Genomic DNA, 72,089 nt, shown 5'->3' on the forward strand with positions numbered 1-72,089 from the left:
TCATTTATTTCAGTAATTCAACTTAAAGGTGAAACTAATTTATTATATAGACTCATTACATGTAAAGTGAGATATTTCAAGCCTTTATTTGTTATAATTTTGATGATTATGGCTTGTGAAATCCTCAAATTCAAAATCTCAGAAAATTAGAATATTACAAGAAATCAGTAAAAAAAGGATTTTAAAGGTACTCAGCTGGTTTGTGCCGCTTTTGCATGAATCACTGCCTCAATGCGGCGTGGCATGGATGCTCTCAGCCTGTGGCACTGCTGAGGTGTTATGAAGACCAGGATGCTTCAATAGTGGCCTTCAGCTCTTCAGCTCTCTTGGCAATGCCCCATAGATTCTCTATGAGGATCAGGTCAGGCGAGTTTGCTGGCCAATCAAGCACAGTAATCCCATGCTCATTGAACCAGGTTTTGGTACTTTTGTTAAAATCTCAATAAATGTGGTTTAGGGTTTCATGACCCTTTAATGGCTCAGGAACCCTTTGCAGGTGTTTTGGATTAATTAGCTGATGATAGTGTGACACTTTGAGCCGACAATACTGAACCTTTTCACAATATTCTCATTTTCTGAGTAACTGTACTAATATATTAGTTTCACCTTTTAAGTTGAATTACTGCGGGGTGACAAAAAGCCTTTGACAATTTCTTCAATGTGAGAATATTTGTGTTGATGGCCTTGTAAACAAAAATCAGCTAGAATATTTATTTGGGATGAATTCATTTGAAATGAGGAAAAAAATCTACAGATAAACAATCCAGTTGTCTGTCACAACGTTCTGATCACATCACAATTGTTGTCAATCATCCTTCCATCTTATAATATAATAATACCACTAATGCCTAGCAAATGAAGCATGTTTCCAAACCTCTAACTTCAGCTTTTTAAGGTGCATTTTGATTCGGGCAACCCTCATCTCAGGGCTAAGGTCCTGCCCATGTGCCCTCAGTGCTGCTGCCTCTTGAGAGTATTTCATTTTTTCTTCTTCCGCCAATGTGGCCCACCTGCCCTTAATATCATTCATTGAGCCTAAAGAAAAAGTAGATGCACAGAAAACTTAACACTTTAGAGTCAGCATCTCTTTTTTAAAGTAAATTTATACAACGACAATCTGTCCAACACACTGGTTTACTTGGGTTGTGAAACCCATTTCTCTGTAACAACTCAGTCTTACACTGATGAATGCAATTTGTGTGAGTGAAGTACTTGCCAGATCCTATCTTGAAAATTTGTTTCAAAACCCCTGATGTAAACAGGGCCACTATGTACAACAACAAACCATTTAGTATAACAATTAAAAGCAGCCGTTAAATTTTGTCTCTCACCTTTGTTTCGAAGTATGTCCCTTGTTCACGTGTGAACGGGTTAGGGCTGTACGATTAATCGAAAAATAACCGAAACCGACATTAACTATTCAAAAACAACAATACGGAAAACTTCTCCGCTCAGTGCTCAGCTTTTTTCAGTGACACAGACCCGAGCCGTGTCGCTTCTCTGAAAACGCGCGCGCCCTGAAGGCAGACCTCTTTCACCTGCATCCTCACAAAGCTTTGTCATTTGTATGTGGTTTAAGCCCTGCCAGTTTGAACATTAAAGCGAGTTTCGACCATCAGATGTGTATTATGTTGAACTAATGCCTGATATATTTTGACAAACAAACACTCAGACAGAAGCTGTGACTAAAGTAAAGTCACTAAAGTAGCTTAGAAACTCAACCGTTATAGGCATACATTTTAATACCTTTGAAGTAAGTACAAACCACAGCTTCATAATGAATAGAGACAGTAAGAGTAATTCACACACACAATCACTCTCTCATTAATGCATTCAAATAAATGTAATGTAGGCCTACAGTGTTAATTTATCTGTTTCTGATGTACAACAAACAGAAATCTGCCCCATAGACAATAACTGCTGAAAGTGAACCGTTTCCTTCAAGCATGTTAAAATCACAAAGAAATGCACTTTTTCGTTAGAAAAACAAATTCCACCTTTAATAGTAGAAAATATTTACAGTACAAACCTTATCAGTGAACTTATGAGGGCAAAAAAAATAAAATAAAAATAATCGTTCATTAATCGTAATCGAGGTCAAATGTTCAATTAATCGAGGTTTTTATTTTTGGTAAAATCGTTGCAGCCTTAAACGGGTACAGTATTATGGCGCTTTTCCATTACCAGTACCAGCTCAACTCGTCTCGGCTCGCTTTTCGCTCCGTTTTCCATTGCAGATAGTACCTCCACAATAGTACCTGGTCGTCATAGCGACGCCACAGGAAACTGCCGTGACGTAATCTTCTACGCGACACACACTCGCTACCCACACACACACACACACGGAGGAAATCGAGTGTATGCTTTTTTTGATCCTCGGGATGTGGCTGTTTCTCACAGCACGAAGACAAACGTTATTTCAGGAGAGGCTGAGGGCAGCAAAACGAAACACTGCTGACAAAAACAGGAGAGTTTGGGAATTACTACAGAGTTCAGACTACGAGACGAATCTGGTTGTTCAAAGCCGACGCAAGAGGGTAAGTTATGCTAACGTTTGCATATGTGTAAATACTATACTATTTACAAAGTATTTGATCAACTTTATAGCTACCAGTATTACGTACTAAAATGTGTATGCTTTATGTGTTTCAGATCTGTTTCGCTTTGCAAAGTCGCCGCGGCAGACCGTCTGTTTGGGCTTTCAACCGAGCTACCGAGTGGTGGGATGTTATTGTTCCCGGTTTCATAAACGCACAGTGGGTTCAGAACTTCAGAATGTCTGAAGAAACATTTATATACTTGTGCAACAAACTGCGTCCAGTGATGGAGAGACAGGACACAAGCTTCCGCAAGTGTGTTCCTCTAAAGAAGAGAGTGGCCAGAGAGTACAGAACTGTCGGTCATATTTTTGGAGTAAGCATAACAACGGTTTGCCAGTGTGTTCAAGAGTTTACTGCTGCTGCAGAAACGTTGTTGGTTCCCGGAACAAATTCGTTTCCCAGACCAGGAGAAGTTTGAAGAAATGGCTGCCTACATTGAGAACTGATGGGGGCTCCCGCAGTGTGTCGGTGCTATTGATGGATCACACATACCCATTTTGGCACCACAGGAGTACCACTGTGACAATTTCAACCTAGGCTGGCACTCCATCATCCTTCAAGGTGTTGTAGATGGAAAAGGACTGTTCTGGAATGTGTTTGCAGGACTGCCTGGCAGCTTGCATGATGCTCGTGTTTTAAGACTGTCCACATTGTGGGAGTTGGCCAGCCGTGGCAACCACTTTCTGCCTATCCCCTACAGAACTGGCACATAAAACCATTCACTGACACTGGACGGCGGACAGCAGAACAGCAGATCTTCAACAAGAAAATATGTTGAGCACTGGTAGTGGTTGAAAACGCTTTTGGTAGACTGAAGGGAAGGTGGCGTTGTCTCATGAAAAGAAATGACTGTGATGTTACAATCGTGAAATCTATGATTCTTACTTGCTGTGCTTTGGATAACCTTTGTGAGAGTCATGGAGAGGACTATGGAGAGGACTATGATAATGACTGGGATGCACCTGCAGCAGCAGAGCCTGTGGTGGCAGTGGCTCAGGGTGTATAGGAGGAGGGCAGGGATGTACAAGAGGGTCTGATGTGTTACTTTAATTGTTAAAAAATAAATACACTATCGTTAATAATGTTGTCTCTGCTGTTTTTTTAAGGTTATCACAGTATAAAATCTGACAAAAACATGGTCAAACCCTTGTAAAAAAAAACAAACCATCAAAAGACACTATTTGTAATAATTTTTAAAAAGGTTTTATTTAAACACACTAAAAAAACTATCATATAAATATAAATTCACACAACCAACTATATACATATGTTACATGTAGTGCAAAGTAGGGCTGCTCGATTATGGAAAAAATCATAATCACGATTATTTTGGTCAATATTGAAATCACGATTATGTAACACGATTATTTCACATGACTTTGGGAATGTGTTGTATTTATTAAAAATACACCTTTCAACAATTCAATTGAAATTGTAACATTTGTTGTACTTTTTGAATTATTAAAATAAATAATATAACATATATTCAAATCAAAGTATAAAAGTATTCACGTAAAAATGATAATCACAAATAAATAAGATCAACAATATGGTTCGGCTAGATATGCTTTTCAGGTACGTCTAACATTAGTTTTCAGGTACAGAAATGTCTCAAATGTAAAATAACATTGCATATTTGAGTTTATAAATTAAAGATGAATCCTATTAAACTTACAAAAGCTATTCAATCCGGATCGGATATGCGTCGTCTTTATCGACTGTATAAAGTTCACTTAAGGCATATACAGACTATGTCTGCTAGGATACTCATCAAGTTGGACATGTTGACATACGTTTTGTGTGAGTTTGTCCGTTCAAGAGCAAGACTTGAAAGAGAACTCAATATTTGCGCGCTGAGAGACGTGTGCGCGCTCTCGGATGAGCGCACAGAGATACATTTCCTCACAGCGCGCGCGGCTTCTCATTCGCGTCTTCTGTCACTAAACCCGGGTGACGACGGTGAAAACGACTGGTCATATTCAAACATACGGCAGCACTCGCATGCATTGAACAAAGTTTACAAAGAGAGAATTATTTGAAAAATATGAGGGGAAAAAAGGACGTTTACACGGCACCCCTGCTCTCGTCAGTTTTTGTTTCTTTATTAGATTGTCATAGGTCACTCTGTTTAATTTTCAAGTGGTTAAACAAATTCGTGGTGTTCCCTTGCGTTGCAGCCACTGCCATGTAGCAAATCTTGCACGTAGCATGTTTCTGCTCGTCGTCTGATTCCTCAAAGCCAAACTGTTCCCAGACAACGGAGTTGGTTTTGCCTTTTTTGCTCACCAAACGCTGCTGTAACTGCCCTCCTTCTGCCATCTTTACTCGCGCCGAGTTTTTAAATTCCAGCGGATGATATGCACACGACACTGCATGAAAAGTGGGATTTTCGTCAGTATGTGACACTGTAGATTGCCGTGAAACTTTAGGTTTACGACTGTGCACAGCAATTTGCAGGCAACACCGAAAACTGCCGTAAATTGTCGGAAATTGTCGTGGGCCTTGCTTGGCAGTTGTCCCCCCATGATCCCCCCTCCCCTTAATTCTAGGGGAGGCTTTATCATGTAAATGAACATGCTGTGAGCTACACAAATGCAAATCAGAGTAGCAGCAGGGGGAGTTTTATCTAGGTTCTGAATTTTTTTGACTAAAACAAGTTTAAAGTTTAAGTTAAAATGTTAACTTAAATTTAAGTTAAATGTACTCGTTTTAGTACACATTACTACATTTTTAGGGCAACCAGTTTGCTCCAATTTTTTAAGTAGATTCAACTTGTCCGGGCTCACAGTGTAGATGAATTACTCTGTATGTCATTAGCAATAACCAATGTTATGTAAAAAAAATAAAAAAATACAGGACAGCAGTTCATGTCTTCAACCTTTAGAGAGGTTATGTGATGCAACAAGACAATGAACCAAAGCACACAAATAAATCAAGTAAAGCATACAGTTTACATACCAACATTAATTTTTCCACCCTGCACTGTGAATGATTTTTTAAATGGCTATTAATCATAAATGTGAAAAGTACAAGTTTGTTTGTTTATAGTTAAGTCAGATTGTGTTTTTCTGTAATTGTCATTTAAATTGAGCTCACACCACATTTTATGAATTATCAATGCAGATTTTCAAGAGGTGGTTTCCTGGACAGGGTTTAAATTATGCCAAAAGTAGGCCTTAATCTATTTAATCGTGAGTTAAAAAATTGTTGCCTGGAACAAAGATTAAGCACAGATTACTAACACCTGGACTATGAGTCCTGAACTAAAATAAACTGGATTCATTTACAGTTTTATCTAATTGCTTACACACAATTTCTGAAAATATGGCTCCATTTCTTGTAACTCTACACACAAAACATCAGACATCTCTTGCAAAAGCAACACTTTGTGCAAAACTATTTTAACTATTTCCAAAAATGTTGTTTTTGCATATATCTAATCTAACTACACAATGCACAACTGAGGAATTTACAGTTGAACTGAAATCAACTGAACTGAATCAACACTGAAGTCACTTGAGCTGAATATTGACACTATATTGGCTTGTTAGAGCCGGTTTACAGCAGAATTTGTTTTGAACTTGTTACTGAAGCTGCTATGAAACAATATATTTTGTTGTATGCATATTCTTTCTTTCTCAAACCTTAGTTTTGATTTCTAAGTGATCAATTTATGTATGTGTTTTCACACATGATCATTGGCTGTATGGGTCCTCAGTAAATGAATGTGGCATTTAAATGGCAAAAGTTATTCTTGTCTCTATGACTTATGGCTTCCTAAAGACACGTTTATGGGTAAATAAAATATTAATAATATAAATAAAATGAATATCAAAACATATTTTAAATATAATGAAGTCATTTTATTATAGCACTCATCAGATGTTCCTGGAAACAAAACAGAGACAGAACAGTATAAACAAACTATACAACAAACTAAACACCAAATTACAAAAACATTATTATGTGAAAGTGAATAAAGTTGTGTGTTTTCAGTTATAAGTATGTGCTGTGTAAATTAGCCTATACTTTTAGAAATGATATATAGCCTAACTTTAAAAAACAAACAATAACCCATATAGATAAATTATAATAATTGTATAATATTAAGCATTTACTTAATATACATTGTAACATTAGGCTACTTTACTCTAGCACAGTAGTCAGTTAAGCAATTAATTAATATCTTATATTAATATGTATGTAGCCTAGGCTACATCTAAAGGTAAGTCTGCTTAAAAAAAAAAATATTACACTTCGACATGTACAGAATGTGCGCGTTAAGAAACACGTTCAAATGTTTTTCTTAACATGTTAAAACTGTGCGTGAAGCGGAAAACAGGGCGTGTTGAAGGTTGAAACGATCATAAGTCACGCGTTTCGTATAAAGAGATTTGGCCCCAGGCGCGTTCCATATCAGAGCCCTAGTCCAATGAGGTGCGAGGTCGAGGTCATGGCCATGACGCGTAGAAGACGAGCTTTAAACTATTTTTTTAATGTTTTTTGCTGCTTTCCTTTTTCGTGATCAACAATGACAGGACACCGTCTTCAACTCAATCTCTGCATGGACGCGACGAACTTTTTGGACTCATTTTCAGGAGGCTGTCTTCGTCTTCATAACTCTGAGGCAAACTGCAGTCGCAATGAACCAGAGCATGGGTAATGTAACGTTACGATTTAAAGAATATGCTTTTATTCAGCTGTATAAGGAAATGGATGTGTTAATAGATCCGAGCTTAAAACTGCACATTTTGTTTACACAGACTATCCTCGCCTCATAACGAAGCCGTGAGCTCTTATCTGCTTGGAGCGATTTCCGCGAGTCCAGATTTAACCGCTGATCACGACGAAATTGTGTGTAAGTAACTTCTAATGTGTTTCTCATTCCTTGTTTAATTTTACCGTGACTGTTTTTATTAATACCAGTCTCATGTAATTGTTTTCCAGCTGCCTGTAAGACGTATTATGAATCGACACGCCGGAGCTTCAGATACAAACAACCTGAAACTGCGAAGTTTAGCTCGGAGTCGATCAAGAAGAAAAAGGGTAAGATTTATTATATTAGATCCGTTTTTTGTCAATGTGAGTATTTTTCAGGTTGCTCGTTGTCTTTATGGATTGTATTACAGTTGCTGGAAGCGAGAGTGTGCTGGATGAGGTGAACGTTTGGAAGTCCGCGACCATTGAACTCATGTCTGATGAGGAAGACGGCGTTGTTGACGGGGTGTCTGGATGGATTGTGCGGCCACCGCGCTCTCGCAGCCTGGAGCTCGACGAACTTTACATTACATTACGAGACATTACTGCTGCACTGTACATAGTTGTATGTTTAACAATAAAGCTCTTTCTTTGAGTAAACCGCTGTGTTTTATAAATGAAGCCCTTTCTTTGAATGAACAGCTGTATGCTTATAAATGAAGCCCCTTGTTTGAATAAACGGCACGGTCCGTATAATTTTCCCATATATTCCTTGATGGTATGAATACTTCATAGCACAATAACATTAATATGAAACAAATTATTACAACATAAATTATATATTTATTATTATTATTGGGGTTTACATTTATAATGAGCCAGGGGGACCAATAATGATTGGTTTGCAGTGATCTGCCAACCAATCACGAGGGATTTTTCTTTTTTAAATGTAGTGGCTTCAGCCAATAGTGAGTGAGTAAATTCAAGTCTGGCCGTTGACTCTCTGGTTTCGCTGCTATTCATATGCAAATTAGAGGCGTCGCACCTCCGCGGTCTCTCTCAGCGGGGGGCTCTCCACCTACGTCATGGTTCGTTTACGACAATTTGTGGAACAGACGAACGCAACGTTCGCTGCCTCTAAATTGTCGAAAACTGCCGAAAATTAGGGAGATTTACAGGAGTATACAGGCGTTTACGGGGTCGAAAATCCCACTTTTCATGCAGTGCGAGACTCCCGATCTGAGAAAGTTTGTGGCTTCGGGAGGGGCGGATGAGCGCATGCGCGTTTCATTCAGAACGCAAGGCAAAATAATCGTTTTTTCTCGATTGTACTATTTTGGTGATCGTTGGGAGGCAAAATCGAAATCGAAATTCGATTAATTGCACAGCCCTAGTGCAAAGGTGAAGTTCACATGAGCAAACTATGGGGTTTCAGTCCAAGGGTCCAAGGGACGCCGGTTCAGTGCCTGTACAAGCTGGCTCAGGGTTCCCAGAAAGGCCTGGTTGAAGGATGACATTGCAGCAATCTCCTCCCTCCTCAAAGCCGCTTCTAGTTCTCTTGCACATGCTGCATCATCGAGTGCCATCTGTAAATGGCGCTCGCGCTGTGCCCGGTTCAACTCCTGCTGCTCAACATCAGATGTCTGCATCTCCCACAGGACAGTCAGATGCTCCTGTTCCCTCTGTCGTTTCCTCCGTCCTGGACAAAAAATAATTACAATGAATGAGTTACAATAAAGAAAAATGGACAACTCAAGTTGCATCCAAAGGTTGTGTGTGTTTTAAATTGTTCACATGTATTATCACAACATCTGCTACATAAAAACAGACAAGCCCACAACTTACTATTACATATATAGTATATAACAGTATAACGACTTAACATCTGAGCCCACTATATTAGTAAATGTCAACTTTAAATTACCATGTGTGGGTGTACATTGTGTCTGGAAAGTTTTAAAAATACTGAACAGGTTTATTAATGAATCCTTAATTCCCATAACTAGGAATGCTTCCTGTTGTTATGCAAGTAAGTTTACGTTATATTAATAATAATATATGATATATTAATGAGTTATTGATACGTTTAATTATTAATATTCATGATATATTAATACGTGTGTATAGATTCACAGACAACAGGCTAGAAGGGTTTACTTTTTTTCTCATATTATACTAACCGGTTGCCAGTGCCGCCACGGTGTCGTTGTCGATGCTGCTGATCGCATGGGTGTCGATGGTGCCACTGGTTCAGGTGTCATTGTTGATCCCGGTGCCAACGTGGCATCAGTGGGAGTCACTGAACCATTTTCGCTCGTCGAAAAGGAATCTTAAATAGAAAGATCATACAAAAGTCAACAATATGCGTCAACACAGTACGAAATAACAATAGCAGATAGCAACTAGTTAGAGCAAACAGCAATTGTTATCTGTGACTAGACATGTGCCAGTAAACGGTAATACGATATACCGCATTAATGAACATGCTCAATATTGTTATCGTGGGCACTTCAAAATACCGTGAATAATTATTTATTACGAATTATTCCGATTTTTTTAATGAATTTTAAGAATACTTTACCCATCAACCGTTTAAAATGAACAACACGTCAAAGAGGAACGCGCAATGATGTAAATAGACCAAGAGGAACACGCAATGATGTAAATAGACCGTGCATGAGCTGAGCACATGGCGGAAGGCGCTGAAGTGCACATTCACTCTTTGACAGCAGAGGCCGCTAACGGAACAGCAGAAACGCAGCCGTTTCCCCGCTCATCACATAATCTAATACTTAATACTTAAAGGGTTAGTTCACCCAAAAATGAAAATTCTGTCATTAATTACTCACCCTCATGTCGTTCGACACCCGTAAGACCTCCGTTCATATTCGGAACACGAATGAAGATATTTTAGTTGAAAGCTGATGGCTGAGAAAGGCTTCAGATAGGCCTCCATTGGCATTCAGTACATTTACACTCCCAAGACCCATAAAAGGCACTTAAAACGTCGTTACAAAGTCCATCTCACCACAGTCTCTACAATAATTTTACGATGCGACGACAATAGTTTTTGTGCGAAAAAAAAATAAAATAACACCTTTATCCAACTTGTTCTTGTCTTCCATGTGTGCCTCCACGACGCATGCGCGAGAATATGACGTAGATCCGGCGTTCGGGAATCCATGAAATGCACACTTTAACCCCATTTTGAGAACTACGCCGAGACCTAAAGCACGATCAATGTAGAATTCAACAGCTTAGACACGCGTGTCTTCCTCTGCTTGTAAACAAATCGCTTCTGGGTCATGTGTCCGAACGCCGGATCTGAGTCATATTCTCGCGCATGCGTCATGGAGACACACACGGAAGACAAGAACAAGTTGGATAAAGGTGTTATTTTGATTTTTTTTTTCGCACAAAAACTATTGTCGTCGCTTCGTAAAATTATTGTAGAGCCACTGTGGTGAGATGGACTTTGTAACGACGTTTTAAGTGCCTTTTATGGGTCTTGGGAGTGTAAATGTACTGAATACCAATGGAGGCCTATCTGAAGCCTTTCTCAGCCATCAGCTTTCAACAAAAATATCTTCACTTGTGTTCCGAATATGAACGGAGGTCTTATGGGTGTCGAACGACATGAGGGTGAGTAATTAATGACAGAATTTTCATTTTTGGGTGAACTAACCCTTTAAAGACTTAAGGCAATTCATTTTCAAACTTGAGCATTTTATATTTAAATCGTCTCGGTTACGTATGGTAACCCTCGTTCCCTGAAGGAAGGAATGGAGACGTATGTCGGACGTACCGACGAATTGGGATCACTTCTGGGAGCCCCTATCAGCTTCGAGCTATCTAGAACCGGCCAATGAACAATTGGCGTGCGAGATTTGCATCTCGCGCTCCACGGGTATAAGCAGGAAGCGAGAGCGAATGCACGCTGTTTTTCACTGAGGAGCCAAACGTAGTGGCTCAACCTGCAGTGATGGTACAGCAACTGTGGCGATGGGACGTACGTCTCCGTTCCCTCCTTCAGGGAACGAGGGTTACCATACGTAACCGAGACGTTCCCATTCAGTCGGTCACGTTCGACGTACGTCGGACGTACCGACGAATTGGGATCCCTTATGGAAAACGCCATAGTTACTACCACTTCCAGCGCCCAGCGATGAGCCCCACAGACCCCGATCTGATGCGGGCGGGAAAGTTCACGCAGGGAGAGTCCAAGCTGCGGTTCCGCAAGACCCATTCAGCTGACTGTATTGGATAACGCTGGGAAAGCGTGCCTGTGAAGGCAGCTGCGGAAGCCACATCATGCCCAGAGGGAGTTAACATGTGGAGAATACACAGAATATACGGAAGTCCCAGGGGTGGCCCCGGCCAATTAGTGGAGGGGGACAACACGTACCTGGGACGGCAGAGGACACTCTGCCGAGGGAAAGACACGGGCTCGCCGTAGGGAGCCGTACCGTGGAAGAATAGACATATGGGACCGCCGTGGGGGCCACTACATATGGAACCCAGCCTAACACAAGTTCCACCAATGCATACGAGTGTTAGACCTGGCGTCGAACGCTCCGTCACGTCCGACTGCCGCGGGTTGCGGAGGACTCAACAGGGTTCGCCGATCCGGGGAACTCGACTGGAGCAGAATAAGCGCACGCATCCGTCTACCATAGGGGAGGGAATGGCGCAGCAAGCCGACACTAGAACGGGCACTTCGGTGTTACTGACTTTGGGAAGTGATTACACAGGAAGAAACCGGCTCTACACGGAGGCTATAGAATCTAGCGAACGTGTTAGGTGTCGCCCAGCCCACAGCTCTACAAATATCTGTCAGCGAGGCGCCACGAGCCTGCGCCCAGGAAGAGGCAACACCCCTAGTGGAGTGGCTCTTAACCCGAGCGGGCAGGGCACGTCTTGGGACTGATGCGAACACCACGCTCTCTCATGGGAGCAATGGCCGCCTCCGCAACCTTCGTAAAGACGCGGGGCGACAGGGACAGGCCGAAGGGTAAGACGCGGTACTGATATGCCCGTCCCTCAAACGCGAAGCGCAGAAAGGGCCGGTGTCGAGGGAGAATCGAGACATGAAAGTACGCGTCCTTCAGGTCGATCGCTGCAAACCAATCTTGGGGACGGATGCACCTGAAGATGCGCTTCTGCGTTAACATCGTGAACGGCAGCCTGTGAAGGGACCGGTTCAGGAATCGCAGGTCCAAGATCGGTTGTAACCCGCCGCCTTTCTTGGGTACAATGAAGTACGGGCTGTAGAACCCGGACCTCATATCGGCTTGAGGGACCGGCTCTATCGCGTCCTTCGCGTCCTTAGCCTCCACTACAGTCGTGAAGTGAACGCCCCTGAACTTGGGGGGACGCCGGGCGAACTGAATCGCATAGCCGAGTCTGATGGTACGGAGGAGCCACCGAGACGGGCTGGGAAGCGCTAGCCAGGCTCCCCCCGAGCAAGGGGGATCATCGGCACCACAGACGTACCCGCAGCGGGGCAGCGAGGCGGAACGCAGGGATCCGGCTCGGACGGCATGGGAGCGGCCTGAAGCGGGATCTGAGTGTGCTGTGCAACACTTACCTGCATCCGCGGAGGGGACGTGCGAGTGTGGGGTGGCCGCTTGTGTGCGTCCCGACAGCCGGCGTCCCCTGCTGGCGAAGGGAGAGGTACTTGAGGGTGGCGAGGCATGGGAGCGTCGACCACCGCCAAGCGCGCTCTCTTGGCACCCAGAGATATTGGAAACTGCTCTTTTATTGAAGCTTTGGGTGCCGCTGGCACTGGGGCCAGCGGCGGAACAGACAAACAAAAGATTTTCCCCCGGCCCTCCTCCGGGGGAAGGAGTGGTGCTGCAGCCATCTCCCTCAGAGCAGTTTCCTCCATCTCTGGGCGGCCCGTCTCAGGGTCGCTTGCCACCTGGCTTGGCAGCGGCCTGAGGCTCCTGTCTGATCGATTGCTCCTGTCTGCCTGCTGTGTCTGTTGCTCTGTAGCTCAAGTCTGTAGCTCTGTAGAGCCTTGCTTACGTTTGAATCTTTATTTTGATATTTCCTCTTTCTTCTACTGCTAAATATAACTTACTCATCACCATACATTGTTTAAAAATTGCCTATCACGTTAAATTTGACATCGCTAGCTTTTAATCTAAATCACCATCACACGTTAGCATTTTGCTAGCCTGTTAGCTTGTTATCTCTGCACCCGGGCCTCCCTTTTTCTGAGTTCATAACTTGGATTAGTAAATTGTGTCCAGCAAACGATTGTGGTAAGTGGTAAATTGGATTAATCAACAAACACGGTAAGTCATGTCTTCTCCTGTCATTATCACCTGCACTGCATGCCACATGTTCAGTATAGGCTTCTCCGCTGGCGAAAAGGGCTTCACATGTGATAAATGTAAGGAGATAGTTAGGCTGACGGAGAAGATTTCAGAATTAGAAACACGCATCCATACTTTATCTGAGAGTAGTGAGGATGTAACAGCTTTAGACACTGATTTGGATGCGAATAGCTTAGTGAACTCTGTACATTCTTCGGTTCCGGCTGCAGGGCCCTCGCAGCAGGGAAACTGGGTAACAGTGAGGCAGCACAGTCGCAGACCAAAGAACCGCTTTTCCGTTCCGGTTAGAACATCAAACAGGTTCTCCCCTCTCAGTGAAGCACCCACTGAGTATCCTGTTGAAAGTGCCCTAGTCATTGGCGATTCTATTACACGGAACGTGAAGATAGAGACACCAGCTACCATAGTCACTTGTTTACCGGGAGCCAGAGCACCTGATATCAAAGCAAATTTAAAAGTGCTGGCTAAAGCTAATCGTAAATTCTCTAAGATTATTATTCACGTCGGCACTAATGATGTTCGACTTCGCCAGTCGGAGATCACCAAAATTAACATTAAAGAGGTGTGTGAACTCGCTAGTACGATGTCTGAGGCTGTTTTTTGTTCTGGACCGCTCCCGGTAAAAAGGAGTGATGAGATAGTTAGCAGACTATCATCACTCAATGGCTGGTTGTCTAAGTGGTGTCTGCAAAATAACATAGGGTTCATAGACAATTGGAAAAGTTTTTGGGGCAGACCTGACCTGTTGAAGAAGGATGGCATCCATCCCTCTTGGGGTGGTGCCGCTCTTCTCTCTAGTAATCTGGCACATAGTCTTAGAGCTAAACCTTGACTCACTAGGGCCCAGGTCAGGAAGCAGACAAACTGGCTAAACCGACCGTCTGCTAGCTGTCTCACGTTACCGGAGTCAGATAAATCCCAGCACATAGAGACTCTTTCACCTAGATATTATCATATAGAGACTGTGTCTGTTCCCCGAATTAGTAAATACAAAAAAACATCAAAACCATTCAACAGTAAAAATTTAATTGACGTCCAACAAATAAACAAAATATATAATACAGATGAACAATTGATAAAGCTTGGGTTGCTGAATATTAGATCCCTTTCCCCAAAAGCGCTTATTGTTAATGATATTATTACAGATAATAATCTAGATGTGCTCTGTTTGACAGAAACCTGGCTAAAACCTGACGACTACATTACCTTAAATGAGTCCACCCCCCAAGATTATTGTTATAAACATGAGCCGCGTCTGAAAGGTAAAGGGGGAGGGGTTGCTGTAATTTATAATAATATCTTCAGTATTACTCAGAAGTCTAGTTTCAAATATAATTCCTTCGAAGTTTTGGTGCTTTATGTAACGCTATGTAGTGTACATGATAAAACCCGTTCAACATTTGTGTTAGCTACTGTATACAGGCCACCTGGGCATAATACAGACTTTATCAAAGAATTTGCTGATTTTCTATCAGAGTTAGTACTGGCCGTAGATAAAGTACTAATTGTTGGTGATTTTAATATCCATGTTGACAACGGAAAAGACGTATTGGGATTAGCATTTAAAGACACACTAAACTCTATTGGAGTTAGGCAACACGTGTCAGGAGCCACTCATCGCCATAATCATACTTTAGACCTAATATTGTCACATGGAATAAATGTTGATACCGTTGAAATTCTGCAGCAGAGCGATGACATCTCAGATCATTACTTAGTATCATGTATACTTAATTTAGCTAAGGTTGCAAAGCCGCCCCCTCGCTTTAAAAATGGCAGGACAATCACTGCCGCTACTAAAGATTGCTTTTTAAATAATCTCCCTCATCAGTATCATCTGCTCAGCATCCCAGATAGTATAGAAGAACTCGATGTTGCAACAGAAACTATTGACTCTCTCTTTTGCAGTACTTTAGACACAGTTGCTCCTCTGCGCTTAAAGAAGATTAAAGAAAATAGTCCAACGCCGTGGTACAACGAGCACACCCGGGCCCTTAAAACAGCAGCCAGAAAAATGGAGCGCAGCTGGAAGAAAACAAAATTAGAGGTATTTCGTAATTCGTGGAAAGAGCACATGATCACATACAGAAAGGCTGTAAAAACTGCTAGATCTGCTTATTTCTCAACTCTCTTGGAAGAAAACAAACACAACCCAAGGTATTTATTCGATACAGTGGCTAAATTAACCAAAAATAAAGCTTCAACTTCTGATGATTGTAAACAGCACAGCAGTAATGACTTTATGAACTTCTTCACATGTAAGATTGATAATATTAGGAAAATTTTTTTAACCATGCAGCCGTCTAATACAGCATCACATCAGACAGAGCATTGTAGTGTCACTGAGGAAAAATTACACTCATTCACTGCTATAGGAGAAGAAGAATTGGCTAAACTCGTTAGATCATCAAAATCGACAACATGTATGCTCGACCCTATACCAACTAGGCTATTAAAAGAGATGCTACCAGAGGTCATAGATCCTCTTCTTAATATCATTAATTCATCTTTGTCATTAGGATATGTACCGAAAACTTTTAAGTTGGCAATTATTAAACCACTTATTAAAAAACCGCAACTTGATCCTACAGATTTAGTCAATTATAGACCAATCTCAAATCTACCCTTTCTGTCAAAAATACTTGAAAAGGCAGTGTCTTCACAATTATGTTCCTTTTTAGAAAGAAATGGTATCTGTGAGGATTTCCAGTCAGGATTTAGACCGTATCATAGCACTGAGACTGCTCTCGTCAGAGTTACAAATGATTTGCTCTTATCATCCGATCGTGGCTGTATCTCTCTATTAGTGTTACTCGATCTTAGCGCTGCATTTGATACTATCGACCACAACATTCTTTTGAATAGACTCGAAAATTATGTAGGTATTAGTGGAATTGCATTATCATGGTTTAAATCATACCTATGCGACCGTTATCAGTTTGTAGTAGTAAATGAAGATATGTCACACCGATCGCAAGTTCAGTATGGAGTACCGCAAGGCTCAGTGCTAGGACCGCTACTCTTCACCCTGTACATGCTACCACTGGGAGATATCATTAGGAAGCATGGCGTTAGTTTTCATTGTTATGCTGACGATACTCAGCTCTATATTTCTTCACGCCCTAAAGAAACTTACCAATTCACAAGATTAACGGAATGCATAGCTGATATAAAACATTGGATGACTGGTAATTTCCTGCAACTCAATTCAGAAAAAACTGAATTTTTAATTATTGGACAAAAAAGCTCCACAAGTAACCTAGAATACTGTCTAACACTTGATGGCTGTTCTGTCAAGTCCTCGTCGTCAGTGAGGAACCTGGGTGTGCTCTTTGATACCAATCTTTCGTTTGAAAGCCACGTTTCTAGCATCTGTAAAACTGCTTTCTACCATCTTAAAAATATATCTAAATTACGGCACATGCTCTCAATGCAAAATGCTGAACAGTTAGTTCATGCGTTCATGACCTCAAGGTTAGATTATTGTAATGCTCTACTGGGTGGTTGCCCTGCTCGCTTAATAAATAAACTCCAGCTGGTCCAAAACGCAGCAGCTCGAGTTCTTACTAGAACCAGGAAGTATGACCATATTAGCCCAGTTCTGTCAACACTGCACTGGCTGCCTATTAAACATCGCATAAATTTTAAAATCTTACTTATTACTTACAAAGCACTAAATGGTTTAGCTCCCCAATACTTGAGCGAGCTCTTAACATATTATACTCCATCACGTCTACTGCGGTCTCAAAATTCTGGCCAGTTGATCATACCGAGAATATCCAAATCAACTGCAGGCGGTCGATCGTTTTCCTATTTAGCACCTAAACTCTGGAACAGTCTTCCTAACATTGTTCGGGAAGCAGACACACTCTGTCAGTTTAAATCTAGACTAAAAACACATCTCTTTACTGTGGCATACACATAAAACACTTTTTCAATGAAATGATTGTTAGGCTGCATTAACTAGGTCAGCCGGAACCGGGAACACTTCCCATAACACCTGATGTACTCGTTACATCATCAGAAGAATGGCATCTACGCTAATGTTAGTCTCTCTGTTTTATCCCGAGGTTTACTGCAGTCAGCCGGATCCGGGCCGTATCCAGATCAGATGGTGGACCTGCGCCCAGAGAAGACCAACACAGGACCCCGAAGTGTCTGGGAGACCGTGATTAGACTCCCCCTGAAACTGCCTCATCGACACGGCATCTCAATAAACCCGTCTCCTGCGTGTTGCCTCCGATCATTCGAATATTGCACTTTAATAATTATTTAATCAACATCATCCTCAATAAACCCGTCTCCAGCATGTTGCCCCCGGTCCCTCGAATATTCTGATCTATTATGACCTCCGAGCTGTAAAACTGCCTGAATAATAATAATAATACGCTGTTTGTTAATTGACCAGAGGAGAACTGGCACCCCGACTGAGCCTGGTTTCTCCCAAGGTTTATTTTTCTCCATTAGGTCACTTAATGGGGTTTTGGTTTCCTTGCCACTGTTGCCTCTGGCTTGGCGTGCTCAGTTGGGGACACTAAATTTTTCAACTAAACATCGAAATACATCTAAATAATAAACTAAATTAACCATTTAAACTAAATTACTGATCAAATTATTGATCTAAAGCCCACACTGTCACTGTATGATACTTGAAATTTTTCCAGAATGGCTATACAGCTGAATAAAATTATGCTGCATTATTTTCCTGTTTAACACTGTAAAGCTGCTTTGAAACAATCTACATTGTTAAAAGCGCTATATAAATAAAGTTGACTTGACTTGACTTGACTGAGCGGGCTGGACATCCTTCCCAAGGCCGGCCCCACGCCGTCGGCTGGTGGAAGGCTGCTGCGGTGCCTTGGCGGGGGCGGAGGCTGTGGCGGGTGGACGTCCTCGGCGACGAGTAGTCGGAGGCGCTGCCGCCGGCGGCGGGGTGGAGGCAGCAGCGGGCCGCCGGGGCAGGATGTGCTTTATCGCCTTCGTCTGCTTCTGGGTGGCCGAGAACTGTTGGGCGAAGCTCTCGACCGCGTCGCCGAATAACCCAGCTGACGAGATGGGGGAGTCCAGGAACCGATATTTATCGGTCTCCCTCATGTCAGCCAGGTTCAACCAGAGATGACGCTCCTGGATCACAAGCGTGGACATTGCCTGACCGATGGCACGGGCGGTGACTTTCGTCGCCCGGAGGGCGAGGTCCGTCGCCGTCCGGAGCTCCCGGAGGAGCTCTGGGTCAGGCCTACCCTCGTGCATGTCAAGGAGTGCCTGGGCCTGTGTGAGGGGGAAGGAGTCACTAGGCCGGTTTCTGGCAGAAAAAGGTGCCGTCCACGACCTCGTGAGCTCCTCATGCACCTCCAGGAAGAAAGGTGTCGGGACGCTGAGAACCAGCGCGACCCGCCCCGAGGAACCAATCGTCCAGCCTAGAGGGTTCGGGACACGGTGGAGGGTTCCACTCGAGCCCAACCCTTTCGGCGGCCCGGGCAAGCATAGCAGCCATCTCAGGGTCCGGGGCAGCCGTTGCCACTCTCCCAGAGGGAGGCAGTACAACTGACCCTTCATCCCCCGAGGACTGAAACTCCCCCTCCGATGCAGCGATAGACATCTGTTCGTCTGCTGGAGCTCCAAAAGTCACCACTGGTCTCCCGTGGGAGGGTCCAGCGGGTTCCCTTAGAGGCTCTACCGGCTGCGGAGCAGAGGGAATAGGGGCCTGCGGAGTTTCACTCGGCGGGTTTGCCCTAAACGTGATCCTCAGATCACCCTGGCCATCCAAAGAAGCAGGTCCACCCGGGTTAGGGGTAGACCTAGTTTGTGGGATGGGTAAGGGGACTCCCCCAGCCCGGAGGTAGGAGAGTCTCGATCTAAGCTCCGAGATAGTCATGTTCCCGCAGTGGGAACATGAACTATCCACAAACGCCGCCTCAGCGTGCTGTGTGCCCAAACACGTGAGACAGCGATTATGACCGTCAGCAGGGGACAGGGTACGACCGCATCCAGAAACGCACGGGTGGTAAGACATCTTGAAAAAGACGGCACGTCACCCGTGAAGCTCTTTTGTGAGGAAAACGCTCTGTGCTGAAGCACTCAGGGGGAAACGCGACAGCGCACGGGATTGTTAGTGCAGCCTGTGCCTGTACTCAGCAGGAAAAACGCCCTACCCAGACCAACAGCGTTGCTGTGATAACAGCAGTTTTTCTGCACTCAGAGGCAGCTCGATGAGTTCAGCGCAGACCCTGCTGAAACGTGCCGTTCCTCCAACACGCGTCCTCCTCTGGTTCTCCGGTGTCTGTAGACAGTCTTGCTGATAGCAGCGAAAAATACTCAGTCTTGAGTGAGTCCTTCATGTGCCGTTTGGCTCCGAAGTGAATGACAGCGTGCATTCGCTCTCGCTTCCTGTTTATACCTGCGGCGCGGGGCGGAGCACGAGATGCAAATCTCGCACGCCAATTGTTCATTGGCCGGTTCTAGATAGCTCGAAGCTGATAGGGGCTCCCAGAAGTGATCCCAATTCGTTGGTACGTCCGACGTACGTCGAACGTGACCGACTGAATGGGAACTGGACTAAATTACATGCCCTAGATATTGTCTGAATATGTTCTGACTGTTGTTCAATCATACACTTTATTATTTAACATTAGTTCATTCATTAACAAACTGACAATGAAAAATACTTCTAAAGCTTGTATTAATCTTAGGTAAATGTACATTTCAGCATACCCATTGTTCTTTATAATTATTTTGCACTTTAATCTGTTTTAAATATTTGTTTACTTTATAAATTTTTGTGTATTGCTTTATTGTATTTAAATGTTTGGTTCTTTTGTTACAAGAAAGTTATTAAACCTGTTTATAGTATGACAACACTTTTTTTGCAGCTTATTTCAATATCGTGACAATCGTGATAAACAATCTTCATTGTTGTTATTAATGAGCTTCAGCTTTCACATTTTTGTATCGCCTCAGCTCCCTCAGAACCTCGCCGGAGGTGGTACGGAAAAAAGTACCTGGAAGCAGGTACAGGTACAACTTTTACTCAGTGGAGAATCAAACAAAGGCGAGTCGAGTCAAGGCGAGCTGGTACTGTGTAGTAGAAAAGTGCCAAAAGTGTGGTACGCAGGCTCCCTCTAGTGGCACGCAGAGGAATCACTAAATTAAAGTTAGGCTATTTTCAAAAACACTCTCTCTGAAGGCACAGATGTAGCAACTATGCAAAGTCTCCTTTTCATAACAGCAGTCGACCCTTCATATACTGCTTGCCTTGCTTTCCACCAAGCCAGTGGGTCTTCCGTTCTGGGAATCGAGGTTTCTGCAAGGCAAGATACCCTCTCATTTGCAGTTGGATGCTTTGTTTGCAAGTGTATTCTAAAATTTGATGTCGATCCTCCTTGGCCTGAGTAAATAATGTTACAAAGCTTGCATTTTGCTTTCTGGGGTCCAACCTCATCAAAGAGAAGCCACATACAGCTTCTTTTTCTGGAGGTCATCTTGTGTGGCGGCCCTTTCTACCTGTCTGCCTTGGTTTTTGTTTGTAACCTTTTGATTGATATTTGGTGTGTATTTATTGGTGTGTTAATTGATTGATTGATCAATGTTTATTTATATGACTATGAGGTTTTCTGTGCAATGAAATCCTGCATGTTTGGTGACCACATGAATTAACTGAATGTATTGAAACGTTTGTTGATGTCATATTCTTTTTATAGTTAACCTATTGCTAATTATTATTATTATTAGTATTGAAAAAATTGTCATAGCGATTGTGAAGAACTGTAAACTTCAAACCTTTAAACTTTAAATTAACTTTTTCAAACTTTCAGTTCTATCTTTATCAAGCTAACTTCAAAGTTTGTTTACAAACTTTACTCTAGTTTGACACTGTATGCCTATTTTCAGGTATTTTTAGACTCAAATTAACTTTAAATGTACATATTTTTAATATAAGGAGAGAGAGAGAAACCCCAGGAAAATTCATAACATTTTTATGCATTTCAGTACTGATACACACACATATAAATAAATAAATAAATATATATATAATTTATATTATATAAAAGGTATTCTCCTAAACAATACAGTTTTAACCTTTAAACAAAGTCTAACAGTATTTACTAGTTTCCTAATATTTTCAGCTCATCCTTGAACAACATGTATTTAAATATGTATTTCACTAATACATTAAACTCTGAATTTCTGTCATCTCTTGTAATATTTGAATGTGTGCACGTCTGTGATTGTAGACTGTCGCGTGTGAACGGGACTTTTATTTTGGTGTGGTGATATGACGTCATAAGGCTGCGCCACGCTCCTGCATCTGTTGTGATTCTGCTGAAGAAAGGTTTGTGTTTTAAGCGTTTAAAAGTATAGAAATCACAAGTTGTGCAGGCGACGCAGATCGAATGGTTTATTATTCAATGCTTTATCTAACACTTATCAACGTTGTGTGAGTAAAGTAACAGACGCAGTTTTGTTTAGCGCCAGAGCGCCTAAAGTTACGCTATTGCTCCGAGTATTGGCGTGATTGCAAATGTGATACTGATCTTGTACAAAAGTCAAATAGACAAGTTGATATTAAGTAATAGCGTTTTAGCCACAATACTGTTTATTTCGTGAAAACTAAGCGGTTCAATTCTAATGAATCTGCGTTTGAACGATTGAATGAATGACTCGCACATAAAGACTTGACGCCACCTACTGGCTGCTTTATTTTCAAATGTATACTTTGCATGGACTTTTTATTTAAAATATCAATCTTTTAACTAAGTTTAACTTGTACATAGCCTTTTTCTAAATTCAAAATCTTATATTTAAAACATTCATACAACATTATTTACCCATGAGCTGTAAATGTGTCTAAACTGCACTTCAGATGGAGCTGCTGAGCCACTTCTACAGTGCAAAGATTGATCTTTTGATGCTGATTTAATTAGATTGGTAAAAGTCTGATTGTGTCTTATTGCTCTAACTGAATGTATTGTTTAAATTAACATTTTAAAAACAACTTTTCTATTTTAATTGAAGAAATTGACAAAAGATGATACATACATTTAATAAGATTAGAAAACATTGCTCTTATAATGGTAAAAATGCCCCTGGACATTAATTTAAAGGGCCAAAGATCGTCCTGTAATGGGAAAGTTATAATTGGAATGCGTGTTATTGATCAGAAAGTGCTCCTAAATTTCTGACTGTGCTCCTAATTTTAAAAAAGTGCTCCTCAAGAAAAATGTAAGCATAGAGCCCTGAGAAGATGAGTGGGGTGAACTGAAGAGAAGAAGCACCAACATGGATCTGTGAATCTGAAGGATCTGGAGAGATTCTGTGTGAAGGAATGGGCTCTGATCTCTTCTCAGGTGTTCTCCAAACTCATCAGCCATTATAGAAGAAGACTCTGTTATCTTGGCAAAAAGAGGTGGCAGAAAGTATTGAATAAAAGGGTATGATTCATTGTGAAGAATGTGTATTAGAGAAAAACATTTATTTCATAATAAGATCCCCCCCCCCATATAAAATGTTTATTGTCCAATGAAAGGTTATAATTTGATATATTTTTAGAACAAAAGATCAAAAGGATTAACAACGCAGATTTATTTTCACAGCCTTCTTTGGTCACATTTACCAAGGGTATGAATAATTTTGGGCTTGACTCTATATATATAAATATTACTTCACTGAGCTGCCAAATTAAAACATTTACATATACCTTCTTGCTTCATGTTTTGTCCCACTCCCGCCCACATAAAAGTATAAATAGATTTTTTTTTTTCAGTGATACAGTATCAAGTAATTTAACGTAAAAGCAAAAGCGTGCATGGTTTGGCGTGGCAGAATGCACGCAAAGTGTGCTCCTTTCGTAATTCCTAAAAAGCTATCATCTCAGTTGATCGTGATCCGCGGGAGTGCAGGTCCTGTGGTCGTCTCGCAGGAGTGCAGGTTTCTAGACCAGGGCCTAAGGAGACTAGGGATGGGTATCGTTAAAGGGCATATTGCAGGTTAAATTTTTTTTTAGATTAATATATAACCTTGTATGAAAATACCATATGAAAAGGTAATGCAGGATTTAAAATGTTTTAAAAAGACATAAAAGCACAAATTTAGTAGATAAAGTGGCTGTTTCGTTGGCCGCTTGGAAAAAGCGTTTTTTCAACATCGCGTCATATTACGTCACGAGAGGGAGTCGCTGGCCGAGCTCTGCGTTGGCTCAGTGCAGAATGAGTTGGTATTCAGTAGAGTCTGTGTATTTTCGGTAGTTTTTCTATTCCAATTTATCATTGTCATGTTAAATTATTGTGTCCAGCCTGTCAGGACATTGAGTCCACAGGTTTCCTAAAAAAGAAAAGTTAGGAATTCAGCATGGTGGCGTTTTGTGCAGGTGAAGAAACGGGACTTCCCTTCGCGCATCTGCTTCGAAACACACGGTGGTGTGTATAGTGCTTTAGACCGGAGGATTATCATCCCAGCGATATGATGGAGTCAAACATTGTTATACTCATGTAAAGCCGGCTACACACTGGTTACGTGACTTGAGCGTGGCGTTTTCTATGTCTTTATACACACCAGAAGCGTGTCTGATGCGGCGCTGCTGTTGCTAGGTGACGTACAGGGAGGGCTATATTCCTGTTAAACATAGCAAAGACCACGCGTGCGTCGCAATCATGGTCTCAATGAGCTCCCTAGTTCAGTAGTCAGGATACTGATCAGGACATTATAAGTAATGGGCTGACTCCCTTATCAGTGCCCTGACTAATGTCATTTATTAATTTGTATTCGTGTCAAAATGACAAACAGCTTTTTTGCCTGGAAACGCTTCCAACACGCTTGCGTGCCGTGAAAAATGCGCTTCGGTTCTATTTCTAGCATGTGCTTTCGGCGTGGCTCGAGCCGCGCGTCACGCAACCAGTGTGTAGCTTGCCTAAAGGATGAATAAACATCCACACGCGATGCTTCTTTGCCGTCGTGTTTACATTGATGAATACAAAGTGTACATTAACACAAATGAATACAGTCTCACACTTTTTCGAAAAAAAGTTCTGAATTATGTGCTGGTAATGGAAATATTTTATTCATGCCATGTATGTACATTCAAGTTCACTCAAATATCAAACGTCATACGCATCCACACACTATCGGTGAATTGGCACGAAATAAACCCATAACAGAATTAATGAATAAAGGATAAACACAATAACACTGTCTGTGGTTCAGCCGCTGCCGGAAGATATATATGGATTCCGATACTGGTCTGTTTCGCGGGTGCGTTCCGGAAGCCGCGGCCTGTGTGGGATGTGACAGTCCCGGATCCGTCAGAGATGCAGCTCGGAGAAAACGTGAACTGTGCACCGTGAGTCTTGTTTTTAAAACATTTGCTAAGTACCAAATCAGTCGACGTGATGAGAAACCGCTGACGTTATATCACATAACGTTTAGTGTGGACGGATATTAACGAGTGTGACTTTTCCTGATAACGTTAAGTATACTAGATGACAATAACCAGCTTTGCTACTGCCTGAGACATGATAATAATCAGTACAGTATTGTAATCTGAGCAGTGTTCATATCGTTAGCTAGCTTATATATAAGCGAACACTGGTCTCTCACGGAGACACCTGCCGCTGTTCTCCACAGTTTCTCCTCACACAACAACTCAATTTATCCTCTAATTGTTGTTCTGTCTAATCCTGGTCTGTCCCTAATTGTGTGTCATAATTGTATGGCTGTTGTCTGCCATATGAGTATTAATAAACATTTATAATGTCCTCAGCGTCCGACCTGTCATTGCGATCCATTGTTTTCCTATCGCTGAGATTCTCCGCACTCCCTCTCGTTATGTCACGTCCGGTTTTGGCATTTTTAGATGCTGAAGTAAAATGTTCTCACAAAAACATCTCCAAAAGCCTTAATAGTGTATTTTAAAGTATATTTTAAAGAAAATCTAGTTCCTACATTATTTTTCTAAACATTGACTCACTGGAGTCTCTAACCTGCAATATGCCCTTTAAGGTTTTAACGGTATTACTACTCCAAACGATACTGCTTATTGATCCGGTACTTTAATGGTATTCCTATCGGTTCTTTTTTTATATTTTTCTTAAAGGGGTGGTTCCGGTGGGTTTTTTTTAGGCTTGGTTGTGTTTATGGGGCACAGTATAACATGTCTTAATACTCCTTTTTTTTTTAAATGCCGTATTTTTCTTATATTTCACCTTTATTCCACACCGCTGTCTCCACTGACCTTTGAACGGCTCGTTTGCTTCCTGCTTCTGTGGAGCCCATCCCTCCGAAAAACGCAATGGTCTTAGATTGTTTAGATGGCCAAATGTAGTTTGTAGTTCTGCAACAGCTCTCCCTCTTTCGTAATGACTGCGACGTGGCCTCGCCCACTTTGTTGCGTGTTCGCGGGGGCAGTGTTTATGTTAAAGGGATAGTTCACCCAAAAACGAAAATGTGATGTTTTTCTGCTTACCCCTAAGGCTTCAAATTAAACCCCGCGGCTTGTGACGACACATTGATGTCTTAAGAGACGAAACGATCGGTTTCTGAGAGAAACCCAATGGTATTTATGCAATTAATTTCACCTCATATCAGACGAACGCTTCAGCTCTCCAGACTGCCATCACTTCCCGTGAGTGAGGTCAAAATTCCGGCCGGGTCATAGATATGTATACATAGATCCTCATTCGAGCGATCCACGCAGGCACTAATGTGAAACTATGTATATATCTATGACCCGGCCAGAATTTTGACCTCACTATGTTTGACCACAACATTACACACTAACTAAAGTTAAAAAGGTGAAATCGCATGCAACCACCCTTTAATAAAAAAAACTAATTAAGAACATAATTAACATTGTTTTATAATCTGAAAAGTAAAATATCTAAAATATCAATGTTTTAACAAAACAAATATAAAACATATATTGGTAAATGGAGCAGTGTGCAGGCATTTTTTTGTTTTATATGTATAAGATACAATATAAGAACAAGTGCAAACAAATGTTAAATAAATACACAATAAAACAAAGACACAAATTAACAAAATAAACAACAGTACTTTAATTTAAGGAAGGTCTACTAACATTAAGTAACACGGCCTACAAAGAAATCTAATAAAGTAATGAAATGTAAAATAACGCTCCATAGTTTTCATTGTAGAATTGATAGAGCTGTGCATATTTTCTCTTTGCCTTTTGTTGTTTGATTCACATTAATGGCCCAATCGTCAGCTGGTTTATTAGACGCTGCCCCTTTAAGACCGAATGCAGCTTTAATAATATCATATTCTCCCATTTCTCCAAACTATTTACGCCTATTTAAGACATAAATTGTGTTTAAGTGACTACTCTACAATCCATATTCTATTTGTTGTGTATATAATTGTTTAGATGCGCACACAAAGTCTAATGTATGATGTGCAAGTTGGTCCGTTTCACACAACACACACACACACACACACACACAAGCCGCCTTGAAGTTGGAAACAGCGTCTCTTCCGTGGATTATTGTGCATTTAATAGCTCTTTGTATCACCAAACATGTCCTGCATTTTAGCAACAGTAGACACTGCCTTTTACAACAATCACTGATTCTGACGAATCAGTGGAAGTTGCGCTCAACGGAACACGGCTAGTTTATAATAGTTTTACCTCATATCTTCTTTTTGTAATCCTCAAAAAAATTATATTAATATGCTCGCCGTAGATCTCTCTCTCTCTCTCTCTCTCTCTCTCTCTCTCTAATTTGCGAAAAGCAAAAATGCATCACGGAAAGATTGTTTAATATTCTCATATAGAAACGGCTGGCAGATATAGAATTTGCAAGATAACGTCTATATATCAATACTAAATATTAAGTGTATTTTCTTCATTTCTCCAGTACCGACAGCAGAACCGATAGCGTCAGAGCTTGTCTATTCTGCGGTCTTTCATAATTTAGCACCGGGGCTCATTTAATACCGGGTTTCGGGACCCATCCCTAGGGGAGACTGGTGGCTGAAGTATCTCCATGTCTGGGCTGTTGTTGGAGCATTGACCAAGGAGAGTGTTGTGGGGAACAGGCCTACTTTTCTTTATGAAAACTCTCTATGGGTCTGTTTCTTTTCATTGTTCGTCGTGCTGATGCTGATTATTGTTCGTCGTGCTGATGCTGATTGCTGTAACTGATTCTCTGCTGCTCGGGCGCAATTTCATTTCACACAGCACAGAGCAGTGTAGGTGTAGAGGAATATCTGGACAACAGCCAATCAGAGGCAAAGACCTGCCCCATCTCTGTCTCTTATGGTTGGATCATATCGTGGTCTAAACCAATCAGTGATAGTTCTGTCAAAGGAGAACAAACGCTACGGCTTCGTTCGTGGAGAGGCAGTGGATGAGAGGATATTAGGTGCAAAGGTGCGACCTGGGTAAATTTTTAGTTGCACCTTTACAAATTTTGGTTGCACTCTAGAGCCCTGTATGTATATAGTGTCTGTATAATTTGTGTTCTTTATTAGTTTGTAGTGCTAGATTTGAGGTTTACTGAGACTGTGCTGATACTGAACTAGAGCTGATTGAAACTCACTCTTTTTCTTTCTGTTAATTATTCTCTTAAACAGGAAAAACCCCTGGAGAAGTGACTGAGATCCATGTGACACTACTTTAAAAATGCTGTTTATTAAAGAGGAGAGTGAAGACCTGAAGATTGAAAATGTATTCAGTTTGAAACATGAAGAAACTGAGGAACAAACAGAGAAAGAGGAGAGAGAAGACGTGAAGATTGAAGAAACTGAGGAACAAACAGAGAAAGAGGAGAGTGAAGATGTGAAGATTGAAGAAACATTGAGCGTGAAACATAAAGAAACTGAGGAACAAACAGGTTGGTTTCATTCTCAAAGCTGAACTCACTCATTTGATAATTATTAAAATCTCCAGCTCTATAGAAATGAAGGATATTTGTGAAGAATGTCTTGTGGATGTCTTCAATCCTGCTGGTTGAAGTAAACTTGGCATTCGTCAAGTCTACACGCTCGCAGATCCTCTCATAACTCTCTATAACAAGAAAAGCTTATGCACGATACGGTCGCACAAGGGTTAATCACGTCTGCTTTCGCTCTAACTGATTTGCTGAAATGAAAACAGGAACGTTAATAGAATTGAGTGCCAACCAATGACAATGGCGTTTGTGCATTAGTTCCGCCCATTTCCGGAGAATCTGCATATCTTCGACTTATTCTTAAAAGCTGAATAATTCAGCCACTGCGCAATATCCCCAAATTACAGCAATATGGCGGGTGTTCATTTCATACTGTGTGTACAATGGTAGCTTATTTACAGTGCGGAGAACAAGTATTTGATACACTGCCGATTTTGCAGGTTTGCCTACTTACAAAGCATGTAGAAGGCTGTAATTTTTATCAAAGGTACTCTTCAACTGTGAGAGACGGAATCTAAAAAAAAATCGAGAAAATCACATTGTATTAATTAGCATTTTATTGCGTGACATAAGTATTAGATCACCTACCAACCAGTGAGAATTCCAGCTCTCACAGACCTGTTAGTTTTTCTTTAAGAAGCCCTCCTGTTCTCCACTCATTACCTGTATTAACTGCACCTGTGTGAACTCGTTACCTGTATAAAAGACACCTGTCCACACACTCAATCAAAATTGAAAATAAAATTGTAGACCTGCACAAGGCTGGGATGGGCTACAGGACAATAGGCAAGCAGCTTGGTGAGAAGGCAACAACTGTTGGCACAATTATTAGAAATGGAGGAAGTTCAAGATGACAGTCAATCTCCCTCGTTTTGGGGCACCATGCAAGATCTCACCTCGTGGGGCATCAATGATCATGAGGAAGGTGAGTGATCAGCCCAGAACTACACGGCTGGACCTGGTCAATGACCTGAAGAGAGCTGGGACCACAGTCTCAAAGAAAACCATTAGTAACACACTACGCCCTCATGGATTCAAATCCTGCGCAAGGTCCCCCTTCTCAAGCCAGCGCACATCCAGGCCCGTCTGAAGTTAGCCAATGACCATCTGGATGATCCAGAGGAGGAATGGGGGAGGTCATGTGGTCTGAAGTGACAAAAATAGAGCTTTTTGGTCTAAACTCCACTCGCCGTGTTCGGAGGAAGAAGGACGAGTACAACCCCAAGAACACCATCCCAACCGTGAAGCATGGAGGTGCAAACATCATTCTTTGGGGATGCTTTTCTGCAAAGGGGACAGGACGACTGCACCATATTGAGGGGAGGATGGATGGGGGCATGAATCGCGAGATCTTGGCCAACAACCTCCTTCCCTCAGTAAGAGCATTGAAGATGGGTCGTGGCTGGGTCTTCCAGCAAGAAAACGACCCGAAACACACAGCCAGGGCAACTAAGGAGTGGCTCCGTAAGAAGCATCTCACGGTCCTGGAGTGGCCTAGCCAGTCTCCAAACCTGAACCCAATAGAAAATCTTTGGAGGGAGCTGAACGTCCCGAAGCCTGAAGGATCTGGATAAGGTCTGTATGGAGGAGTGGGCCAAAATCCCTGCTGCAGTGTCTGCAAACCTGGGCAAGAACTACAGGAAACGTATGATCTCTGTAATTGCAAACAAAGGTTTCTGTAGGTTTCAAATATTAAGTTATGCTCTTCTGATGTATCAAATACTTATGTAATGCAATAAAATGCAAATTAATTACTTAAAAATCATACAATGTGATTTTCTGGATTTTTGTTTTAGATTCTGTCACTCACAGTTGAAGAGTACCTATGATAAAAATTACTGTAAGTGGGCAAACCTGCAAAATTGGCAGTGTATTAAATACTTGTTCTTCCCACTGTATGTCAAAATATGTAATAAAAATAAATAAATAAAAAACTGGTAAAGAAATGCTACATACCAGAGGTGGGGGACTTGAGTCACATGACTTAAGTTAGGACTAGGGGTCGACCTATATGCGTTTTTCAGGACCGATGCTGATTATTACAGATCAAGTAGACCGATAACCAATCGGTTTTGAAAATGGCCGATACAGATAACCATAAAAATGCTTAATATCGGCGGTGATAATCGGCCATGCCGATAATCGGTCGACCCCTAGTTAGGACTTGAGACTTGCTTGATATCAATAAAATACTAGAATTGACTTTGACTTGAGACTTGACTCAGACTTCAGTTAAATTCCTTAAAAAAAATCAGTCTTTTGCTTAATAAATTTCTGTTTTTGAACACATCGCTACCTTAGGGAACACGTGACGCAGCAGGCAAGCAGAGAGCTAGCGTAAGTGCATTGACAGTCGTGACTGAACATGAAAAGCGCTACACCAAGTATAATTGAGTTGGGGTACCAGGATTATGTGAATTTCAAGTTTCCATGGTAATCAGTCGCTCACGGGTCATGGTACGCTCATGCTCACACCCACACTGTATCCATCATCAAAGAGATCACGATGAGTTCAAAGCGGTTAAAGACCTCTTCACTCTGTTGTTTTCAACACCTGTTCTGAGTGTGCTCCGGGACAACAGATGTTGTGTTAAATACAACACAGAATATGTGTTGTGAAAATACACACGTGTTACAAAACACATTAATGTGTACTTTTTGTATACATCTAACACAATTGTGTGTTAAATTATTTTTATTATTTTTATATAGTGTATAAAAAGATTATTGTATACATGCTCTGTTTCCCTTCCCATTTCTTGTTAAACATGTCTTCTTTTCCACCTGTTATCTTGGAAAATTCAATGTCCACCTGCAGTGCATAAAACAGAAACAATGAAATATTAATATTAACAAATTATGAACCAACCTTTGCTCAGCACCTTTGTTAAAAATATATTGCCACGACTGGCATGTCTATGAAGACAGCCGCGAGATAAACAATATAATAATAACACCATATTATAATGCCGTGATCATAAGAGTCATAATTTAATACAATGAGAAAATAGAAATGTTAAATGTATTCATCCCATGATCAATACAATTTTAAAAAGCCAGGTGGCACAAAGTGGCGCATTTTTACACAACACTCGTTGCCACAACCTGGTTTAACCTACCGCATAGGATTTGGTAAAAGGACTATGTAGTAAAGTTTGTTTGTGTGGGAAGAAGGAGGCGGGAACCGGTGAACGTTCAATAGACTTTAATAAAATAATACATTTTTTACTTGCATAAGTGTGTTGCATCGTTCCTGTTAGATCTAAAAGGCACAGCATCGATTTATAATTTCATTCTGTCTGAAAATCCAGTCTTGACCAGTGTCTTGTTTACAAATAAATCCACAGTTAAATGACATGAACAAATGCACAATGTCTTACCCACGTTAGCTGGAACTTAATTTAAACTTAATAAAACTTAATTAAATATAACAAAGTTCAACCACATTCCTAATTTTGGAATCCAAATTAATCTTATGCGGCATGTTTATTGCTTGGAAGTTCGATCCGGTTTACGTAGGCCTATGTTATTTATCTATTACATGTCACGCACGAATCGGTAGGCAGGGCTACAGAATCAGGCGTTCGTCATCTTCGGTCAAGGTGGCGTTTCACTGCACTCTGATGTCATAGGGAAGCACATGCACAGATTGAGCATTTGTTGAGCCTGCTGTCAATAAAAGCTTTTCTTTGACTAACAAGGAAGTTTTCAGCTCCGAAACTTACAGGATATTCTTATATTACCATGACCTTTTATAAATCAAAAGCTCAAGTTGATTTCTCAATTCATGACCCCTTTAAAAATGTCCTGGCTAATCCAAGTATTATAGTGGCAGTAAATGGCAGCTCAAAATTTGAAGCCAAAATACATCCATTATAAAAGTAATCCATATGGCTTTGTGGGTTAATGAATGCATTCTGAAGTGAAACGATGGGTTTGTGTTGTTAACCCCTAGGAGTCTGAGCTGTTTTGGGGCCCTTTAGAAGTTTTGACATGCTCTGACATTTGTGTTTTTTTCAGTTGCTTATAAACACATTGATGGCAAAAGTGTAATTACACTGTGTTCAGCACAAACTGGGCTACCATAATATGAGAGCAACATGTATGTACATGCTTGTATTTTTGAGAGAATATTGTTTATGCATAATTTTTGAAAAACCAAAAAAAGGTCCCATGGCATGAAATTTTCATTTTATGAGGTTTTTCAACATTAATATGAGTTCCCCTAGCCTGAATATTGTCCCCAAGTGGATAGAAATGTTGATCGGTGTAAAACCGAGTTGTTGCTGTCTTTCTCTGCCTTTGAGAAAATGACAGGCCAGACGAGCCAATCCTGAAGTCTCCTGGTTTGACGTCCAAGCAGGAACGGTTCCCTCCCTTTCCTCCGCCCAGAGAATCTGGCACGCCCATGCAAACGCTCGAGAGTCGAGAGATCATTGCATCATTGCTTGTGAACGAGTGAACGTTGGCAGTTTCTCAGTGTTTGGATGTACAAATGAAAACAGAAGTCTTTTTTCAGTTCCTTCTGATCTGTGATCAGTGATTTCTGGTGTGTAGCTAATTATTTATTATTCGTGCACACAATGCGGCTTCTCTCTCTCCAGACAGAACGCTGTTTTCGTGTTTTATATCTTGTGAGTCAGTGTTTTTGTACGTCCTCGTCGCGTCTATCGGTTCTAAAATTTGCATACAGTCATGAGTTTCTGCTCAACATCAGCAGAGATAAACCTCACACACGCCGAAGCTCGGCCTTCAACATCCCCGACCCCCAGTACTGCATCTGGCCCACAGCGGAGGCACCAAACGCGGCGTGAGATTAAGCAGAAGGGGGGTAAGGGTGAGCATATCCGGGCTAGCCAGCCTAGCCCCACAATAAACTGGATTACATCCGATTACTGCTGTTGTGTCTTTGTTTGCGCTGTGTACTCAACGCGCGTCACTGACGCTTTTATTTTATTTTAAAAATAATGCTATTATCAACACTTACTTTTAGCTCGTTCATCTCGACAGCTGTAATGGTACTTTGCATGTGTTACAAAGTTGGTAGAATAATGACGAAGAGACGGACTCGGTGTGACTGGGACTCGTGTTTATTCAGAACTCTCAGATACAAACACAATAAACTCGCGCTGACTGACAGCGCTCTCATAACTCAGTAGTTACTATAAATAACTTTGTTAGCAATCGCTGAGCTCAGTCTCTGATACATTAGTGATGTCCGGTTCGCGAACGATCTTTCTTTTGAACCAGTTCTTTTTAGTGAACCGAATCAGTTCACCAAATCGGACTGAATCGTTCTAAACGGTTCGCGTCTCCAGTCAGCGCTGATCCATAATTTACTAAAGTTACTAACTTTCTGACATGAGTGACAGTCCCTCCGACTAGAAATAGACTAATAACCTAAAGTATATGCTGTAACTAAAACAGTTCAGACATGCTGAGAACTGATGTGAAGTGAACTCCGGTCCATCCGTCTCTCTGGCAGACTCGTGCCTGCTCGTGCCTCGTTAAACCACGCCCCCTCCGCTCATATAAAATGCAAAGATGTCAGCCAATCACAACAGTGGGTGTTTTTACTGAAGTCTCACAGCAGACACGCCTCTTGAAGCAGGGCATTCAAGCCACAGGGCAAACAGCAGTATAGAAAAAATGCCTTTTATTTCTAAATTATGACATTTTATGATGTAAAAGTCATACTAACAATATAAGTACAGCTCAGGAAACATTATAAAATAATAGAAAAATGCCATGCCATGGGACCTTTAAAATGAAGGCTTCAAAACACAATAGATATGTGTTCACAAGCCCATGTTCACAATGTCATGTCCACTTTATTTATATAGCGCTTTTAACAATGTAGATTGTTTCAAAGCAGCTTTACAGTGTTAAACAGGAAAATAATGCAGCATAATTTTATTCAGCTGTATAGCCATTCTGGAAAAAACGCTGATGTCATCAGTTCATTTCAATTATTATACAGTGACAGTGTGGGCTTTAGATAAATAATTAGATCAGTAATTTACAGGGTTCCCACGGGGTCTTAAAAAGTCTTAAAATGTCTAAAATATTTTTTTTTTAATTTAAGGCCTTAAAACGTCTTAAAATCGGCCAGATTTTCACCCGAGGTCTTAAATTTAATTTAGTTAGGTCTTAAATTTTTTTTATCCTCGTTAATTTCCGAAAATGCGGCTGCCGAAAGCTATTAACGTTACACTGTAGCAAAAAAGTATCGAATCGCGAAAGCGGAGCTCTAGAGTGTTTGCTGCGCCGCCCTCAGAGCGTTCGTTCGGGGTGTTGTAGTTCTTTCTGGGGGTGTTGGTACACGTACTCGGTGATAAAACTACAAATCCCGTGATAAATGCAATTACCTGCCCGCAAAATACGTCTACATTTAATAACGTTGTATTTTTCTGGACAGAACGAGGCAGACATGCATTGTTTTCTATTATTCTAAACAGTGATAAAGTCTGCACTCAATCAGCACTGCATACCTTATTATTATGACAATAGTGAAGGCTTGAAGAACTCAAATACACCATAGCTTGATGCAGTCGTGTTTATTGTCTTCGTTTCATCAGTCAAAGCGTTTCTATCTTCAGTTTATCCTACATCGCTAGCTTCACATTAGGGCTAAGGATTACTTCTCTGAGGGAAATGTGGAGTTTCTGCTCGAGGGCGCCCTCTGGCTTCCAGTATGAATGAAAGTTTGGGTAACAAATATGAAAAATTACTTTATAACTCTAAATAAATGTATATGACAACCCATATGTTTTTCACCAATGTACAGTTTTTCCCCCACAGTGGATGCATAAGAGGCTCATATTTCATATTAAATGCATAGACTTTAAGAAATTTATATCACGGATAAAAAGCACAGAATTTCTTTATTTTTTAATTTTATTTTTTACAATAAATCTTTAGACCTTTCTAATGATTTTTAGTCATAGGCTGTCTGCATATTAACAGGTAACCCAGCAGGTTTTTTTTGTAAAATAAGTTTTCTGTAAAATATAAGTTTTATTAGTATTATTATTATATTGTTATATGTATTCTTAAATACTCTATTTTTAATTTTTTTATAATTAAAATGTTATTGTAATAGTAATATTTCTAATTTTGTTAAATATTTGTATTTATTGAATATAATCATTATTATTAGTCTCGTTAATATATAAACATTAATATATAAAATGTTATATGCATACACTTTTCATTTGTAAAAAAAAAAAAAAAAAAATTGCATTTTAACCAGAATAATCGCAATTAGATATCTTCCCCAAATCGTGCATCCCTAGTTTATCCTATCTCCCTAGAGCATCCCCTGTTCAATCTCTATTAGGCTATTAATATGCTGTTTTGTAATCTATTCTATTTAAGGGCAAGTTTGTTTTAGCCTATTTTCATTTTGGGCCTAAGGTTTTGGGCATTTGGCACGTTGTTGACTGTGGAGGGTTACTAATGTCATTGCTTTTTTTATTATTTCTTTGATTTAAATAATTTTGGTAATTTTCGTATAGGTCTTAAATTTCAATCTTTATGGTCTTAAAATGTCTTAAAAAGGTCTTAAATTTGACTTTCTGAAACCTGCAAGAACCCTGAATTTAGTTTAAATGGTTAATTTAGTTTATTAATTAGATTTATTTCGATGTTTAGTTGAAAAATGTAGTGTCCCCAAACTGAGCACGCCAAGCCAGAGGCAACAGTGGCAAGGAAACCAAAACCCCACTAGGTGACCTAATGGAGAAAAATAAACCCATGTGAGAATCATTGTGCTTACTCATTCACATAAAACAATATATTCATTTACATTTTGTAAAATACTTTTTCTTTACTCAGGCCTTATGCGAGTAGGCGTGAACAAACCATGAATAATAATGTGATCACTCCTGAGAAACAAAGACCTGCATAATAATGAGCTGCATAATAAATGAGCTTTAGGTTGGCCTACTAGATTTTAGGTTTACTAGATAAGTACAGTAACAGTAAAAAAAAATAAAAAATAATATAATATATATATATATATATATATATATATATATATATATATATATATATATATATATAGTTTTTTGGGGGGAAAATCTAAATGTTTTTTACTTAAAGGGTTAGTTCACCCAAAAATGAAAATTCTGTCATTAATTACTTACCCTCATGTCGTTCGACACCCGTCAGACCTCCGTTCATCTTCGGAACACAAATTAAGATATTTTAGTGTAAATCTGATGGCTCTGAAAGGCCTCCATTGGCACAATGCACGGTTCACTCTCAAGACCCTTAAAAGGTAATAAAGAAGCGTAATGAATCAGTGAGTCGAATCATGATTCGGATCGCGTGTCAAACCGCCAAACTGCTGAAATTTGGCGATCCAAACTGCTCATTCGACTCACTGATTCATAACGCTTCGAAGCTTCATGAGGCCGTGTTTTGAAATCGTCAACACTATATAAGTCGTTATTTAGGGTTTTTTTGCGCACAAAAACTATTCTCGCCGATTCATAAAGTTATTGTTTATTTGTAAAGTCATTTCAATGGCAAATATTTTCTGAATCATTTGTAAACGATCAAATACACAAAATACTCAAATATCATTTCGAGCTTCAGTCAGAAACACGTGAAATGCATGAGCCAGCGCTAAGGCTATTGTCTGTTATATTGGTATCAAATATACTAAAATATGTATTAGTCTGTTATATCATATCAAATATATTTAAAATTAAGATACAATTTATACAAAACGAAATTCAGTTTAAAGAAAGCAATTAACTTTATAAAAAACAAACAAAAAACAAAAACATAGGGTATAATATTTAAACATCAATATGAAGCAAAATTCGTTTTAAAAACATTGAATTTCGTTCTGTATAAATTGTATCTTAATATTAATCAATGTTTTTAAAACGAATTTTGCTTCATATTGACGTTTGAATATTATACCCTATGTTGTTGTTGTTGTTTTTTTCAGAAAGTTAATTGCTTTCTTTAAACTGAATTTCTTTTTGTATAAATTGTATCTTAATATTAATCAGTTTAAAGAAAGCAATTAACTTTCTAAAAAAAAACAACAACATAGGGTATTATATTTAAACGTCAATATGAAGCAAAATTCGTTTTAAAAACATTGATTAAAATTAAGATACAATTTATACAAAATGAAAACAGGCCAAATAAATCTTGTCTAAACAGTCTTGCGTCATGTTGCATCAGGATTTATAATTAAACAGTCTTTTTGCATTTAATATTCACAGATGCTAACTGAGCCTTTTAAACTTAGCCTACCTTACAGAATCAGCTTTCCGTGAGGAGAATTATTCCAGGATTATTACTCAAAGCGATGTATCTGAACCATAGCTTCGCTAGTAGTGTTTGCATGAGTCGGTGTGTGTGTGGGCGTCGACGCATGGATTGCCTGTATTTGAATCTGAATGAGCGCGGCCGCATTAACGATAATGAGGCAGTAATGAGTTGACTGATATCTCCCACTTTTCACACAGATTACATAAACACAGAATATTTGTTTTCGTTTTGATTTACATGATTTAAAACCTGACATTTCAACGTTTCTTTAGACATAAATCTCATGTGTCTGTGTCAAGATTTCACTAAGCTACAGGTCATTTTCTGAAGAGAATCAGATTAGACATCATTGAGAGAGAGGCTAAAGATCGCGAATCATGTTTGTTTCCCTTATTTAGCAAAAAGCACAACAGTTTTTATTGTGACTACTAAAAAAAATAGAAACTTAACAGATTATAATGATGTATAACACTTGCCTGAATGAGTTATCTCTCTTTGGCACTGATAAGAAAAAAAGCAAGCCAATCACGCCGGCGCGACGGCCGACTCGAGAGGGTTAAACATGTTAAAATTACATGTCTATTTTGTTTTGCTACATATTAAAGGACAACTCCGGGGAAAAATGAACCTGGGGTAATTAACACATGGTTACCGAGTAGATCGTTCTCTGGGATGCGTTTTCATGAAAATCGAATGTAAAGAGTTTTATCTCTAAAAACAGATTAGCTTATAACGCTAGTATATGGGGCACAGAATAAGTCAAATTAAATCACTAGTTAAAACCACTAACAAGGCTCAAAATAGCCTCGCACTAACACAGTAGTGGTATAGAGACAGGAGCCATCTTGGAAAACAGTCTCGACAAGTCGAGCCACGAACGCTGTGCTAAGTGAGCTGGTTGATAGGAATTAAGTTTAGCTTAGCACAGCGTTCTTGGCTCGACTTGTTGAGACTGTTTTCCAAGATGGCTCCTGTCTGTATACGCGTAATGTACTGTCTTTATAAAGTATCTTCTTATTAAACTGTTTGTACACTTACAAAGTTCTCAATGCTTCGGTTTGTATGTAGGGACCCTCATTATGCTACCGTGTTAGTTTGAGGCTATTTTGAGCCTTGTTAGTGGTATTAACTAGCGATTTAATTTGACTTATTCTGTGCCCCATATACCAGCGTCATAAGCTAATCTGTTTTTAGAGATAAAACTCTTTACATTCGATTTTCATGAAAACGCATCCCAGAGAACGATCGACTCGGTAACCGTGTTAATTACCCCTAGGTTCATTTTTCGCCTGAGTTGTCCTTTAAAGGCACCTATTATGCCCCTTTTTACAAGACGTAAAATACGTCTCATGTGTCCCCAGTGTGTCTGTGATCAAATTCCTGATAGATAATTTAATATACCATTTTGAAAATGGCAATTTTTCGGTTAGCTGTTTTGTGTGTCTCATTAGCTGTGTGTCTCAATGCAAATGAGCTGCTGCTCCCCATCCCAGAGGGCGGAGTCTTCACAGCTCCTGAACATGGGAATGAAACATGATACATCTGTTTGATGATATTGCAGGTCTTCATCGTCATGAAATATTATCATCTGAATGTGTTTAAATCACTCTCAACTTCAGCGCACACACTTGACAAATGTGCAGAGAGAGCTGGATGTCTGTGAGTAAACTCCCAACTTCTAGGATCATCTAACTGCGTGATGGAAATTACGTTAATGACGCAGCTTAAGGACTTTAAATGAACCCACAAACACATGAGCATCACAACGGGATTGCTCTATTTTGCGCGAGTGTCTACATTAATAATAACAAACTTGAGTAAACGACACCTTCGTCAGTGGTTAGATCAGCATAGCACTCAATAAATGGGTCAAGGAAAGTCACTTACAGGACATTTAGGCCTAATATACAGGACGTCGGAGCTAATACAGGACAGTTGGCATTTCAGAGTGGACTTCCTTGGCAGACAGATGGGAGAACGTGCTTAACTCCAGGGTTTTTCCTGGGTCAAAAATGGTCTTCGGTGGTGGCTGACAGACATGGTCATCCACACACACAGTAAAAAAAGTACTCTACCTACGTGATCTGTGAGCACAATACTGACAATACATTTAAAATAAATGCAAAGAAACCGTTTGTGATTTTTGCTTATCTTATTTTGACATCTTATATTATGTATGATCTCTACCTTGATGCTTGTTTCTTTTGATCCTCAATTTTTACACTATTTACTGATAATTGTTTTGGCATAATCATATCAATATTAAAAAGTAGCATTAAAAAAATGAACAAATAGCCTAATTTTCTACCATATACAATTTAGTAAAATGATCAGCTAGTTAACAACTTTGTTCTGGTCTCACCTCACTCCAGTCTACACTAAATTATATTTCACTACACATTGTCAACATAAATAAGCTTAATGACTGTGGATGATTAAACTAATTCTTCCTACCCACTCTTGCTAAATTGTGTAAGCACACTTGTGTTCTCATCTCAGATGTGTTCTGAGTAAATTAATAAACTGATTCGTTAGTTCAGTGTTGGATGGATCAGTTGTTCTAACCAGTCGTTAAAATGATTCGATTCAAAGGAGTCATTGGTTCGCGAATCGGACATTAGCAGACGCGTTGTGTGCGAATCCCGTCTGTTATAACATCGCGAAAGATTTGTCAATACAGAAAACACTTCATAACTGAATATAATGTTTTCCCGTTTATTGAAAGTATGGTTTATGTCAGCTGGTAAGAGAAGAGTCAACATTTTTTGAGCGCAGTTCACACGCAGCGGTAATTCAAGGAAAAAATTGTCCGAATGCGTCACGTGCAACATGGATTCGGTCTTCAGACCTTTTGATTTTGGTTAACTTGTGAAATATGAGCCAATATGTGAAATATGAGAAGACATAGACAGAGGGAGAGTGTGCGCGCGCGGGGGAGGAGCTCTCTGCTCGTTCTCTCTGTCACTCAGTTAACACGGCCGTATCACAGGTGCAGCAGTCATCTATTCTACATCACTCATAAATCACAATAACTCATCAAATAAGGCTTTGGCAGGACACAAATTTGTCTTGGCGGCCGCCAAAAAAATTTCAATGCAGGAAAAACCCTGAACTCTGCAAGACAGTGGCCCTTCAAGACCAAAGCTGCCCAGCCCTGGTCCCTAGGATAGGATAGGTTATATATCATATTACCCTATACCCTGCTATTGATGCTTAAATGTCTAAATTGTTTTATGTATGTTTTTGCCCTAGATCTCATGGCATTGAAAGAGGCAAGTCGTGAACTTAAACATCATGATTTCATGACTGGAGAAAGATCGACACAGGCTAAAAAGACTTCCTCACAAAAAAGAGCTCAAAAGACAGGAACTAAATGTTATTTCACCTGCCAACAGTGTGGAATGAGTTGCAGAAAGAAAGGAAACCTTAACATCCACATGAGAATTCACACTGGAGAGAAGCCGTTCACCTGCCAACAGTGTGGAAAGAGTTTCAGATTTAAAGGAAACCTTAACATCCACATGAGAATTCACACTGGAGAGAAGCCTTTCACCTGCCAACAGTGTGGAAAGAGTTACAGATATAAAGGAACCCTTAACATCCACATGAGAATTCACACTGGAGAGAAGCCTTACACCTGCCGACGGTGTGGAAAGAGTTGCAGAAATAAAGGAGATCTTAAAGTTCACATGATGGTTCACACTGGAGAGAAGCCTTTCACCTGCCAACAGTGTGGAAAGAGTTTCAGAAATAAAGGAAACCTTAAAGTTCACATGAGAATTCACACTGGAGAAAAGCCTTTCACCTGCCAACAGTGTGGAAAGAGTTACAGATATAAAGGAACCTTTAACATCCACATGAGAATTCACACTGGAGAGAAGCCTTACACCTGCCAACAGTGTGGAAAGAGTTTTAGAGATAAAGGACATATTAAAGTCCACATGAGAATTCACACTGGAGAGAAGTCTTACACCTGCCAACAGTGTGGAAAGAGTTGCAGAAATAAAGGAAACCTTAAAGTTCACATGATAATTCACACTGGAGAGAAGCCATACACCTGCCAACAGTGTGGAAAGAGTTTCAACCAAAAAGGAAGTCTTGATTCCCACATGAGTGTTCACACTGGAGAGCAGCCTTACACCTGCCAACAGTGTGGAAAGAGTTTCACACATAAAGGAAACCTTGTCGGTCACATGAGAGTTCACACTGGAGAGAAGCCTTACACCTGCCAACAATGTGGAAAGAGTTTTAGAGATAAAGGACATATTAAAGTCCACATGAGAATTCACACTGGAGTGAAACCTTACACCTGCCCTCAGTGTGGAAAGAGTTTCACACATAAAGGAAACCTTGACAGTCACATGAGAGTTCACACTGCATAACAAGCACATGAGAAATAAGGGAGAAATAAAGGAGATCTCATAGTCCACATGAGAATTCACACTGGAGAGTAGCCATTCATATGTGATTATTGTGGAAAGGGTTTCAGATTTAAAGATAACCTTAAAGGGATTCCCTGGTGAGACTTGTATGGCTTAATAAAACATGAATGATGTCTCTTACTAAAATATGTAGTAAAAATAAGGTGATTTAATAAAAATAAGTTATTTAAAAAGTCTATTACATATTTGGTAGGGCTGTAATCTCCCAGTCGATTAGTCGATTATTGGTCGATACGTTCTGGCTCGACCAAAATTCTGATTGGTCGATTTTTTGCCGCGTTCATTTAATCAGTTTTGCTGCGTTCATTTAATCAGTTTTGTCGCGCCGCGTTCATTTCGTCAGGTGGAAAGCACTAATTGCTAATGGGGGTGTTTTCAGAGCACCCCTGTTTCACAGGTAACAGTCTGCCTTCAGAACACCCCCATTGTTTTCACTTCTTTTGGATTAGCCCAACCCACTGGCGAAGAGAAGTCTCACTGGTCCTTTGTGTTTCATTCCCCGCTGGCTCAAACGTACACTCAAAGTGGTAAACTTGAGGAACGCCCATCAACATACACATGAGGGGAAGCGTCACAACACCGCGCTATTAGTGGATCTGTACTGTCAGTTTTGCCGCGTTCATTTCATCAGTTTTGCCGAGCCACGTTAATTTCATTAGTTTTGCCGCGCCGCGTTCATTTCATCAGGTGGAAAGCACTAATTGCTAATGGGGGTGTTTTCAGAGCACCCCTGTTTCACAGGTAACAGTCTGCCTTCAGAACACCCCCATTGTTTCACTTATTTTGGATTAGCCCAACCCGCTGGCGAGAGAGACAGATTGAAGAAGGCTAGTTTTCTTGTATATTATTTATTTAATTGTGAGAGCGTTTTTTCTGCTCTTGATCTGGCTTGTTTAATAAATATTCCTTTTTTTTATTAAAGAGGACGTGCCTTTTGTGTTTAAGAGTAAAAGCTTTAAGTTAATAGTCTATTCGTGTCTCAGCCGCGAAGCTGAGCTAGGCTGAGCTCATATGTTTGAGCTGCACAGAGCGGCTGAAATGAGTGTCTGTCAGTTATTATAATACATATGACAAAAACAATTGTCTAAATTATGTTGCATATTCCTCAAAAGTTATTGTGATGATATCTAGTTGACAACACATAGTGCCATATTTTCGGAAGTCATAGTCTATGATATTGCGCAGGTGCACGTGATGCGACGCTGTCAGAGCCGACAGACTCGTGTGTCAGACTCATTTCAGTGCAAAATAATCAGCTCAAAAACTATTTAATATACAGCAAATAGCCTACTAGTTTTTTATGTTTATTTATAATTAATTTAGGGAGACAACAAGGCTACCAAGTACTGCGCACAGTGTGCAGCTTATTCATTTAAGTTTTTTTTTCTTTAGTCGATTTTTAGTCGAAAATTTCAGGACTTCAGTCGACCAAGATTTTCTTTGGTTGATTACAGCCCTAATATTTGGACAATGGGCGATGCCATTTTGCTTAATCAAGAGAACCACTGATTGTTTGTTTCTTCCTTTATATTTTCTAAAGTTTGTATTTGGTCTCTGAGTGGTGACTGAGGGTCTGTCCTAGGGATGTGTGATGTGTCGCTAAACGCTTGATTTCAGAACATGCACAAGCAGTCGTGTGTTTGGATTTTTGAGGCATCACACACCTGTAACTCAACAGGAGTGCAGTAACAGTGCTTAGCCCGGCTTCCAGAGATGAAATATGGTTCGGTCTTTCATTTCATTTTTATGTTATTTCACTTTATATTTCCTTTTACTAAAACCCTAAAGAATTGTATTAATATTGCCTGTACTATTGTCTGTACTTCTCACTGAGAGAAAGCACGTGCTATCTGTATGTTTTGGGAAACTTTTTCTAGTCAGTACCAGAGCTCACCTACTCCAACCTTGGAGAGACTGTGTATCTGTGTATGTGTGCAGTAGGGCTTTCAAATAAAAATTAGAATTTTGAATATTCGTCGAATTTACAAAAATAATTCACATTCGAATGCAAAAACCGTGGATTCGAATTTTTGGTAGAGGGGCGCGAGACATGACGATGACGGAACTGACGCGGTTTGTTTATCCAGTACAGCGCGGTGCGGCTGTGTTGTTCATTTGAAAAAGGCAGAAAAAAACAGTGAGGACTCGGAGTCAGAGAGAAAATGTGCGACAGTGTATACAGTCAGACACAGAGCAGTGCAGAACAAGGTAATCAGGGCTTTGGAGCATGAGATGGATATAAATGAAAGAGAAGATACGCTATACCAGCTGACGAAAATCCTCTCAGTTGCTGGCAAAATCATGCGGTATAACGTTTTATGTATCCACATATTGCACAACTGGAGTTGACATACTTGAGTTGATCATGCTTCACCAAAAACGCTCAGCACTCGCTGCAGGTCAAGTTGTCCATTTGGTGTTTTTGACGAACAATATATAGATGTTTAGTGAGTGGAAATGGATTGTTTCTGAATGTCCGTTTGCTATTTTGTGTCCACATTACGTTGATTTGGTTTGCATTTGCTTGTTGCGCTCGTTTGCGCCCTCTTGTGGGCATAGGAGACAACCCAGCTAACACACGACGTGAAGTTTTAGTAACTAAATATAATATTAGCTAAATCACTAAAATGATGACAGTACAAAACCGCATATTATGCCAAACGATCAACCACTTGTTGGAACCAGCTGATAATCACTGCTTTGATTCAATACTTCTCAACTTGACGCTCGCTCCCATAAGCTCGGTCACACAGGGCTCGACAGTGCGACCATATACTCACATTTGCGACAAAAAAATAGACGTGTGCAAACTAGTACACTGTATCTTGGAGCACCAATTTCCTTAAATGTAGCATCATTACCTTACAGTAGGCTATATTGTATACCATGCTATTAACGATTATTTTATGGCATCTTATATTTTGGGGATAGAAAAACATATCAGGTTACTGCAAACTTCAAAGGCTATTTCAATAAATACATGTGAAACTCACGTTTTAGATTCCGAGCGTTGTACGGGCTTGCACAACAATGCTTCAGTTCAGAGCAGTTCACAATCAATGAATGGCGCACATCTATGCCAAGCGAATATTTATGAACAATGACAATGTTTTCTTTATTGTGATTTAATATTGTTTGTTGTATACATGCATAGCGCTTCACACAGAGAGGCTGGAGAGCTGGCCTGAATGGTCGTTGCCAAGTGTAAGCAATCTCACATATCTGACATTCCATGGGGTTTATTATCCACGTCGATCCCACGCACACATGGGGCAGTTCGCATACACTCCACTGACAACTACGCACGTTACTGAACAGAAAAATAAACGCAAGAGCAACAGAATTTAGAACGCATGCAACGTTCACAGCTCGCGCTCCATCTACGGACTGCCCACTCATCAGTGAGTGAGTGAGAGAGAATGTGTTCCGCCTTAAAGGAGCAGTTTTCAGCAAGGTAAAGTATCCGCCTAGGCTGCTTTAGGGACCGTCTGCAAATTCACCACACAGTGCAAAGCGAATCTCAACAAACCATTCAAATTAATTTTTACAGGGCCATGGTAAATGCCTAGCGAGCGAAATTATTTGGCTTTCATGATCCAAAGGTTTGTAATTCTTACTGGCCAGACTGACCTACAGGTGAAAATCTGGAGTAAAGCTCCATGACATTGGACATTCAATATCCGCGGTTTTAGGGACTGTCTCTAAAGTTACACATGTTTCTAACTTCAATAGCATTTGAAGAGAATGGCTTAGTCATAAAACCAACTGTAAAGTGTTCATCTAGGTGTCAGGTTGATGCACACATTTTAGATTTTTATTTTTAGATTTAATAAAATAAACTGTCAAATTACATGAAAATATGGACAATTATTTCACTAGGCTAATGTATGGGCTCATACACAAAATATGCTAGATTTAAATGTCATTGCTGTTTCCCTAATATGAATGTGGTTCTCCATTTGTCCATCTAACCTTTTCTGCAGTGCAGCAGTGGTGCTGTTCCCTCTGCTCCCGCATGAATTCAGTTTCTCTGGCTAACTTCTCCCTCTGCTCCCGCAGGAGTTGAGTTTCTCTGGCTAATTTCTCCACTGCCATAGCAGTGCTTCTACCTCTGCTCCCACAGGAGCTCAGTTTCTCTGGTTAATTTCTCCTCTGCCACAGCAGTGCTTCTCCCTCTGCTCCCGCAGGAGCCGAGTTTCTCTGGCTAATTTCTCCACTGCCGCAGCAGTGCTGTTCCCTCTGCTCCCACAGGAGCTCAGTTTCTCTGGATATTTTCTCCACTGCCACAGCAGTGCTGTTCCCTCTGCTCTCGCAGGAGCTCAGTTTCTCTGGCTAATTTCTCCATTTCTGCAGCATTGCTGTTCCCTCCCAGAACCTTCCGATCCTACGAGACCGCTTGGAGATGTTTAAAGCTTTTCACTTCTCTTATAACATGCATACCCTCAAATTTTCTCTCCTTTCAATCATCTTGTTTCCTATCTTAATACCGTTAAGGGCCTCCAAGTTGGGTCCATCAAATGCTACCCGAGCGGCATCAAAAAATTTCCGCAATCGTTGTATGGAGCTCTCCCCAGGAAATTCACAAACCTCCCTCCTGATCAAGGGTTCAGCGATTACAATACTAAATGTCCTCTCAAAATGTATCCCTACCCTTCGTACAGGTTACCAGCCCATCAGTGCAGCCTGCATACCTAACCCTTATTTTAGCTTTTTCGGTTCCTAGGATGCTCAGAAATTGCGACCAGCACTCAAAACCATATCGTACTTAATCAAACAAACCAAGACAGACCAAGTAAAAAAATAATAAAAATAAATAAAAATAATAATAATAATTTGATCTACATTTTCAACATCCTGTCTCCAATCCAACCAAATCCAACCATACCAAACCCTTCTTGCGTACCTCCAAATTAGGAAATTTCAGGCTAAATCTCCTTCTGAACCCCTTCTTATAGACACTTCCAACAAACCCATTACACGCTTCTGGTTCCAAAAACATCTCAAATCTGTTCATCTTTTCTTTCTCTGTCCAGCGAGGTTTCCTTTTCCGATTGAGTATTGATCTCCCTTCGGATGCTGTGAGGGCCCTCCCAGTTACTATCCAACTTTTTCTTTTTCTCACCCAGCGAGGCTTACTCGTCCGATACCGTGAGTCTTGTTCTCCTTTCGGATGCTGCAAGAGCTCTCCTGGTCAAATGCTTATCTTTCCTCTTTTTCTGTCCAGCGAGGGCTCTCCTGGACAAACCTCTACGTTTACCTTCTATCCGTCTGCCAGCGAGGCTTACCCATCCGATTGCAGTGAGTCTCGATCTCCCGTCGGATGCTGTGAGAGCTCCTCTGCCGGGTGTTTCACATCTCTTTCACCGTACCGTTGACCGATAGGACCCACTCACCTGATGCCAGGAAGCCGCTCCAGACAGAGGCTGGGTGGGCCCCCTCGGTCAGTCATCCTCTTTAATTAGGACGCTCCGTTTATCGGTTTGTAGGGCTCACCCATCTGACGCCGAGAGTCTAATCTCCCGCCAGATGTGGCTTGAACCCTCCCGATTGGCCATTTCAAAAATTACGCGCTCGTTAAATCTTGTTGCTCCGTCTTTTCCGGCCGGTAGGGTTTTTTCTCGTCTGTTTCAGTGAGCCAGGCCCCCCTCAGACGTTGCAAGAGCCTTCCCAATCGGTAATTTTTGAGGATGCTCCTCATTTATCAGCCGGTAGGATTGTTTCTCGTCTGTTGCAGTGAGCCGGGCCCCCCTCAGATGTTGTAAGAGCCTTCCCGATCGGTAATTTGAATTTAAGGCCGCTCCTTGTTTATCGGTCGGTAGGGTTGTTTTCTCGTCTGTCGCAGTGAGCTTGGCCCCCCTCAGACGTGGCAAGAGCCTTCCCGATCGATCGTTCCAAATCAAGGTTGCTCCCAGTACATCGGCCAGTAGGACCCGTCCGCCCGACACCGTGAGCTACTCCCATCAGAGGCAACACGGGCCCTCCTGGTCTAGCAACCAGGCTTATCCAAACACCAGGCCACCAATTATCTGCGTATTTGGGGGTTTTCTGGTGGCTGTCCGGTTCTTTGCATTTTGGGGGATACTCTGGGTCCGAGCCCGGAGCCCTCCCCCGGACAGCACGCCAAATACGCATAATCTTTACTCCATTTAATTTGATGTAAGTGTGAACTCGTGAAGTAACAGTTACGCAATTTATTGGTACTTTTTGGTAATTTCATGACTTACCAACTTACAAAGTAGTCTCAATGTTGTATGTCTGTAATTTCCTTACCATAATGACTTTCTGACAACGTTGTACGTTACAACGTTACAAGATTACCAACAACGTTCTAGATACGTACTCCACACGTAATATTTTGGTAATTTTATGACTCAATGACAACGTAACTACAACGTTGCATGCCTGTAATATCATTACCATCAAATTACCAACACACAACATCGCCAGTACGATCTCCTAACGTTATTAGATAACCAAGGACGTTCTAGATACGAACTAAATTTGTAATATATTTGTATTTCCATGACTTACTGGCAACATAAATGCAACGTCACCTGCTCGTAATTTCATTACCATCATTTGTAGGTTCTTATTTAGGTTCTGATTTATTGTTCTTATTATCGGAATTTGCCATTTAAACTGTGTAATTAAACGTCAGAAGATTGAAATTCCCTTTAAGATAAATGTTTCTTTTCAACAATTAAGAATATGAACAATCTTTTTATATACAGTGACTTGTCAGGAGACAATCAGCACGCGCCTCCACAACTGAAGAGTGCCCGCCACACAGCGCGCGTACATTAGGCAATATTATTATCAATATTATTATTAACAATAGTAATTTTTTTCTGTTTTTTTTTTAAATTGCATAATATTTGCATAATATTTCATAGAAAACTTTGGAATAATGACAGACATATGGCCTGTCTACATCTCATCTAACAGATACTGAATGAGAACGCGCTTGCCTGGTGGCTGTTGAGAGTTGCCATGGTAACCGTAAACAGAAACAGCTGGAGAGGACAGTGTCGACATTTCTGTTGTTGGTGTAACAGCTTAGGACCCAGGACCAGTAGTGAAAAATGAAGACCAGGAGTCAGATTAATTAAAGAAAATTTTACTGAAGAATAGTTTGCAGTTTCATCTGCAGAAGGCAGCTCAAGAGGAGTTCGTAGGCCGCACTCCCTCCAACAGTCTCCCCGCCTCCGTCTAACGTACATACAATTTTCTGAACAGTTATACTGTTTTCAAGGTCTAGACCAGAGGTGGGTAGAGTAGCCAAAATCTGTACTCAAGTAAAAGTACAAGTACTTATGGAAATATTTACTCAAGTAAAAGTAAAAGTAACAATCGTAATATTTACTTGAGTAAGAGTAAAAAAGTATTCGATGAGAAAACTACTCAAGTAGTTAGTTACTAGTTACTTTCGATCTGATTGATAATAAGCGAAAACGTCTCGGTTACGTATGGTAACCCTCGTTCCCTGAAGGAGGGAACAGAGACGTACGTTGGACGTACCGACGAATTGGGATCACTTCAGGGAGCCCCTATCAGCTTCGAGATATAGAGAACAGGCCAATGGGCCATTGGCGTGCGAGATTTGCATCTCGCGCTCCGCCCCGCGCCGCGGGTATAAACAGGAAGCGAGAGCGAATGCACGCTGTTTTTCACTGAGGAGCCGAACTTAGTGGCTCAACCTGCAGTGATGGTACAGCAACTGTGGCGACGGGACGTACGTCTCCGTTCCCTCCTTCAGGGAACGAGGGTTACCATACGTAACCGAGATGTTCCCATTCAGTCGGTCACGTTCGACGTAGGTCGGACGTACCGACGAATTGGGATCCCCTATGGAAAACGCCACAGTTACTACCACTTCCAGCGATGAGCCCCTCAGACCCCGATCTGATGCGGGCGGGAAAGTTCACGCAGGGAGAGTCCAAGCTGCTGTTCCGCAAGACCCATTCAGCTGACTGTATTGGATAACGCTGGGAAAGCGTGCCTGTGAAGGCAGCTGCGGAAGCCACATCATGCCCAGAGGGAGTTAACATGTGGAGAATACACGTATGGGCTGGCCGTGGGCAGCACAACATACGGAAGTCCCAGGGGTGGCCCCGGCCAATTCGTGGAGGGGGACAACACGTACCTGGGACGGCAGAGGACACTCTGCCGAGGGAAAGACACGGGCTCGCCGTAGGGAGCCGTACCGTGGAAGAATACACACATGGGACCGCCGTGGGGGTCACTACATATGGAACCCAGCCTGACACAAGTTCCACCAATGCATACGAGTGTTAGACCTGGCGTCGAACGCTCCGCCACGTCCGACTGCCGCGGGTTGCGGAGGACTCAACAGGGTTCGCCGATCCGGGGAACTCGACTGGAGCAGAATAAGCGCACGCATCCGTCTACCATAGGGGAGGGAATGGCGCAGCAAGCCGACACTAGAACGGGCACTTCGGTGTTACTGACTATGGGAAGTGAGCACACAGGAAGAAACCGGCTCTACACGGAGGCTATAGAATCTAGCGAACGTGTTAGGTGTCGCCCAGCCCGCAGCTCTACAAATATCTGTCAGCGAGGCGCCACGAGCCAGCGCCCAGGAAGAGGCAACACCCCTAGTGGAGTGGGCTCTTAACCCGAGCGGGCAGGGTACGTCTTGGGACTCATAAGCCAAGACGATGGCATCCACTATCCAGTGGGCCATCCTCTGCTTGGAGACAGCCTTTCCCTTCTGCTGTCCTCCGTAACAGACGAAGAGCTGCTCTGAGGTCCTGAAGCTTTGCGTTCTATCCACGTAAGTCCGGAGAGCACGGACGGGACAGAGAAAAGCTAGGGCTGGGTCTGCCTCCTCCGAAGGCAGCGCTTGCAGGCTCACCACTTGGTCCCGGAAGGGAGTAGTGGGAACCTTGGGCACATATCCAGGCCGGGGTCTCATGATCACATGAGAGTTACCAGGCCCGAATTCCAGGCACGATTCGTCAACCGAAAATGCCTGCAGGCCCCCTACCCTCTTGATGGAGGCCAACGCAGTCAGGAGGATTGTCTTTAACGACAGAATTTTCAACTCAGTTGACTGCAGAGGCTCAAAGGGTTCTCTCTGTAGTGCAGTTAGCACCAGAGTTAAGTCCCAAGAGGGTATGGAGGGAGGACGAGGCGGATTTAACATCCTCGCCCCCCTAAGGAACTTGTCGACCAGATCGTGCTTACCTAGAGATTTTCCATCTACTAGCTCATGATTAGCGGCGATAGCGGCAACATAGACTTTGAGGGTGGAGGGAGACAGCCTTCGCTCCAACCCATCTTGTAGAAAGGCAAGCACAGATCCGATCGAACATCTTCGGGGGTCTTCTCGGCGAGAAGAGCACCAATCGACAAACAGGTTCCACTTCAACGCATAGAGGCGCCTCGTAGGGGGGCTCTAGCGGAAGTGATGGTGTCAACTACCACTTGCGGTAGGTCACCTAGAACCTCTGCGTCCCATCCAGGGACCAGACATGGAATTTCCAGAGGTCTGGACGCAGGTGCCATAGGGTGCCCCGTCTCTGAGTCAGGAGGTCCTTCCTCAGAGGAATGGGCCAGGGAGGTGCTGTCGCAAGGAGCACTAGTTCCGGGAACCAAGTCCGGTTGGGCCAATATAGAGCGACCAACAGGACTTGCTCCTCGTCCTCCCTGACTTTGCACAGTGTCTGCGCAATAAGGCTCACTGGGGGAAACGCATACTTGCGTTCTTCCCGGGGCCAGCTGTGGGCCAGGGCATCTGACCGAGGGTTCCCTCGGTCAAGGATTAAAACCACTGACAGTGGGTCGTCTCTGGGGAGGCAAACAGGTCTACCTGTGCGGCCCCGAAACGACTCCAGATTAGCTGGACTGCCTGGGGATGGAGTCGCCATTCTCCCTGAAGCACCGGCTGACGTGACAGCTCGTCGGCTGCACGATTGAGCATGCCCGGAATGTGAATGGCACGAAGCGACCTCAGATGCTTCTGACTCCATAAGGGGAGATGGCGGGCGAGTTGTTGAAGGGATTGAAAATAATCAAAGATATTTGATATTTGAAATCCAACAAAGAAATTTGCTTTACTGTTGTCAACACATTTGCTTATCACAAGGACCTGGAAGACAAAAGGCAGGCCTGTAGGCCACATGAGGTGCCACACCTTTATGTGTGACAGTGGGGGAAGTTTGGTCAGTTTGAATGTTATGTGTGAGTTTGGTCTGATTGGTCAGTTTAAAAGAATACATTTGGTTTCGTTCACATGGTCAAGGGATAGATAAAAAAAGATTGGAAACTAGGCTCTCGCTCTCTTTTCCTCTGGCTCTTGAAGTCATCTGGGCTTCTTGTCTTTGCTCTCTTCTTCTCTCTCCCCCACTCTCCCCCCCCCCCCCCCCCCTCTCTCTCTCTCTCTCTCTCTATCTCTCTCTCTATCTCTCAGGTAACATTGTATTCATGCTGTGTACGATTAATGGTATAAGTTTATCATCTCATCCATCCATTTTGAAACTATTTTAAGTGTAACCATAACCAGATTTTGTCATTAAATCCTTTCTATTACAAATACTGTGCTAACTAGTTTTGATTTAGTATTGACTTTGAAGTGCTCCCTATTGCAATACAATATAGTCATATTATAGCAACGCTCTCCCACATATTTTGCTATTGTAACTGCGCTTATCTCCGTCGTTGGTATGAGTTGCAGTGGGTGGAAATAGACAAGAAATGTACAGTTTTCTTCCATCTTTCTGATAACGTTTCTTTAGTCTTCTCTGGCAACCCTGTAGATTGAACCATCTACAGGAGTCCACTCTTACAGATGGTGCCGAAACCCGGGATCCCTTGCAGTGAATTGTCTGAAATTTACTTTGATCTGTGTAAGAATGAGGACATTTTTTCACAGTTGATCTTGTGAATGGATTAAAGCTGACCTTCTTTGGGTAAGTCTGTTTTCATTGTTTAATGGTTGAAGGAATTGCATGAAACAGAATTTAGAAGGTTTTAAATAGCTTCAATAGTCCCATTACTGTACAATCTGTGAATACTCAGATAATCTCCTCGGGATGAAAGGGAAAATTTCTAGTGACATATTGTTTGCTTTATGGAGTGAAAAAGTTGAGCCTACCTTGTCCAAACTCAAGAAAGAGTATATTGGAATTAAAAGTTCAGATGATGAAATGTTCAGATATTGGGAATTAAATGGCCAACATCAAAAGAAATCAAAACATGGTGAAATAATTGAGGCTTTAAACTTCATAAGTTGTAAAAGGCTACGTGATGTGACAACACATCTATTTTCAAGTATAGATGCGAAATGTAAAGAAGTGGATTCTAAAAATGAAGAAGCAGAAAAGTCTGAGGCAAAGATTCAAGATCTTCAAACGCAGCTAGATAACTTACTATCTGAGCAGTTAGCCCTGACTGAAAAGTGTAAAAAGCACAAAGAAACCATTGCAGATCTCAAGGCTAAGCTAAATGCTAAAAAGCGCATGCCTCCCATAATGCTTAACAGCGATGAGATTAAAAAGGATGTTCACTTCATAGATGAGGTGACTTGCTCTAATGAATCTGAAACGTTTAGTTCAGAAAATGCGCAAGAAAGTGTGCCTATTTCAGTTCTTAAGCGGGTGCAGCAACGGAATAGCGCAGTGTCGTGTACCAGAACGCATGGTTTGCAAGCATTAGAAGGTCATTATCCTCATACTCCAGGAGAACCTAGCAAACAACCCCATGACAAAGAGAACAGGTTTTGCAGATCCTGTCAGAAAATAGGTCATGGCGATTTAAAATGCTGGTCGCTGGGTCGAGGTCGACCTCCGCCGTATTTTCTGAAAAATAGGAAATTACTTTCTAAAGGAAAAGATCAGCGCTCATTTACAGGTAAGACTCTCAGTGAGCTAACTGCAGTGTTCATGCAAGGCCTTCAGCTATTAACTTCACTTGCGAGCGGGCTAGCAGCCTCTTAGCAAGGAGTTTAATAGTAAAACATTCAGATTGCAATGATCCTGTCTGTATTTTCGAATTTGTAATTGTATAACACATTGTGCGCATTGATTACACATTATGGTTGTTTGTGCTACAAGATACACATAGACTAGTCAAGTTTATTCTTTAAAACACAGGATTGCTTTACTGTAAGTGATGAAACACTTAGGATAAAGGCTGTAGATGCTGTGCATTCTAGGCCATGTATCTTGTGTAAATTGGAATAACTTTAATACTGGAATTGTACAGCAATTTCAAGTTGCATGTGTGTCTATGTTAAATTTGTTAGTCTTTGAAGTGGAAGCTCTGCTATTTCCGATATAGCTGCAGTTAAACCAAGTACAGGAGCACAGAATTGCCATGTGGCTACAGTGTACAGTTACAATTGCATTAACCATGAGAATGTTTTCATCACAGCGCAGGATTCAAGAACTCCAAACTTTGCATTTTATCATGCTCCTTAACAAAAACATTGGTGTGAGAGGAATTTTGAGCCAGGTCACATCTCATACTCACATTCACATACTGGCTGCCTGTTTTACAACAGGGCTAAATTTGCATCAAAATTGTAAACCTCCTCACCAGTGTTTGGACATGATTTACACATAGCCACAGCTAAATTCAGTCACATAAATTTGATTTTCACACAAAGTCAAATCTCTATCTGCCTCACAAAATGTCTTTACATCTAGACTGTATTACTACTGTGAATTTCTTCAAGTTATTGTTTGTTTTCTTTCTTTCTTTTGATTTACTAAATCAGGTATTATTTGTCTCACCAATTTAAATATCAAAAGGGTATTTCTCATCCTTACCTAGTGAAAAATATTTTATCAGTTGTTAGAATAATGATGAAATTAATTATTTTATTCCCAATATATATACAGGACTAAGGCCTGATGTAAGGAGGTCTTACTCCCAATGTGTAACCAAGGATGATGCCAAATGTAGAGAGGCCTATGTTAATCACACAATATGTTATGCATGGTTTTATGATGAAAGAAATATATAGAAAAAGCAAGATATAGTGGAGGTTTTATAGGGAACCTTTATGTTAGACTTTATAAGAGTCTTATAGAAAAGTATAGTGGAGGTTTTATAGAGAACCTTTATGTTTGACTTTATAAGAGTCACAAGAAGAATAGAAATGGCAAAGTGAACTGAAGAGTTGTTTATATGGCCGAGAAACTTTTATAAGAAGTTTTTATTTTTTACAACTTTTATGTATAAGCTGTTTATAAGGCCGAAAAACCTAAAGGAGGTTTTTCTTATACAACTTTCATAGATGACTTTGTAAGCATGGAAAAACATGACAACATGATATTGTAAAAATGTTTTACTTTGGTTCATAGCAAGAATACAGACAAATGGTTTTGTAGAAATTTTTTATTTGGTTTTATAGTAAAGACACGGAAGCAAAGACTTTTGTAAAAATGTTTTATTTGGTTTTATAGTAAAGACACAGAGACAAATACTTTGTAAAAATGTTTTATTGAATGATTGAAATAAACACGCTGAGACATGTTTTAGGCTATCTGCTTTATTAAGAAGATGAAGAAAGACACTGAGCCATATATACGAAAAATCATTTATTCATGTAAAGGACAAACATATGAAATGTACTTTGTATTAGCATGCATGCATGAAGAAAAGTATTGAACGAAGCAAGTTTTACCTCGAGCTGATGTCTTGCAGACGAGACGAAGAAGGAGGTCAAGGATCCGAGCAAGAAGAAGAAGGAGGAGAAAATATAGGGCATTATATACTAAAATGTTGAAGGAATTTAGGGAGTTGACAATAGTTCAAAATCTTGGATTGGATGACCTATGCCTATGTAATTGAATATGTAATGAAGAGGTGTGATAATGAAATGATATATAAGGTATTGATCTCTGTATGGAATTCAGAAGCTGAGAGCGACATGCTGCTTCTCCATTGCTTGATGATCCGAGCCTGACATCTGCTGGTGACTCTCGTGAACCGATTTTTGTTACTTTGAGTTTTTTCTTTTATGTAAATCTTTTGTTTATATGTAAGATCTTTTTGATACTAGAAAAATAAATATTTTATAATCAATTTAAAAAGAAACCGTTTGCCACGTCTCTGCTTTCTAAACGAGTTGATCTGAACCTGACACGGAGGGGGTCTGTTCTCCTAGAGTGAGTATGAATTTATATTTATGATCTAGTTGAGGATTTGACCTGCTTTACCTAGCCTGAGGTTGTAAACTAAAAATAGGTAGAAGGTGTGTGGGATCTAGGTAGATTGTACACCGAATAACACAGTGTATTGTAAAAATGCATTTGATTTTGAATTTTGTTGATTTTGATTTTGAGTTCTGAGTCTTTGTATTTTGTCCATTTTACAATGTAACAATGGTTTTGGACATGAATTCAATTGAATTTCTGTATTTGGTTACACAATATTTTGCTGATACTCTTAATGAAAGAGGGGTGTAAACCCAACAATGTGATTGTTGTTTTGTTATGATGCAGATTATTTAAATATTTCTAGAAATAATGTAAGAGCTTGTGAGATCTTCTTTTTATTCTAAACCTTGACCACTTTATTAAGTACATCGATTTAAAGGCTTATTGCCAGAGAATATTTTAATCTGACCATATCAAACTTCTGACCAATGACCAAATGACAAATGACAAAAGTGTATGCTATTTTGCTGTTTGTTGGGCTATTTGTTACAGATTCCTGCTGCTCGAATTCACCTCCTGTGTTCTGCCTCAGAAAGAGAGACAAGCGTTTGTTCTCATCTTCAGTGACTGTTCTTGAGGTGTGAGGTATTCAATGGACGTTTTGCATATCAGTGATCAAAGAGATTGCACCACACCATTTGATGAAGTTCTCAAGCAGGTGTAAGGACTGACAAACTGCTTTTCCAACATGCCTGGACGACAAGTCTGAAGATGACATCTACACAACTGAAAGCATGTCTTTGTTGACTGTGTCACCTCTGGACATTTTATGAATGTGGCCAAATGTGCCAAGGGGGGACTGAAGGGATTGAAAATAATCAAAGATATTTGATATTTGAAATCCAACAAAGAAATTTGCTTTACTGTTGTCAACACATTTGCTTATCACAAGGACCTGGAAGACAAAAGGCAGGCCTGTAGGCCACATGAGGTGCCACACCTTTATGTGTGACAGTGGGGGAAGTTTGGTCAGTTTGAATGTTATGTGTGAGTTTGGTCTGATTGGTCAGTTTAAAAGAATACATTTGGTTTCGGTCACATGGTCAAGGGATAGATAAAAGAAGATTGGAAACTAGGCTCTCGCTCTCTTTTCCTCTGGCTCTTGAAGTCATCTGGGCTTCTTGTCTTTGCTCTCTTCTTCTCTCTCCCCCACTCTCTCTCCCCTCTCTCTCTCTCTCTCTCTCTCTCTCTCTCTATCTCTCTCTCTATCTCTCAGGTAACATTGTATTCATGCTGTGTACGATTAATGGTATAAGTTTATCATCTCATCCATCCATTTTGAAACTATTTTAAGTGTAACCATAACCAGATTTTGTCATTAAATCCTTTCTATTACAAATACTGTGCTAACTAGTTTTGATTTAGTATTGACTTTGAAGTGCTCCCTATTGCAATACAATATAGTCATATTATAGCAACGCTCTCCCACATATTTTGCTATTGTAACTGCGCTTATCTCCGTCGTTGGTATGAGTTGCAGTGGGTGGAAATAGACAAGAAATGTACAGTTTTCTTCCATCTTTCTGATAACGTTTCTTTAGTCTTCTCTGGCAACCCTGTAGATTGAACCATCTACAGGAGTCCACTCTTACATTGTGATATGCGACGAGAGCGTAGACCACCCTGTTTTTTGACGTACGCAACGGTCGCAGTGTTGTCCGTACGGACCAGAACGTGCTTGCCTCTGAGTGGAACTTTGAAGCGGCTGAGTGCAAGACGAACTGCTAACAACTCGAGGCAATTGATATGCCATTGCAGTTGAGGCCCCGTCCACAGACCCGAAACTGCAAGCCCGTTGTACGTGGCACCCCAACCCGTGGATGAGGCATCCGTGGAGACAACGGAGTGCCTGGACACTTGTTCTAGGGGAACTCCCGCCCGTAGAAACAAAGGGTCCGACCATGGGCCGAAGGTTTGGCGGCACCTCAGAGTCACTTGGACACGGAGGGAACCGCTGTGCCACGCCCATCTCGGGACTCGATCGTGTAGCCAGCGTTGAAGCGGTCTCATATGAAGCAATCCGAGCGGCGTTACTGCGGCTGCGGATGCCATATGCCCCAGGAGCCTCTGAAAATGTTTCAGTGGTACCACTGTCCTGCCTTTGAACGAATTCAAGCAGTTCAACACTGACTGGACGCGCTCCTCGTGAGGCGCGCTGTCATGGCGACCGAGTCTATCTCCATACCGAGAAAAGAGATCCTCTGTGTGGGACAGAGTTTGCTCTTCTCCCAGTTGACCCGAAGTCCCAACTGGCTGAGGTGACTGAGCACCTTGTCCCTGTGTTCGCACAACTGCTCTCACGACTGGGCAAGGATCAGCCAGTCGTCGAGGTAGTTGAGAATGCGAACACCATGCTCTCTCATGGGGGCAATGGCCACCTCCGCAACCTTCGTAAAGACGCGGGCGACAGGGACCGGCCGAAGGGCAAGACGCGGTACTGACATGCCCGTCCCTCGAACGCGAAGCGCAGAAAGGGCCGGTCGAGGGGAAACGAGAATGAAAGTACGCGTCCTTCAGGTCGATCGCTGCAAACCAATCTTGGGGACGGACGCACCTGAAGATGTGCTTCTGCGTTAGCATTCTGAACGGCAGCCTGTGAAGGGACCGGTTCAAGAATCGCAGGTCCAAGACCGGCCATAACCCGCCGCCTTTCTTGGGTACAATGAAGTACGGGCTGTAGAACCCGGACTTCATATCGGCTGGAGGGACCGGCTCCATCGCGTCCTTCGCCAGTAGGACTGCGATCTCCGCCCGGAGCACGGGGGCGTTCTCCTTCGCTACTGGGAAGTGAACGCCCCCAAACTTAGGGGGACGCCTGGCGAACTGAATCGCATAGCCGAGTCTGATGGTACGGCCCCGAGACGGGCTGGGAAGCTCTAGCCAGGCTTCCAGACACCGAGCAAGGGGATTAACCACAGACGTACCCGCAGTGGGGCAGCGACACGGAATGCAGGGATCCGACTCGGACGGCATGGAACGGCCCGAAGTGGGATCTGAGTGTGCTGTGCAACACTTACCTGCGTCCGCGGAGGGGGCGTGCGAGTGTGGGGAGGCCGCTTGAGTGCGTTCCCACAGCCGGCGCCCCCTGCTGGCGAAGGGAGAGGCGTCTGAGGGTGGCGAGGCATGGGAGCATCGACCACCGCCAAGCGCGCTCCCAAATGAAGGAGGGGCTGAGCGTGGCAAGGCTTTGTGGCGTTGCGCACGGTCTGCCTCACCTCCTTCCTCAGCGGGGAACAAGAGTGGCGAGGCATAGCATTGCGCACTGTTGTCCACGCACCGCTGAGAAGAGGGGAATGAGAGTGGCGAGGCTTTGTAGCGTCACACACTGCCATTCTCGCCCTCTTGTGGGGAGGGGAATGAAAGCGGAGAGGCTCTGTAGCGTCACACGCTGCCATTCCTGAACTCCCGAGACCCAGAGGTATTGGAACTGCTCTTTTTTTTTTTTTTTTGGGTACCACTGGCTGTTTTTAACATCAGTGGCGGAACAGAATTACTAATGGTTTTCCACCCGGCCCTCCTCCGGGGAAGAACAGTTCCAGACCAAATCCGGGTCAATTGTGTTTCTGGACCAGGGTGGACATCGTCTAGCCAAGGGCCAGCGCTGTGCGCAGCTCAACCTCGGCTCAGAACTACCCTCGTGCACTAAGCAGGGCGGAGGTGGCCTGCCAGTGGCACTGCCACCCCACCGATGAAGGTAGTGAGAGAGAGGAAAACTTTATACAGATTATGGCCCTATTGGTGTTCCATATTTTGGTACCAATAGTTCCACAATGCCAAAGCCTTCCAATGCACATCCGAAAAAAGGCAAGGGGCAGGCAAGGCGATTTACGCGTTGCACTATGCCTCAGCCATCCGGGAAAGCATGGCTGTCAAGTATGAATCTGATTCAGCACGAACGCCCACTATTACGGTGGGAATCTCAGCATCATCTTCATTTTCAACACATAACAGCCCTCTCTCCGATGCAGCGATTGACATCTGTCCTCTGCTAGAGCCCCAAATGAAACGCTAGGTCCCCTTTCAAGGACCAGCAATCCCATCTGTAAGCTACCAGCAGACACGTGAGACAGCGGGCGTGGCCGTGAGACGGCACACGGCGCGCTGAACACTCAAGCCCTTATGAAAAAGGCAAGACGAACAGCGCGCCGACGTGGCTATGCTCTCATGAGAGAGCATAGACCACCCACGAACACAGTCTCAACATGCTTGCGATGCGATAGAGTGAGGGGCCCACAGAGATGTACGCGGCGGGGAAGCCTCACTGTAATCCTCAGGCCACCCAGGCTTATCAGCCAAAATAGTCCCCCCTCTGGTGCACCAGAAAAGAGACTAGATCGGGGTATAAGCGAAGGGACTCAACCCCGTTTGAGGCATCATAGTCTCGACCGCGCATCGGAGGCGGCGAGTTGCCGTGGCAACCCGCGCTGTCACCCGGCAGCCAGACGGCACACAGCGCGCTGAACACTCAAACCCTCACGCGGAAGGTGAGATGACCAGCGCGTCGACGTGATCCCGTTCCCCTGAGAGAACATGGATCACCCACAACACAGTTTCAACATGTTTATGCGAGAGGGATCGTGGCCGTCAGGACAGGAAACAACCGCATCCAGAAACGCACGAGTGGAATGACGTCTTGAAAAAGACGCAGTGTCACACCCGTGTTGCTCTTTTGTGAGGAAACGCTCTTTAAACAGTGCTGAAGCACCCAGGGGAAGACCACGGCAACACACAGGTGGTAAGTGCAGTCCTGTGGTGCACTCACTGAAACAAACGCCCTCACCAAACCGACAGTTGCTGTGAGAACAGCAGTTTGTTATGCTGATGCAGCGGTGAACACGCGGTTGCGCTGATTGTGCCTTTTCGCCAACACAGAGCGTCCTTTTCGTTCTCTGGAGCATCTCTCTTGCAGATAGGCTCTCTTTTAGAAAAGCAGTCTTGCTTCATCAACGCCGTTCGGCTCCGAAGTGAATGACAGCGTGCATTCGCTCTCACTTCCTGTTTATACCCGGCGCGGGGCGGAGCGTGAGATGCAATTCTCGCACGCCAATGGCCCATTGGCCTGTTCTCTATATCTCGAAGCTGATAGGGGCTCCCTGAAGTGATCCCAATTCGTCGGTACGTCCGACGTACGTGACCGACTGAATGGGAACCCTGAATTTCAGGCTACTTGGAGAGCTTTCACACACCTCTCTGTAACATTTTACAATAAGGTTGTATTAGTTAACATTAGTTAATGTATTAGTTAACATGAACCATGAACAACACCTCTGTTCAGCATTAGTTCATCTTTGTAAACGTTAGTTCATAAAAATCCAGCTGTTCATGGTTTATTCATGTTAGTTCACAGTGCATTGACTAATGTTAACAATATTTGAATAATGCATTAGTAAATTAACATAAAGATAAATAAGTGCTTTATAAGTGCAGTTCATTATTAGTTCATGTTAACTAATGTAAACCAATAAATCTTATGTGTGTGTATATATATATTTGTGTGTGTGTGTGTGTGTGTGTGTGTGTGTGTGTGTGTGTGTGTGTGTGTGTGTGTGATTAATGGTTAAACAGTGTAAATTAATGGTGTGCTGGGCTAACTAGAGCTCTTCTTAAAACATACTTTGTTCTTATATTTTTATAAGTATATAGGCTATTCTTTAGGTAGGAATAAAATACAATACCGTTTTTATTTGTATGTATTTTCTTCACTTCAGACAGGCGTCTGTCCGGATTTGTGTATAAATGCAAGACGTCACATTAGACTATTTAATTTGTTTCGTTTTGTGAAGAAAAGGATATGTAAATGTGAAGATGTGAACGTTTGTTCGTGGACGTGTGTTGTTTGGAGGATTCTTGTGCAAGCGATTTGTCATTGCTTGGACAAGAGCGCATATGAGGAAAACACTCGGACAGTGTGTGAAATAGTATTATAATAAGGGAAAATTTCCCATAGTTACCAAATGACCGTTAATAGTGTTCAAATATAGGCATCATTGTGACACTTGTGACACTACATGTTCTTTTCAGGGTGGAATTCTTGTATGCTGAGATGTCAGTTCGTTTTGGTGCACACAACATGCATCGCATTATGAAACTATTCTTTTTGACATCTTGGAGTGAAAACATAAACTGAACTTGAGGCCACGGGTGATCTACCTCCCGTAGCTCACACACATCTTCCTCTGCTTCGGCCATCATCTTCCGACTAAACGCACGCTAATTATAAGCGGGAGATGCATAGCAACCTCTCGCGAAGCAGCCTCTCCAACGTTTCGCGAGACTTGCGAAAGTCATATTAACTTATTTTAATATATATAATATAATTATTACCATTTGACAGTAACGGAGGAACGCCACCGAATGTAACTAAGTAAAAGTACAGTTTTTTCACAAGAAATTTACTTGAGTAAGAGTAAAAGTACCCATCTTTAAATCTACTCTAAAAGTACAAGTTACCCAAAAAATTTACTCAAGTAAATGTAACGAAGTAAATGTAATTCGTTACTACCCACCTCTGGACTTCAGGCAAGAGGAAAGTACAAGAACATCTGTACAAGAACAAGACAAGCAGGCAGGAGTCTACAACAGATGCCATAAGTCATCAACAAGTAAGATTTTATAAATAACTAGTTGTCAGATATGTTATGGTTAAAGGTACACAATGTAACCTATAGAAATGGGACTGTGCAGCTTTGTGCCCATAGCGCAGTCAGTGGTAGCAATGGACCAACATTGGCAGCAAAGCTGGCAGTTCAGCCCAAGTCAACACTCAGAGTTAGGACTAGGGTGTGGCCTGTAAGGTGGTGGGTGCACACAGGCCACACCCTAGTTTGCCAAAAAAAAAAATTTTTATTTTATTCTTTTTAAAGCTAAAAACAAAACTAATGCCCAGATGTAATTACTTGAAAATACAAAATGTTCCTTTTTGTCATATTGGCTCCTAGCTCTGGTGCAGCACTCTGGGCGGGACTGACCAGCTTTGTGCCCCCATAATGCCATTGTATATTTCGGTAAAGCTGGCAGTTCACCTCAAGTCAACACTTAGATTTAGGACTAGGGTGTGGCCTGTAAGGTGGTGGGTGGGACACAGGCCACACCTTAGCCCGGAATTTAGTCTGAACCCAGAGTACTCCCCCCATCCCTAACTGGGTAATAATCGAGAGAGATGAGTTGGGGTGGCGTAGGGATGCTGTCATGGGACAGAGGTGAGTCAGCTGTATATATACCTCCTATTTTGCTAATTATCTGAACATCCTTTTCCCGAACTTCATTAATAAAACATAATTTTGTAAATGTTAGAATCATTGTTGGGCTGTTTTTTCCTCTGTCTCTGTTCTCCAGGGTTGCCATGTCCCAGAAAAATTCCCAGCCAAAAGCAAAGTTAGCCTTGCAACACCATAAAAAGGATATGATCAGAAAGTCATGTCAACACATGTTTTCACGTTACTTTAACTCATTAAAATAATTTAAGCAATTTCAACTTTTCTTTAAAGTTATGAGGTTTAATTTTTTTAAACTATCATTTATGTTGAAATTACTTGTATACAGTTATTTGATTACTTAAAGTTTAAAGCAGCAAATTAGTTTTAGTTGAAATAGGTGGAAATTTTATAGCAGGGGTGTCAAAACTCCGTCCTGGAGGAATTAGCCTGAAAGTATTCGTAGGTCATAGCAGTGAAAACACTGTCAGTGCCAGATTATCTTTGGTTTGCAAGACTGTGTCAATAAATGCTAAAAATACATGTATTAGTGTGTACAACTTACCTTAATGACCTTATGGACATACTTTATGTCGAGGGCAGAGGATACACACGCATGCTGTCTAGTGCAGTAATCAGAAATAGGAAGAACCCCAACAGGGCACACAAAGCTTTTTTAAAGTCTTTGGCTAACGACTATTTTCACATGAAATTAAACTCATACACAGAAAGTAGAATGATTAAATGACACTGTTCATTTTAAACTGTTGTTTGTTTTGTTCATGTTTTTATGGAGTGTTTGAGAACAGGCTTCTTAAATACGTGGACAGGCAATAGTTTCAGAGTGCTTAAAGATAAGATTATAGAGAATATAGCATATAGAAATAGTCAAGATTATAATGAATGGGGTGTGGTGGGAAGAACAATTTGCCCTTAGTCACTAGAGCCAGTTTTATTTTCAATTTATACTTATTTGTTGAAAAGGTCTTTAAATATATTGCTATAGTTTTAGGAGAAGACTGGTACCGAACAACATTAAAGGAAAGTGAGGAACTTCGTGGTCAATCTTGTGATGTCCACTATAGTTAATTACATTTATTTAAAGAGGTCATGGACTGAGAAATCAAAATTTCCTTGAGATTTTGACATATAAGAGATCATCATACTATAAGAATATCCTGTAAGATTCAGAACTGAAATCTTCCTTGTTAGTCAAAGAAAAGCTTTTATAGACACCAGGCCCAGCAAACGACAGGTTTTTCAAAGTGGGGATCTATGACATCAAAGGGAGGCAAGCACTGCCTCTGCAGAAGAAGATCAACGCCTACTTCATCACTGCCTATTTAGACCCGCCCACTGATTCACGCATGTAACATAGGACTAGTGTTAAACCAGATAGAGCTACCAAGCAATAAACATGCCGTTGAGGATTACAATTATTGTGCCTGGGCCACTGTCGCTCACAAACAATATATTATAGGCTAGCCTATAGGCCTATGCCTATGCATTTACTTTCCCTTAAGGTTACTGTGCAGGAAAAGGATATCACACAGTCTCAAATGAACTAATGTCTCGGCACACAAATTGCACAACCAATTGTGTTATCGTCTCCTTGTCTTCCCCTCTTGGAGGTTTGTTGCCTTTGGCAAAGTACCTGTCAATTGTCGCACTGGCAACCCCTGCTGTACTCTTGCAAGTCTCAACATGCTTCCTAAGAGAAGACATGCCCAGCTTCCGGCTATCAAATGCCAAAACTTTATGGCATGCTTTGCAAGCCGCGAAGCCGCTTATGATGTTATTTTCCTGATCTCTTATTACACCACACTTTCTCCACACATCCGATTTTGCCTTTAAAGACTCGTTGTCAACAATTTTATATACTCCACTCACCAACTTTACTTTTACTTCATCCATACTCCTGCAACGCTCGCTCCAACTAGGCTACAAGAAGCATCAACAAAAGTCGCACTGTCGCAGTGGTGGTGACGTGATGGGTCAAATGTCATGTCGTTGTTGCGTATGTGTAATGGTAATTTAGACAAATATTGCACATATTTTTCATCCGCACTACTACCCGCCCGCGAGGAGTTAATTATCCGCCCACATCCCCGCCCGTGAATTTTAGGAATGTCACAATCCACCCGTTTTAGCCACTTTTATGCGGGTACCTGACCCGTTGCAGGACTCTGGCCTGGGCTCGACAATAATGCAACATGTAAGTAACTGTTGTCACTGGGTGAAGAACCACTCGACAAGGCAGGCTTCGTGAAAAGGCCCCCGGAGGGTAGATTTATTTACAGTCAAATCAAACTGGTGAAAGAAGGTAAGCCGGTGTGTGATGGCTGGTGCTTTAAGTGCTCTTCAGTGCTCAATCCAAACGAAAGTGGGTGTCCAAAACGTGCTCCAAGAGGTGGGCTGTCGGTCACTCGCTGCTTTCTGGGGAGAACAGAGAAACAAGGTTAGACCAGCGTTTCAGTCGGCTCAAGACCTGAGTCTCCATGTTTGCTCAGCATGTGCTGCTTATGTGGCTGTGGGCTGATTGGGAGCAGCTGTGACCGATCAGCCAGCGGTGAGGGTGTGCAGGTGTTTTGTGTTGGTTGCCAGGGCGACGCTGATTCCTCCGAGGACGCTCGTCACACTGTGTTCATTCTAATGCCTGATTTGAAATGTATGATTCATGTAGTCAGATGTTCTTTGTCTGTGTGTCAGTAAATCAGACCAGTGACTAAACGTCAACTTGCGTTGTTTCTCTTAGTAGATGAAAATAATCTTATTATTATTTAATGGTGATTCAATTCTATAAAGAAAGTGATCAAAGAAAGCTCCCTTTGCAATCGTTGGAGCAGTGCGCGCTGATCCTGTCAATGTAACAGTGACTCGTTTATCAGTGACTCCTGTTATATTCAACAAATCTCTTAACTACTGTATATCACGTTTGCCCTGTTAGTGAAGATAAAAGCATTCGTTAGTGTACAGAAACTGAGTTGCAATGACAGGATCAATGCTTTCATGAGCTCAACATGTGTGTGATCGGCTACAATGATCATCTCTGCAACCTTTCATGCCACGATCTTAATATAATGTCACAGATCTTAATATAATGCCATAGATCTCAATATAATGCCATAGATATAAATATAATGCCATAGATCTAAATGTAATACCCTAGATCTAAATGTAATGCAACACTAACCATGAGAGCTGTAATAGTAAAAACACGCTAAAAGAGGGAGTTATACTATTTCAAATGGAAAGATGTTAGCCAATCACAGCAGTGGGCGTTTACACTGAAGTCTCACAGTGGACCACCCCTTAAAGGGATACTCCACCATTTTTTCATATTAAACTATGTTATTCCCTTATCTAAGACGAGTTAATACATACCTCTCTCGTCTCAGTGCGTGCACTTAATCACTCTGACACGTGGTGACATTTTGATAGCACTTAGCTTAGCCCACTAAGCCCAGTTCATTCATTAGGTACCAAACAGAGATCAAGTTAGAAGCGACCAAACACCTCCATGTTTTCCCTATTTAAATATAATGTATGGCGGAATAGCACTTTTGAGAGTACTTCAACTCGGCGCAGTAAAAAGTGACGCGTGAAAAATTATCTCAGGATAAACAGGATTTTTCTCTGCGTGACTTTTTACGGCACTGAGTCGAGGTACTCTCAAAAGTGCTATTCCGCCATACATTATAGTTATCCTTTTTAACCCGCTTAGAAAAGCACCACGTTTTATTTTGTGTAACCATATTTGGTCGTTCAACTATTCGTGTAACTGTATTTAAATAGGGAAAACGTGGAGGTGTTTGGTCGCTTCTAACTTGATCTCTGTTTGGTACCTAATGAATGAACTGGGCTTAGTGGGCTAAGCTAAGTGCTATCAAAATGTCACCGCGCGTCAGAGCGATTAAAGGGTTAGTTCACCCAAAAATGAAAATTCTGTCATTAATTACTCATCCTCATGTCGTTCGACACCCGTAAGACCTCCGTTCATATTCGGAACACAAATGAAGATATTTTAGTGTAAAGCTGATGCTGAGAAAGGCTTCAGATAGGCCTACATTGGCATTCAGTACATTCACACTCCCAAGACCCATAAAAGGCACTTAAAACGTCGTTACAAAGTCCATCTCACCACAGTGACTCTACAATAATTTTACGATGCGACGACAATAGTTTTTGTGCGCAAAAAAAAAATCAAAATAACACCTAAATCCAACTTGTTCCTCCACGACGACTTGTTCCTCCATGCCTCCACGACGCATGCGCGAGAATATGACGCAGATCCAGCGCTCGGACACATGACCCAGAAGCGATTTGTTTACAAGCAGTGGAAGACGCGCGTATCTAAGCTGTTGAATTCTACATTGATCGTGCTTTAGGTCTCGGTGTAGTTCTCAAAATGGGGCTTAAGTGCGCATTTCATGGATTCCCGAACCCCGGCGCTACGTCATATTCTTGCGCATGCGTCGTGGAGGCACACACGGAAGACAAGAACAAGTTGGATAAAGGTGTTATTTAGATTTTTTTTTCGCACAAAAACTAGTGTCGTCGCATCGTAAAAATGTATGTAGAGTCACTGTGGTGAGATGGACTTTGTAACGACGTTTTAAGTGCCTTTTATGGGTCTTGGGAGTGTAAATGTACTGAATGCCAATGGAGGCCTATCTGAAGCCTTTCTCAGCATCAGCTTTCAACAAAAATATCTTCATTTGTGTTCCGAATATGAACGGAGGTCTTACGGGTGTCGAATGACATGAGGGTGAGTAATTAAAGGGTAACTAAACCCCTGCTCAGAGCTTAACTCCACCCACTGGCAATTTTCAAAAAATGCTGGAAAAGTGGGCAGAGCCCGGTGGACACAGAGGGGGCGAACCGAGGGCGGGGCTGAGCGGAGGGCGTGCACCTGAGACCCGCAGTGACGGATTGATTGACAGCTGTCAGACTCGCGAGTCGCAAAGATGGAGAATGACTGGAGTGACGCCAGCTTTGCAACAAAGCGGTCATTTCTCCTACCTTCACCTGAAGTGGAGGAGGGTGGATTGTCTGTAGACACAAACCCGGAGCCTTATCAATGCGAGCCGCTGCTCAAACTGCGTTAACTCCCGCTGCCGACGATGCTAGTGAAGCAGCCGCGCAAGAGAACTGACCTAATCTATCAGCATCCGTGGCAACCACTTGCATGTCAGGGTTTGAAACCGCGTCTCATGTATGAAAATTATCTGTACACATGACGGGCGGCAATAATATCGCAAGAAAAGCCTGACGTGTACTGACAACTGCATTATTTAACCGTATTTTCTTCATTACAATGTTAAAGCAAGTGTCAAGTGAGTTTCATTCATAATGTTTCCACTTCATGTAACATGACAGTTCATACTGGAGTGAAGCCGTTCTCATCGTGTGATTGGGGGAAACATTTCTGAGGGCGTGGTGAGCTTGTGTTAGGGGCGCGGATAGTGAGCCGTTGGAAGTACCATCCCACGTCACGATGTACCACAACGTCCAATAGGAAAATTCAACAGCAGTAGCCACCGTTCAACCTTAAGAGGGCAGCACTTTGGCGGTTCTCTTACGAGAGGTTCTCTCGTATTGCGTAAGTTCCTTACGCATCGGGAAAGTTTTCTTTCTTCGAGATTACTGAAAAACCCCAAATTATCCTTAATTTTGTAATATTGTCAACGCAGTGCGGCAGCCTGGCAGACCATAGCAGGCTATTCCAGCGTGCTATTGGCTGCTCTGCTGGCAACTGCAGCAGCCTATCGGTGAGCCCGCGTGACGTGGCGACCAATGAGGGCGCTTCGCGCCCACCTGGCTTCCTTTGCCTACAGGTGGGGCGTGGCCACGTGTATATAAGCGGGGCTCACGGGCTGCATATTCGATTTTCTGTTCTTCAGCGAAGCTCTTCGCATCGCTGGATCTGGGACCCGCCGACCGCGCAGCACAGCAAGCTTAGGACAGCGCCTGAAGAAGCCGGCTGCATCTCGCCACCTTCAGCCTTCCGTGCCTGCTCTGCTATCCGGCAGCATTATATCCTTTCATTGCACGTGTTCTCGCTGTGGCGTCACACGTTTCATAAAAGAGCACGAGCGTTTTTATCAAAACGCCTCGTTCCACCTGCGGCTCGTGCCACGTGCAGCTCAGCACCAGAGACCGCCATGTGTCTGCGCTCTCTGTCTGGGCCGTGACCACGCCGCCGCCGCACTCCTCGCGGGCGATTGCCCCGAGTGCGAGGAACTCTCTATGTCGACCCTGCGGGCTCGACTCGAGCAGTTTTATGACGACATCACTCCACTGTTCCCCCCCTCTGTTCAAGCTGCGCCACCGCGCCGCTTACAAGGGATGGTAGGAATGAACGGTCTCGGAGCGAGCCTCCTCCCCCTCTGTTCAAGACGCGCCACCGCGCCGCTTACAAGGGATGGTAGGAATGAACGGTCTCGGAGCGAGCCTCCTCCCCCTCTGTTCAAGACGCGCCACCGCGCCGCTTACAAGGGATGGTAGGAATGAACGGTCTCGGAGCGAGCCTCCTCCCCCTCTGTTCAAGACGCGCCACCGCGCCGCTTACAAGGGATGGTAGGAATGAACGGTCTCGGAGCGAGCCTCCTCCCCCTCTGTTCAAGACGCGCCACCGCGCCGCTTACAAGGGATGGTAGGAATGAACGGTCTCGGAGCGAGCCTCCTCCCCCTCTGTTCAAGACGCGCCACCGCGCCGCTTACAAGGGATGGTAGGAATGAACGGTCTCGGAGCGAGCCTCCTCCCCCTCTGTTCAAGATGCGCCACCGCGCCGCTTACAAGGGATGGTAGGAATGAACGGTCTCGGAGCGAGCCTCCTCCCCCTCTGTTCAAGACGCGCCACCGCGCCGCTTACAAGGGATGGTAGGAATGAACGGTCTCGGAGCGAGCCTCCTCCCCCTCTGTTCAAGACGCGCCACCGCGCCGCTTACAAGGGATGGTAGGAATGAACGGTCTCGGAGCGAGCCTCCTCCCCCTCTGTTCAAGCCGCGCCGCTTACAAGGGATGGTAGGAATGAACGGTCTCGGAGCGAGCCTCCTCCCCCCTCTGTTCATGCCGCGCTAATGCGTCGCTTACAAGGGATGGCACAAGCGGACGGTCCTGCAGCTCTCTTTACGTTACAAGAGAGCTGTTCCACCCTCGCGCACATTTCTCAGTCCCCTCATGAGTTCAGGCGACTGGAATTGTTCATATTGCTGTACACGAGCCTGTTAAGACACGCACGCCAGCAAACAAACGCCGTCATGACACATGACGCTGACATATGCTCTCCAACGAACCCGCACTTCCCCCTGTTGGACCGCGCAGATTGCGCCGTTCACAAGGAATGAGAGTGCGCACGGTCACGAGCACGTTCAGCGCGCGCGTCGCACTCACCGGGAAATTAACAGAGGGTGTTTTCGTCCCGCTGTGGCCGGACGAACTGCCATTCTCTAACATTTCTCAGCCCCCTCTCCAGTTCAGGCGGCTGGAAATATTACTATTGCAGTAACGAGCCTGTCTTTTATGCACGCACGACTGCCAACAAGCACGAGGACGTACTGCCGTATGCTCGCGCTAACTGAACGCTAATGTGTCCCTCCCGGTAGCACAGTGGCAAAATCAGCGGCTGAAACGCCGGAGACCCGAGTTCGAGCCCAGCTCTCGTGGCAGATAAAAATGTTTTACTGTCCGCTTCCCCGGGCTCGCGGCCAGCTTTTCTTAAATACAGAAAGCTAACTCGCACCACGTGGTGCTCGAGTATTTTTGGGCATCTATACATAAGGAGAGAAAAGACGGTTAAGTCCCGCTGTGGCCGGACCACCGTTAAAACTCTGTTTTCCTGTCAGTCCCCACTCCTGTGGCTACTGCAGATGTTTTCCACGCAGCCAACGAGCCGGCGAACTCGCCCGCTCGCCTGTTTCCAACTGAAGCCCCTCCAAAGTCCTCCTAGAAGAGGGGGGAAGCGACGGTTAAGTCCCGCCGTGGCCGGACCACCGTCAAAACTCTTCTTCCTGTCAGCCCCCACTCCTGTGGCTGCTGCAGATGGCTCTCACACAGCCAACGAGCCGGCAAAACTGCCCTCTCGCCTGTCTACAAACGCTGTTTTTACGGCGAACCAGAGAATTCACAAAGTTGAATTTTTCCTGGTTGCACGGCTCACACCGTATGTGTTTCAAATGCAGTAAACGTGCCCACTTGTTTGTGTTCACCCCTGCACCCAAGCACCACAAATCCCGTGTCTCTCACTCACATAAAGCGGCCACCGGCCGCTCGAGTGCTAGAGTTAGGTTACGTGTCCGCTTATTTGCGCCCACGCCTAATCACCACACGCACTGTCACACAGCCACCCTTAACCGGTCATGTTCCACGCGTAAGAGTTGTGCCCGCTCAAACGCGCTCACACATTTCCGCGAACATTCTGCCCCCGGCGCCA

At 42.4% G+C, this 72,089-nt stretch overlaps 1 protein-coding gene across 1 annotated transcript; it reads left to right on the top strand.

The window, feature by feature from the left end:
* Nucleotides 1-21,900: 21,900 nt before the first annotated feature.
* On the top strand, nucleotides 21,901-44,243 carry LOC307129241 (uncharacterized protein). Its single transcript, XM_079821475.1, has 5 exons — nucleotides 21,901-21,968; nucleotides 28,223-28,482; nucleotides 41,086-41,928; nucleotides 42,010-42,448; nucleotides 43,730-44,243. Exons 2-4 carry the CDS (start codon nucleotides 28,272-28,274, stop codon nucleotides 42,213-42,215), a joined length of 1,260 nt encoding a protein of 419 aa, XP_079677601.1. The 5' UTR covers nucleotides 21,901-21,968; nucleotides 28,223-28,271; the 3' UTR covers nucleotides 42,216-42,448; nucleotides 43,730-44,243.
* Nucleotides 44,244-72,089: the final 27,846 nt, after the last annotated feature.

Source organism: Gobio gobio (assembly GCF_949357685.1).
Source record: "Gobio gobio genome assembly, chromosome: 1".
NCBI classification, from domain to species: Eukaryota; Metazoa; Chordata; class Actinopteri; order Cypriniformes; family Gobionidae; genus Gobio; species Gobio gobio.

Excerpts from the sequence above, each read along its gene's own strand:
- LOC307129241 (XM_079821475.1), top strand. The coding sequence starts at position 28,272 with ATGCTGTTTATTAAAGAGGAGAGTGAAGACCTGAAGATTGAAAATGTA. Across the intron at positions 28,483-41,085 it reads AGAAACTGAGGAACAAACAG|ATCTCATGGCATTGAAAGAG; the intron begins GTTGGTTTCATT and ends TTTTTGCCCTAG. Across the intron at positions 41,929-42,009 it reads GAGTTTCAACCAAAAAGGAA|GAAACCTTGTCGGTCACATG; the intron begins GTCTTGATTCCC and ends TCACACATAAAG.